Here is a 60948-nt window from a genome sequence, read left to right on the forward strand (position 1 = left end):
TGTCTGAGGGAACAAGTGAGGATTAAAATCAAACTTGTGACATCACCACAAAGGAAAACTGCAGACCATTATCTTTAATGAACGTAGACTCAAAAATCCTCAACAGGCTGGACAAGGTGGCTCACACGCCTGTAATCCCAGCAACTTCAGGGGCTGAGGTAGGAGGATTGGTTGAAGCCAGGAGTTTGAAACCAGCCTGAGCAACATAGCAAGACCCCCATCTGTTTAAAAAAAAAAAAGAAAAGAAAAGAAAAAAAAAATAAGCCAGGCGTAGTGGTGTACACATGTGGTCCCAGCTACTTGGGAGGTTGATTAAGGAGGATCACTTGAACCCAGGAGTTGAAAGCTGCATTGAGCTATAATCATGCCACTGTACTCCAGCCTGGGCGGTAAAGCAAGACCCTATCTCCAAAAAATAAAAACATACCACTGTAAGATTGTCTAATGATAAAACTCACTTTACAGGTAAAATCCTTTGCAGAAATGCAAAATATGATTAAATATGATTTAAAATATCATCAAACTGAAACCTCTTGGTCTAAATCATCACCAAAGCTCTGAGATGATCAGAGAAACTAATGCTATTTTAAAAATTAAGGCTTCTAAAGAACTTAATCTTCCTTGGCTTAAAGTATTTTACTCTTAGCCCCAAGAATGTTGTGATCCACACCTGAAAAGGACAGTGAACTCTCATCATATAAAATTCTAACTGAAAAACCTAAGACTTGGCTTGACCCCGGCTCCATGACAGATTATACATTGGTATATTCACATCTTGTTAGAAATCATCAGAAAACAAATGTTTATGTTATATATATCCAACAAATGCAAGCTATGTTTCTAAAAGGTCATCACCAGCTACACCTCTACTTAATGTATAGTTAAGAGACCAAAAGGTTAATTGTTAAGAGATATCAACAGAAGTCAGGCCTAAAACTACACTGAAAGGAATGATGCCTTCTCAGCCATACATACTGATCTAAAGCCACTAGATACACACCCTTGCTTAGGATCCTAACAACCTGGATGTGCAGACCCCCTAGAGATCCTGATGTTCATCTTGGGGTGGGGGGAAAGCTTCAAATAGTATCTCGGTAAGATATCATAGGTCAATCATGACATCAGGTGTAAATAATTTCCTCCAAAAGCCTTCAGTTCAAGATCCATAATTGAGGCTGGGCACAGTAGCTCATGCCTATAATCCCAGCACTTTGGGATGGGAGGTGGAGGTGGGAGGATTGTTTGAGGCCATGAGTTTCAGGTTCCAGTGAGCCATGGTCACACCACTGTACTCCAGGCTGGGCAACAGAGTGGGACCCTGTCTCTTAAAAAGAAGAAGAAAAAGGATCCGTAACTGAGACAAAAGCTTTCAATTTTATTATCAGTGTCGTCCTCCACTTCTGTGTCTTTTGTGTTAGTCTTTTTTGTTCTTTTCTCCACTGCTAATCTTTTCTTTCTCTTTTGAACGGTTAATTATCCAAGTTTCAAAACAAAAATCTTCATTGCCATATTTGATTGAGTCCAATATGTTGGCTGGGCATGGTGGCTCACACCTGTAATCCTAACACTCTGGGAAGCTGAGGTGAAAGGATCACTTGAGGTCAGGAGTTTGAGACCAGCCTGAGCAAGAGCAAGACCCCATCTCTACTAAAAAAAAAAAAAAAAATAGGAAAAAAAAAATAGAAAAAAATTAGCCAGGTGTGATGGCAGCCGACTGTAGTGCCAGCTACTCGGGAGGCTGAGGCAGGAGGATAGTTTGAGCCCAGGAGTTTGAGGTTGCTGTGAGCTAGGCTCATGCCGCAGCACTCACTCTAGCCTGGGCAACAGAGCGAGACTCTGTCTCAAAACAAATAAACAGGCCGGGCGCGGTGGCTCACGCCTGTAATCCTAGCACTCTGGGAGGCCAAGGCGGGAGGATCACTCAAGGTCAGGAGTTCGAGACCAGCCTGAGCAAGAGCGAGAACCCCGTCTCTACTAAAAATAGAAAGAAATTTTATGGACAACTAAAAATATATAGAGTGGCCTGCACTATATTCTAAAAAAAAAAATATATATATATATATATATATATATAAAATTGGCCGGGCATGGTGGCGCATGCGTGTAGTCCCAGCTACTCGGGAGGCTGAGGCAGGAGGATTGCTTGAGCCCGGGAGTTTGAGGTTGCTGTGTGCTAGGCTGATGCCACAGCACTCTAGCTCGGGCAACAGAGCAAGACTCTGTCTCAAAAAACAAAAAAAAGAAAGAGAGAGAATACAATCTGTCAGCAACAGGATGCTGGGGGAAAAAAAATAGTCCAATATGGGCACTTACCAGAAAGAGTCCAAGATACCTTTCATCAGTTTTGTACTTAAGAATTCCTACCCCAACTACAATTTCAGAAGTGTCAGTGTGCAATCTGTAATTTACCTCTAATGCAGTCCAAATAACAGGTTTGAAAATTTAAATATTTCAGCGCAAACTAAATTTCATAGCTAAAAATTAATTCTAAATAAAATTGATTTCAAATACTGGTCAGTCAAGACTAAATCTGTAATAAACATTTTATGATACTGGGATAAATACTTTGGGAAAGAAAACCAGATTATTGAATCAACTAAGAAGCTACTTGATTAAAGTTCACTAAGCTGATTGTTAAAGGCATTCTTCTAGATAGGCTTAGCCTGATTAAAAATTAAATAGAATACAGATTCTAAGTGTTTCTTATAGTATTTGACTGTCTTCTTACTTCCTGCCCAAACCCACCACCTAATATCCAGGTGCTTTGATGTTACCAGACAGCCTTATCCCACATCAAAAAGAGGCTGAAGCTCTTGAGAATAAACCCACTTCTTTATGAGCTTGTTTTGACCAAAAGATGAAGGCTGAGAAATTTTAATGAGGAGAAGGGTATAGACTGGTTTAATATGACATGCTGAAAAAGAATACTACCAGACAGCCTCTCATGTTTTCTGGAAAATCCATCAACCCTGGATGGCTTACTCAAGGAGAGCTAATGAGTTTACACACAAAAAAGTACGAACAAAATTCACTGTTCTGTGTTTTCCTCCTGTCTCCTTGCTCCTCTTTCTCTTACATAAATCCTGCTTTCGTCTTGGTTGAAACTCAGTCTAAAAATTAATCTCCCTAACAGTGGGGTGCAGTGGCTCACGCCTGTAATCCTAGCACTTTGGGAGGCTGAGGCTGGAGGATCACTTGAGCCCAAGAGTTCAAGATCAGCCTAAGTGACATAGACCTCATCTCCACAAAAAATTTACAAAGTTAGCCAGGCATAGTGGTGCATGCCTGTAGTCCCAGCTACTCGAGAGGCTGAGGCAGGAGGATTGATTGAGCCCAAGAATCTGAGGTTGCCACTGCACTCCACCCTGGGCAACAGAGGGAGACCTTGTCTCAAAAAAGAAAAGTCTCCCTTGTTATACAAGTAAAATAATGTCTGTAAATTATTCTTTGAGACTACAAAGCCACAAACTCTCAATGTCAAAAAGCTTTTGACATACGAAATTCTAATATTATTTTCTTAAAGGCTTTCCTCAGAACACTGATGGAACTAATTTTAGATTTTGGGGGTGGGGTGGGGGGCGTTAGGTAGGTATACAAGGTAAAATTTCACAGGTTAAAACAACTCTGTGCAGAGTTTGAAATAATTTGTCTCTGTCATTAGGTTTATATTTTGTTACATGAATACATATTAGAGATGGTTTCAGGCAACATTAAGTGGCCTAACGTGGTTTTGAGATAGCCAGTGATGTTTTTCTTTTTTGTGGAGGCATTTTGTTTTATTGAACAATTGTTTTTTTTTTAAATTCAGAATTTAGATTAATCAATTATCATAAGAAATTTTATCTATTTGGTGGGATAAACTGAGTAGTACGTGACTGATAAATAGGTCAGTCTAGACAGAGCAACTAGTATCAAAGAAAATAACTTGTTTATAGATACTTTGAAAAACCTTACAAGTTAGCTGTGGAGCAACATGGCAGTTGTTTCTACGTCTACAGTGGCCTGGTTAGCACCTCTACCTTAGTAGACCTGGCCCTGCCATTCTCTTCATAAGTGTCTTGATGGGTGTAGTGTGACAGACCTTGGTAAGTAGTCCAACAAATGCAAATGCTTAGTGCTCTTTGCCTTGGTTATGGTTATGGTTAACTGCTCTCCAGGTCGTTCTTGTAGAGTATAACTCAGAGGGTGGAGGAAAAGAGGAAGAAGCCTTATCGGTAAGGAGGAGCTGGTCTTTCATCTCCTCCCATGTCTCCTGGCAGGGCTCCCACCACAGAGGAGGACAAGAAGGCAGCTGAGAAGAAACGGGAAGACAAAGCCAAGAAGAAGCACGATAGGAAATCAAAGCGCCTGGATGAGGAGGAGGAGGACAATGAAGGCGGGGAGTGGGAGAGGGTCCGGGGTGGAGTGCCCCTTGTGAAGGTGAGGATTTTAGAGTTAAAATGAACTAGGGAACAGTTTGAGAGGACATGCAGGTGCCCTTCTGGTCAGGATGGGAAAAAACTTAAGGCAATAATGGGTTCCTTTTGGCATGCACGTGACAGGATGTATATTGTCCTAGGAGAAGCCAAAAATGTTCGCCAAGGGAACTGAGATTACCCATGCTGTTGTCATCAAGAAACTGAATGAGATCCTACAGGCCCGAGGCAAGAAGGGAACTGATCGGTAAGATTCACGGGCCTGGGTTGTAGGATTACAGAGTGGAAGCTCTTTTTCTCTGTGACACGAGGTGGAAGTTAGTGGGGAAATGGTTCTGTTTGGGGAGGATCTGTGTATGGCTGTAGTAGAGGAACAATATATTTGGGACATAACTGGTCCATTTTCTGCTCTTCACTCTTCTTGTGACCTAACCAGTCACTTAACCTTTTGGGACTATTTTCCCATCTGTAAAATGGGAATAATGCTCACCTTATTTAGTTACTAAGTGACTGATGAGGATGGTAGACGTGAAAGCATTTTATACTGTTCCAGGATTGTTAGCATTATTGTTGTTTCTGTTTGGAATTTATAAAGGAGAAGCAAGTACACAGGTGTTAAGGGTGGAGGAATAATGGGCTGCCCTGCTGTCTGAAGGGGGCATCCTGTGTGACAGGGTGAGACTTTTTGATCTGTCTCCAAAGCCTCACCCAGTTCTGTACCCCTCCAGTGCCGCCCAGATTGAGCTGCTACAACTACTGGTTCAGATCGCTTCTGAAAACAACCTGGGAGAGGGTGTCATTGTCAAGATCAAGTTCAATATCATTGCCTCTCTCTATGATTACAACCCCAACCTGGCAACATACATGAAGGTGAGGACAACGAAGAGAAGTATCTCAGGGCATAGCTGGTGGGTCAGGAGAAGGTACCTATTGTTTTAAAATTTGGGGGCTTTGGAAACAGCCTTGGTAGTTGAAGGCCCCTTGATCTGGTGAAGGGGCTCTTGAGAGGCATCCACTTATTCGACCCTCACACCTCTGACTCTGCAATCTAATCTCTTGGCAGCCAGAGATGTGGCAGAAGTGCCTGGACTGCATCAATGAGCTGATGGACATCCTGTTTGCAAACCCCAACATCTTTGTTGGAGAGAACATTCTGGAAGAAAGTGAGAACCTGCAAAATGTTGACCAGGTAAGGGGAGGAGGAATTGGTGGGATAACTGGAAACATATGCATATGCTTTGGGAAAGCTCACTGGAGACAGAAAGGTTGAGGTTTGGGACTGATGGAGATCAGTCCCAAAGTTTGATATCTGGGCTAATTTGTTTCTTCTTTGCCTTCATCTTCAGCCACTACGTGTCCGTGGCTGTATCCTAACTCTGGTGGAACGAATGGATGAAGAATTTACCAAAATCATGCAAAATACTGATCCTCACTCTCAAGGTGAGCCTGATCAAGTATGGGCTTTGGTGAGAGGACAAGTGTAGGGAATAACACTAACTTTTGGGTTTTATAAGGATTATACTAAGCCAGAGTGTTTGGAAAGCCAACCCTTCCTTACCCAGCATTCATTCTGAAGGGCTGTTCACATGCTGGGCCTTACTCCCATAGTTTCTCATTCAGTAGGTCTGGGTGAGGCCTGAGAATTTGCACTCCTAATGTGCTCCCAGGTGATGTTGCTGGTCTGGGGGCTATAACTTGAGAACCATTGGAGTAAGGCATTTATTCACTGGTCTTGTTTAGCTTTGCTCATTGGCATTGGGATGGGAACAACTCAGTAAAAATGTGTATGTGTCGACCAAGTCGAGGGCATTGTGATGAACAAGGCTCGGTGCTCATGCGCTTCCCTTTGATATTAGAGAAAGGCAGTTCAACAAATAATAATAGTAAAGTAATAAACAAGATAACTTTACATAATGTAAGGTGTGAGTGAATTAGAAGTTAAAATAGGGCCCCATGGTAGAAAGTGACAGGAGGAGTGGCTGCTTTAGATAACGGTTGAAGGAAGCATCTTTAGGCAGGAGCCACGTGAGATGAGATCTGATGAGGAGGGGTTAAATCAGGGGAAGAATTAGCAGAAAAGAGCTTCTGACAGAAGGAACAAAAAGTGAGCTTGGCATGTTCCAGGAATAAAAAGGCCAGTGTGGCTGGAGCACAGTAAGGCCAGGGGAGAATTGTGGGCCATAAGGCAAGGGCGGGACCTTGCAGGCCCTTTCCGGCAGAGGTGGGTAGTTGGGATTTTTTTCTAAGCTCTGGGATGAGAGGTGGTGGGTTCTGGGAGAGGATGATGTTTCCAGGGCACAGCGAGTAGACTTTTCTGATGGGTGCAGAAAACAAACAGGGGTAACTGGATTGACTGGGACAGAAGGTTGGAAAAGTCTGGGTGCCCAGCTGAGATGAGGGTGGGTGCTCCCCCTGCCAGAGTACGTGGAGCACCTGAAGGATGAGGCCCAGGTGTGTGCCATCATCGAGCGAGTGCAGCGCTACCTGGAGGAGAAGGGCACCACTGAGGAGATCTGCCGCGTCTACTTGCGGCGCATCCTCCACACCTACTACAAGTTTGACTACAAGGCGCATCAGCGGCAGCTCACTCCTCCAGAGGGCTCCTCAAAGGTGAGTGCGTGGCCCTCCTGTCAGAGGGGAGGGGGATGTGTTGACCTGTCCTGCATGTCTCTCAGGACTTGGTGGCACATCTATTCCCTAGGGACTTGCTGAGGTGGAGCAGGGAGGTAAACTGAGGGATTAGAGTGAGGCTGGGTAGAGTCTCATCTTTGGTTACTAAATAGCCTGAGCCATTTAAAGCCTTTGTCTTTGCCGGATCTTGTTCTCGAACAACCCCTCTGCCTCCCCAGTCTGAGCAAGACCAGGCAGAAAACGAGGGTGAGGACTCAGCTGTGCTGATGGAGAGACTGTGCAAATACATCTACGCCAAGGACCGCACAGACCGGATCCGCACGTGCGCCATCCTCTGCCACATCTACCACCACGCCCTGCACTCCCGCTGGTACCAGGCCCGTGACCTCATGCTCATGAGCCACCTGCAAGACAACATCCAGCATGCAGACCCTCCAGTGCAGGTAGGATAAGGAGGCCTTCTGGCCTTGGTGGTGATGGGGAGGCCAGACCCTGTCCTCTGAGGCAAAAGGGTTCAACCACAATAGCCACCTGTTTGGCTGGTGCAAATTTAAGTAGACAGTTGGTCTTTCCCAAATGCCCACGTTCTTTGATCTTCTTGCATGTTAACACGTATGTTGTCCCAACAGCATTAGATTCCTCTGGGATAGAGAAAGATTTGGGTTCAGCCAACATTTAATTCTATCCATTGTGTATCTGGTTCAGAACATTAGGACATCATCTTAATTAGAAAGACGAAAAGAACTCATTAAGAAGTTGTTAAACTAAGAAGAAAGACAGGGAGAAGCCCAAATGCAACATGATGTGGTGGAACATAACAGTGGAACGACTAATTTTGTGTGGTGATATTTGAGCTCCTTTTCATACAGAGGAAGCAGTAAGGTGGTGTCTAAAAGTGCAGATCCTGTAAATCTGTGTTCAAAATTCGGTGATGTTTACGTGTAGAACATTTGGACAACCTGTCTGGTAGTGGGGGTTTTTGTTTGTTTGTTTGATTGTTTGTTTGTTGAGACAGGGTCTTACTGTGTGGCCTGGGCTAGAATGCAGTGGTGTCATCATAGCTCACTGCAACCTCAAACTCCTGGGCTTGGGTGATTATCTTGCCTCAGCCTCCCAAATAGCTGGGACTACAGGTGCGCATCACCACACCTGGCTAATTTTTAACATTTTTTTGGATCTCACTGTGTTGCCCAGGCTGGTCTTGAACTCCTGGCCTCAAGCAATCCTCCCACCTCAGCTTCCTAAAGCACTGGGATTATGGGTGTGAGCCACTGCGCCCAACCTGTTCATCTTTTTACGGTTGAGTTGAAGGAGTTCTTTTTATATCCTAGACCAGTCCTTTGTCAGATACATGTTTGGCAAATATTTTCTTCCAAACTGTGGTTTGCCTATTCATTTTCTTAACCATACCTTTTGATGAAGTTAATTTATCAGTTTTTTCTTTTCCAGTTATTTTCTAGGTCCTATCTAAAGAACCCTTTGCCTACTTGAAATTCATGAAGTTTTTTTAATTTTAATTTTTGTAAGTTTTTATAGGTTTTAACTTTTATACTTAGATTTATGACTTGTCTTGATTTAATTTTTACATATGATATGAGATTTGGATCAGAGTTCTTTTTTTCCTCTACATGAATACCTAGTTGTTCTGGTAGCATTTGTAGGAAATACTTTCTTTCTCCCATTGTATTGCTTTGGTGCCTTTCTGGCAAACCACATGAAAAACCATATGCTTCTATAAGTGTGAGTGCATTTGGGGCTCTCCCTGCTCCATTCATGCGTCTCTTTGTCCTTATGCCATTCTCATACTGTCTTGATTGCTGTGCCTTTTACCCTAAGTCTTGAAGTCAGGTAGTATGAGTCCTCCAGCTTTATTCATTTTTGAGATTGCTCTTTTTTTTCCAAGTTGATTTTTATTTCTCCTTTAATTTTTCTTAGCAATATTTTCCAGTTTTCAGTATAGAAAATTATTCATGAATGTTTTATAATTTTTGATGCTATTGTAAATGTACTAGTTTTTAAATTTCATTTTCTAATTGTTGACTCCCAGTCTGCAAAAATACAGTTAATTTTTATATATTGGCTTTGTATCCTGCCATTTTGTAAATTCAGTTATTCTAGTTATTTTATAGATTCCTCAGGATCTTCTACTTAGATTATCATGTCATCTGCATTTTGAGACAGTTTTATTACTATTTTGATTTTTATTTCTTTTTTATTTCTCTTTCTTGCCATATTGCAATAATTCAAATCTCCCAAGATAGCTGAACAGAAGTAGTAAGAACATACGTCTTTCCTTGTTCACAGCCTGAGCAGGGAAGCAGTCTACATTTTACCATTAAGTATGATGAGATGTAGATTTTTTATAGATATCCTTTCTCAGATTGTGGAAGTTCTCTTCTCTGATCATAGTTGGCTGAGAATTTTTGTCATAAATCTTGAGTTTTGTCAGGTGTTTTTCTGCATCTATTGAAATGATACAGTTATTTCTCCTTCATTCTGTTCATGTAATGAATAACCATGATGTTATATTTTTATACTAACTTTTTATTCCTGAGATGTGTCCTACTTGGTCATGTATATCATCTTTTATATATTGTTGGATTCTATTTGCCAATTTTTTTTAAGGCTCTTTGCACTTGTGCTCATGACTGATGTTGATCTCTATATTTTTATTATTGTTGTTAATAAAGACTTAGTATTTCCCCTTCAAATACTTACCATCCTTCCTTCTTAATTAGCTGCAAATCCATCTTCCCGATTGCTTAGGCCAAAAACCTTGGCGTCATCCTTGATTTATTTATTTATTTATTTTTTTTTTTTGAGACAGAGTCATACTCTGTCGCCCAGGCTAGAGTGCCATGGCATTAGCCTACCTCAGAGCAACCTCAAACACCTGGGATCAAGCGATCCTTCTGCCTCAGCTTCCCAAGTAGCTGGGACTACAGGCATGTGCCACCACGCCCAGCTAATTTTTTTATATTTTTAGTAGAGACTATGTCTCAGTCTTGATCAGGCTGGTCTCAAACTCCTGAGCTCAAGCGATCATCCTGCCTCAGCCTCCCAGAGTGTTAGGACTACAGGCGTGAGCCACAGTGCCCGGCCATCCTTGATTCTTGTTTTTCACTCACGTACTGCATCTGATTCCTGGACCATTTCTGTTCAAAATTCTTACCTGACCACTTCTATCACTTCCACTTTTGCCCTCTGGTCTAAGCCACCATCGTCTTCTGATTTCCCTCTGCTTCTGCCTTTGTGTCCTTTCAGTCGTTTTGTGCTGTTCTTGATACAGCTGCCAGAGTAACCCTGTTAAATTAAGTCAGATTATATCACCTATTTGCTCAAAACTTCCCATGGTTTCCCATGTTGAAACCCATAACGTGGCTCACACTTGGCCATCCCTCAGCTTATATCTTTTACCAACCCTGGCCACATCACCATCCCTGTTCCTAAATATACCTGGCATATTTCTTCCACAGGACCTTTGTGCTGACTTTTCTTTTTTTTAGAATGTTCTTCTTCCCCCAGATACTTGCATGACTTGCTCTGTCTTCTTCTTTAGGTCTTTATTCAAACACTCCCTTCAAAATGAGGCCTTCCCTAGTTATATAAAATTGCTAGCCGCCACCACCACACATGCTTCCTTCCTGACTCCGTCCCCTGCTCTAATTTTCTTCTTAGTGTGAATCACCTTCTGTGTAGTGTGGATATTTTGTTCTCCGTAGCCCACCCCTGGAACAGAAGCTCCATGGAGGGCAGGGACTTGTCTGTCTTGTTCTCTGTCCCAGCCCATAGCCTAGTGCTCAGCATGTAGGAGGTGCTCAAAGTATGTTTGTTGAATAAATGACTTGGCTTGTGGCTGTCACGTCTGAGTGCGTTACTTTTTGCCCCCAGATCCTGTATAACCGCACCATGGTGCAGCTGGGCATCTGTGCCTTCCGCCAAGGCCTGACGAAGGATGCACACAACGCCCTGCTGGACATCCAGTCGAGTGGCCGGGCCAAGGAGCTTCTGGGCCAGGGCCTGCTGCTGCGCAGCCTGCAGGAGCGCAACCAGGAGCAGGAGAAGGTGGAGCGGCGCCGGCAGGTACCCTTCCACCTGCACATCAACCTGGAGCTGCTGGAGTGTGTCTATCTGGTGTCTGCCATGCTCCTGGAGATACCCTACATGGCCGCCCATGAGAGTGATGCCCGCCGACGCATGATCAGCAAGCAGTTCCATCACCAGCTGCGGGTGGGCGAGCGGCAGCCCTTGCTGGGTGAGTGTGGGGCTCCATAGTGCAGCAGACTTGCCTCGCTCCTTGATTGCGTTTAAGGATGAAGAGAAATCAAGGGGAATAGCTCTCTAGATGATTCCATTTGATTTAATGATAACTTCTCTGCCTGGAACTAAATATTTTATAAATAATAATTCATTTAATCTTCATTAGTAATTACTCTGTGGCATAGGTACTATTAATACCCTCTTTCCTGATGAAGAAACTGAGGCACTGAGAAGTTAAGTGTCTTGCCCAAGTGTAACACAGCTAATATGTGCCTCCAACCTTTCTTTCCTATTTCTCCCCTTTGCACACTTTATATTCCAGCCAAACCAACAATAATAGAGCCTTACCATTCACAAATCTAACACTGGCTCCTTTGATAACTTCTGAAAGACCTGATCATGCAGGGGTTATACGCTTGTGGTTTGCTGGGAAAGGAATTGGAATCATGCCCCTCCTGTGAGGTTGGTGCATGGGAGGACCTGATGAGTGAGCCAAGCTTACTGTCCACAGCCACGTCCCCTGACAGATTTGTCCTCCATTGGTCACGTATATCGTGGTGATACGGTCATGCTTAAGTGCAGGTGCCCGTTGAGCAAATTTTAGTGGTATTTTATTTTGTGGGGAAATGTACAAAATCTGAATTTCTGTATGTCTTAGAATTTCGGTGGCTCTGGCTCCCCTGGGCCTGCCTTCCCACAGAGCTAGCAGCTGTGGGGAAGGGCTCTCCAGTTCACCACAGTGCCTACCACTGCCCTCTGGCTCTTTCCACAGTGGGGCCAAAAGTCAGTTTCTGTTTCACCCCTGCACTTTTGTTTGGTTTGTAGAGAAGTATTCTTTGAACTTTGCTTCTTTCAAAGGCATTAAAGTGGAGGCTATTCCAAGAGGGTTGTGTACTTTTCCTTGCACTTTGCCGTGTTCATACATTTCTATTTGGGCCTGATGCGTGCACATTTGAGCTTTCTGTGCCTGTTCTAGGGTTGGCTGTGTTCATGCTTCTCTGCATGTGCCACCCGTTTCCATCCTTAGAGCTTTTGCACTTTGCCTGCCCTGAATTCCAGTTACTCTTGTTTGCCATGTCTTATCTTCCTGTCTTACCTCTCAGGACAGGATTTGGGGGCCTAAGTTCATAATCTGCACATAAAACCTGTGATTTTACAAAGGTGAATTAGACTGGGGCTTAATTCTTTAAGGAAAAGAAGTGAGCCACTTTGAAGAGTAACAGTGTAAGCAAGGTATGAGTATAACACAAATCATGAAGGTAATATAAGAATGAATAGAGTTTGGTAAATGTCATTCAAGTTGAGATGGTAGAGGGTTTTGGGGGGTCAAGGAGACTTATGAGAATCTATTGAAAGCTATGGACCCCTTTACTAGGAAGATGTACACGACAATTTGTCAACATTTTCAAGGGATTTACCAATCCCCTGAAGCACATCTATGGACTTATGTAGTCCAAAGCTAAGTAAATTTATTCAGCTGTTAAGTGACTTGTACAATCACGCAGCTGTTTAGTGGAGAGCTGGGAAAGTCTCTAGTCTGGCTGTTTGCTCTTCTGGCCCCTGGTTCTCTTTGAACAGTGCTGATGGGGGCAGGAGCCCTGGACCCAGATTTCCCTAGACCATGTCTCATTCCCGACCTTTCAGGTCCCCCTGAGTCAATGAGGGAACATGTGGTTGCCGCCTCCAAGGCCATGAAGATGGGTGACTGGAAGACCTGCCATAGTTTTATCATCAATGAGAAGATGAATGGAAAAGTATGGGACCTTTTCCCCGAGGCTGACAAAGTCCGTACCATGCTGGTTAGGTGAGCAGACAGAGGCCATGGTGGGTGGGGGAAGAGAAGACTGGTCGGCCTCCTTCCCTGAGGACCTTCCCCTCTTCTCCCGTGTGCCCACAGGAAGATCCAGGAAGAGTCACTGAGGACCTACCTCTTCACCTACAGCAGTGTCTATGACTCCATCAGGTAGCATGGGTCCTGGGACACAGAGGAGCCCCAGCTTTTTGGTCAAGGGTCCTAACTGCCCCTGTCTTCTTTCTCCCCAGCATGGAGACACTGTCTGACATGTTTGAGCTGGATCTGCCCACCGTGCACTCAATCATCAGCAAGATGATCATCAATGAGGAGTTGATGGTAAGGGCTAGAGTGGTAAATAGACGGGTGGGGTCATGGTGGGATTGGAGTGGAGGAGTGTGATCTGTGTCATGTCGCTTCCCCTGCCTTGGTCCCCTCAGGCCTCCCTGGACCAGCCAACGCAGACAGTGGTGATGCACCGTACCGAGCCCACTGCCCAGCAGAACCTGGCTCTACAGCTGGCCGAGAAGCTGGGCAGCCTGGTGGAGAATAACGAGCGGGTGTTTGACCACAAGCAGGGCACCTATGGTGGCTACTTCCGAGGTGAGTGGTTCCATCTCCTCACTCTCCCAGGATCCTGCCCCTCTTGCCGCCTTTCCCCTGCCACTCACTCCTCCCTTCCTTCCCTTTCTCCTACAGACCAGAAGGATGGCTACCGCAAAAATGAGGGCTACATGCGCCGCGGTGGCTACCGCCAGCAGCAGTCTCAGACAGCCTACTGAGCTCTCCTCTTCTCTCCCTATGGCCTAGACCATTCAGCCCTTACGTCCTAAACTACACCCCAGTCATTAAAGGTCTATTTAAAGTTGTTTTACTTCCTGATTGCATGGCACCACAAAGGTGTATTGGGCCCATTCATTTGCTGATTATGTTTCTGAGGTTCTACCACATGGCAGACACAAGAGTCGAGATGCAGAGATGAATTGTGCACATCTCTTAACATGTTTGACGTTTAACAGAAAATTGTGACAATGTGTGACATGTTATAATGGGTATGAAAAAAGGTGAATATACTGAACAGGTGATTGTGGGGTGTAATGTCAGGGAAGACATAATGGAGCAGTAGTGATGGATGGTTGGACCAGGCAGGGAAAAGGGAGTCTGAACCATTGTGAAGTGTGGTCCGTGGACCATTTGGGATCCTGTTACCTGCTTTCGACAAGACAGGTACCATAATGAAGAGGGAGTGCTGAGATTTTTATTTATTTATTTATTTAATTTTTATTTTTATTTTTTATTTTTATTTTTATTTTTTTTTGAGACAGAGTCTCACTCTGTTGCCCAGGCTAGAATGAGTGCCATGGCGTCAGCCTAGCTCACAGCAACCTCAAACTCCTGAGCTCAAGCGATCCTCCTGTCTCAGCCTCCCGAGTAGCTGGGACTACAGGCATGCACCACCATGCCCGGCTAATTTTTTCTATGTATATTTTTAGCTGTCCATATAATTTCTTTCTATTTTTAGTAGAGATGGGGTCTCGCTCTTGCTCAGGCTGGTCTCGAACTCCTGAGCTCAAACGATCCGCCCACCTCGGCCTCCCAGAGTGCTAGGATTACAGGCGTGAGCCACCGCGCCCGGCCTATTTATTTATTTTTTTAAGAGACAGTGTCTTGCTGTGTTGCCCAGGCTGGACTCCAGCTTCTGAGTTCAAGCAATCTTCCTGCCTCAGCCTCCCAAGTGCCTAGGACTACAGGCATGGCTACCACACCTGGCCTAGAATGAAACTTTTTTTTTAAAAAAGATGATTCTTTGCCACATTTGAGAAGCATTGATGTAGGCAGAGGAAAAAGAGCAAGTGGAAAGGATTGGAGAAGTAGAGTAGTGTGTTTAGTGTAAAGTATGTGTGTGAAGTGTGTCAGGAGACAGGCTGGAGGCTCAACTTGGGGCCATCTCATGAAGACTTTAAATGCTTTGGACTTACACAGGCAAAATAATATGAATGGGTCCAGTTGTAAGAAGGATAATGAAGCAGCATTATGGAGTTTGAAATTAGAGGCAGACGGCCAAACTCGAAAGGAAAAAGTATCAGAAGTTGGGGTAATTGGGATCAGAGGTGGGAAGAGGATTGAAGAGTTAGGTATGTAACCAGCTATGGGGCTTCTGTGACCAGTTGAATCTGGGAGTAGAAGGAGTCAAGAGTGACAGATTCTCCTGACTAGAGGATAAACTGATAACAGAACTGTTACTAAGAAATAGCTGGAATAGTCTTTGTGTTCAGGAATATAAGAATAGTACATATGCAGGGTAGACTAATAATGAGGTTGGAAATAAGAATTTGGGGCCTGCACTAATTAGACTACAGGCTAACCCGCTGTGACAAAGAGATCCCACAACAGCGATTCAAATAAAATAGTTTATTTCTTATGTGACGTTTCGGAGGTAGGTGAACGATCAAGGCGTGGGCTTAGACAACTGTTCCACAATATCATCTTGGGACCCAGGGTCGCACTGTCAAGTTGCTCTCCCGTCTCTGAGCTGGTTGTCCTCTTCTGTGTGGTCACAGCCAGCTCACCAGCCCCAACAGCCGTGTTCAAGCCCACAGGAAGGGGAAGAGGAAATAGAGGGCCTGGAAATTGCACAGATCCCAGTGGCCAGAACTTAGTCTCACATTCTTACCACTCTGCAGGGGACACTAAAATGTCTCTAGCTAAATAGTTAAGTGTTCATCTAGATGTGGGACATTTTATTAAAAGAAGGGAAAGGGCACAAGTATTAGTCTGTCACAGAAGGGAAAGAACAGAGATAAAGATTTTGAAGCGCATGACTTAAAAATGGTTGTCAAAGTATGGTAGTAACATCAGAGCCAGCATGTTTACTGCTTACATACGTGCTGGGTGCGATACATGCCTTGACACATTTAATCTTAGAATAATGCTATTATCATTCTCATTTGGTAGATGGGGAAACTGAGGCTCAAAGAGGTTAAGTGATTTACCTGAGATCCCATAACTAGGAAGTAAGGGAGCTAGATGCACACCAAGGCAGCCTATGACTCTGGCTCTTAACCATTGTGTGATACTTAGTGCTACTTAAATTTCTGGTGTGGGCAGCACAGAGGAGAAGACCAAAGACTGAGCTCCCAACATGTAAGTGGTTGGTAGAAGGGAAGCCAGAGGGCAGACTGGTCAGAGAGACAATAGAACTGGGAAGGGAAGGAGATGGAAAGGCTGAAGAGCTTATGCATTTCTGGGCTAGGCTGCCACGTACTACGTTTGGCCAGTCTAGCATTCTTTGGCAGGAGGTGGGGCCGCTGTGTTGCCCAATTCCAGGGAGTACCTTGAATCTGATGAACAATGTCATCAAAGCTTTTCTGTCCAGACTAGAGAGTAAATATTTTAAACTTTGTGTGTACATACGGACTGTCACTTTCTTTTTTTAATTCAAAAGAAATATTTTTAGGTAGGTTCTGTCTATGTTGCCCAGGCTGGTCTTGAACTCCTGGCCTCAAGTGATCCTCCCACCTCAGCCTCCTAAGTAACTGGGATTACAGGTTTGAGCCACAGCGCCTGGTTCTCTTTAACAACTCTTGAAGAGTGTAAAATCTATTCTTGGTTAACTGGTGGTACATAGACAATCCACAAACCAGAATTGGCCAGTGGACCATAATTTTCCAAACCCTGCCCTAGATAACAAAGTGATTGGTGTCCCCTGGAATTGTACAACATGGCAGCACTGACAGGCCTAGGACACATTGGACAAGATTTTGCATCAGCTTTTGCCTTCGGGGAGGAGGCAAAAGAGACAAACCTTCCTAATGCACACCCTTCAGTTTTTGCGAAAAGTTCACATACCCAAGTTTTCTCAAAAGAAACATCAAAACGTTTGCAAAAATAACTGAAATATTAATAATAGCTTTTGTAAACAAAATAACCTCAGATTCACAAATTATTTTCAAAAGAAACTTCAAAGTGTGAATTTGAGCACATCTTAGATGAAACATAACAGTGTTTGTAAAAACAAGCTCAGATGCACAAATTCTTAAAAAGTTGACTAACAGTGTTTTGAAAATAAGCTCTGAAAGCCACCCAATGTGAATTGAGCAATTCTGACCTAAACCCAATATTATTGCGTAAATAAGCTTAGATTCAAGAGTTCTCAAAATTAACTTCTCAAGGTGAGTTTGTACAAATCTAGCTGAAACGGCAGTCTTGTGAAAACAAGATCAGAATCAAGAATTCTCAAAACGAACTTCCCAGCATGAGTTTGAGAAAAACTAAATAGATGATTAAAAAAAACAATTTTTGTTAAAAGAACTCCAGTCTAGAAGATCATTTAAAAATTATGTTTAATCTGGATGAAATAAAAATGAAGCACCTTTTGTGAAAATAAAGCTCAGAGTCATAGATTTTTCAAAACTAACTTCCCACTATGAATTTGAGCAAACATAACTGAGACCCATTTTTTGTGAAAACAAGCTCAAATTCACAAATTGTCCTCAAATGTAACTACAGCATCAGTTTGAAAAAAGAAAATACACGGTTGATAAACACAGGAAAAGATGCTCAGCATCATTAGTCATAAGGGAAAGTCAAAACCACAATAAGGGCTGGGCGTGGTAGTGCACACCTATAATCCTAGCACCCTGGGAGGCTGAGGCAGGAGGATCGTTTGAGGCCAGGAGTTCAAGACCAGCCAGAGCAAGAGTGAGACCCTGTCTCTACAAAAATTAGAAAAATTAACCCAGCATGGTGGTGCATATACCTGTAGTCCCAGCTACTCAGGAGGCTGAGGCAGGAGGATTGCTTGAGCCCAGGAGTTGGAGATTGCAGTGAGCTATGATCACACCACTGCACTCTAGCCAAGGAAACAGAGTGAGACCTTGCCTCAAAAACAAACAAAACAAAAAACCCACCAAAATAAGATAGCACATCACAATCAGTATAATTCCTACAATTAACAAGATGGACAGTAACAATATTGTCCTTTTATTTACCCCTGTCATGAACCCAAGCATCCACCTGTATACCTAAATAGCCAAATTACAACCAGGTTGACTAGTTAACCCTAGTATTTATGGGCACAAACCTCAAAGGAGTGTTCAGCCTTACCCACCAATCTGCTGTTTCCTTAGTGAGTTCACTTTCCCACATTCTCAATTGGTTTTTATTGTGGTAAAAAATATATAACACAAATTTAACCATTTCTGAGGATAGAATTCAGTGGCATTAGGTACATTCACAATGTTACACAACCATCACCACTGTCTATTTCCAGAACTTTTTCATCACCCCAAACAGAAACTCTGCCCATGCTATGGTTTGCATGTGGTTTGTCCCTGTCAAAGTGCGTGTTGAAACCTGATCCCTACGCGGCAATGTTGGGAGCTGGGGCCTAGTGGAAGGTGTTTGAGTCTTGAGGGTGCATTCCCTCAGGAGAGTGAGTTCTCCTCGTGGGAATGGATTAGTTTCCAGGAGAGCTGGGTGTTTTTCTCTCTTGCTTCCTCTCTCGCCACGTGATCTCTTTACACACACCCACTCCCCTTCTGCCTTCTGAGCCTTCAGTTGAATTGAGCCTGAGGCTCTCACCAGAGGCAGCTGCCCAGTCTGAAATCTGCCAGCTGCTAGAATTGTAAGCAAATAAACTTTTCTTTATAAAGTACCTGCCTCAGGTATTCTGTTATAGCAACACTAAATGGACTCAGACAACCCATTAAACAATAACTCCCTATTCCTACCCCTCCAAGCCCGGTAACCTCTAATCTACTTTCTATCTGTATGAGTTTGCCATTCTAGATAACTCATAGAAGTGGAATCATACAATATTGTCCTTTTCTGTCTGCATTATTTCATTTAGCATAATGTTTTCAAGGTTTGCCTGTGTTGTAGAATGTATCAGATTTTTTTTTTTTTTTTTTTTTTGAGACAGAGTCTTGCTTTGTTGCCCGGGCTAGAGTGAGTGCCATGGCGTCAGCCTAGCTCACAGCAACCTCAAACTCCTAGGCTTAAGCGATCCTACCACCTCAGCCTCCCGAGTAGCTGGGACTACAGGCATGCGCCACCATACCCGGCTAATTTTTTGTATACATATGTTTTAGTTGGCCAGATAATTTCTTTCTATTTTTAGTAGAGACGAGGTCTCGCTCTTGCTCGGGCTGATCTCGAACTCCTGACCTTGAGCGATCCACCCGCCTCGGCCTCCCAGAGTGCTAGGATTACAGGCGTGAGCCACCGCACCCGGCCTGTATCAGATTTTAATTCTTTTTTCTGACTGTATAATATTCCATTGTGTGTGTGTTTTATATATGTGCATACATATATACACATATGCATACATATACGTATGATCCATTCTTAGATTAATTGACATTTGGGTTGTTTCTACCTTTTGGATGTTATAAATAATGCTGCTATGAACATTGGTATACAAGTATCTGTTTGATTCCCTGCTTTCAGTTCTTTGGGAACCCAAGAAATCATTGCCAAATCCAAAGCTGTGACTCTTTCCTTGTCTTGTTCCTGATCTTACAGGAAAAGTTTTTGATCTTTCATCATTGAATATGATGTTAACTCTAAGTTTTTCATGTATGGCCTTTATAATGTTGAGGAAGATCCCTTCTTGTCCTAGCTTATTGGATGTTTTTATCATGAGAGAGTGTTGAATTTTGTCAAATGCTTTTTCTGTATCAATTGGGATGATCGTGTATTTTTTCCTGTATTCTATTAATATGGTACATTACATTGATTGTTTTTCATATGTTGAACCATCCTTGAATTCCGGGCATAAGTCTAATGCTTTCAAAATGCTACTGGATTCAGTCTTTTAGTATATCGTTGAGAAAGATGGATTTTTTTGTTTGTTTGTTTGTTTGTTTTTTGAGACAGAGTCTCGCTCTGTTGCCTGGGCTAGAGTGACGTGCCATCAGCCTAGCTCACAGCAACCTCAAACTCCTGGACTCAAGCGATCCTCCTGCCTCAGCCTCCTGAGTAGCTGGGACTACAGGCATGCGCCACCATGCCCGGCTAATCTTTTCTATATATTCTTAGTTGGCGGGTTAATTTCTTTCTATTTTTAGTAGAGACAGGGTCTTGCTCTTGCTCAGGCTGGTCTCAAACTCCTGACCTTGAGCGATCCTCCCGCCTCAGCCTCCCAGAGTGCTAGGATTACAGGTGTGAGCCACCGCGCCTGGCCGAGAAAGATTGATGTTAAGTCTTCCTTAAATATTTAGTAGAACTCACAAGTGAAGTCATCTAATCCAGGTTTTTTTTTGTTGTTGTTGGTCCAGTTTTGATTATTGATTTAATCTCTTTATTATAGGTCTGTTTAGATTTTTATTTTTTGATGATTCAATCTTGCTTAGCTCCACTGCTGTCCTCAACCCTCCGCTGTCATTAAGTCCAGCCTCCACACCTATGGAGCTGCTGTCCCAGCCACATCCAAACCCAGAGTTGTTAAAACTCCTTCCATTCAGCCCACACTTGCTGAGCACTTACTGTATACCAGACACTTTTCCCAACCAGTGGTTCTCAAATTTTGGGGTATCAGGATACCTTTATACTTTTAAAAATTATTGAGGACCCCAATAAGCTTTAGATTATATGGGTTATAGCTATCAATATTCATCCTACTGGAAATTAAAGCTGAGAAATTATTTAAATGTTAATTTATTATCATTTCAAAAACACTGATAGCGAACTAACCACATATTAACATAAAGAACATGGTTTTTTTGTTTTTTGTTTTTTGAGACAGAGTCTCACTCTGGTGCCCGGGCTAGAGTGCTGTGGCATCAGCCGAGCTCACAGCAACCTCAAACTCCTGGGCTCAAGTGATCCTCCTGCCTCAGCCTCCCGAGTAGCTGGGACTACAGGCATGTGCCACCATGCCCACTAATTTTTTTCTATATATATTTTAGCTGTCCATATAATTTCTTTCTATTTTTAGTAGAGACAGGGTCTCGCTCTTGCTCAGGTTGGTCCCAAACTCCTGAGCTCAAACAATCCACCCACCTTGGCCTCCCAGAGTGCTAGGATTACAGGCATGAGCCACCATGCCCGGCCAAGAACATGGTTTTAAATGGGAAAAAAACTATATTTTTCTAAAACAAAAAACAATTTTACCAAGAAGAGTAGCTTGTTTTACATTTTTGCAAATCTCTTTAACATCTGGCCTCATAACAGAGAGATGGATTTTCACATCTGCTTCTGCCTTCAGTATGGCTTGATCTGTGGTCTTGGCTGAAGTACACAAAGAAAATACAGTCTTAAACAGATATGTAGCTGGCAAAAGAAGTGTATTTTTCAAGTAATTATGAACATACTTTGATTCTACAACAAAATTTGACAAAGAGTCGTTTTTTAAAGGTAAGTTAAAATGTGAAGCGTAAAATCGTATCAATGAATACATAATACTCTGTCACATTAAAATCCATTGGTCTGTCTTTACCACCAGTAAGTATTAGAAAGCCATCAGGCTCATGATAGTGGAGACAAGTTTGCTAAAATTTTAATTTTCACTTGAAAGATAGAATTTCATCCTTGGCAGCAAACACTGTCAGTTGTTTTTCTGGAGGTGACAGCTCAGTTCAGTTTCGGAACAATGCCAGCCAGATTCCCAAGTCTTAATTATTACCTGTACAAATGGTGTTCCCTGAAGCAACGTGGCTGGTTCATCTCCCGAGCGCCTGTCCCTGAGATAACCATCGCACCTCGCTCTCAGCCTTTCTTCTTCCCATTTGACACCCAGAATATTAAGAAAAAACATATTCAAGGGTTGAGATTTAATAAAATTGATCATTTCTACTACTTCAACAAGGAGATTTCTGAAGTGAAGCTGGCTTTTTTCTTTTGTTTACTGTGAGCGCATACTGGTATGGTTGTCGGTTGTGGATTTGTCCCCCCTCAGTTCTAAGTGCCCCTGCGGCGTCCCGTGCTACGAGACGTGGCACTGCTGCACAGCCTTTCTTCGCCAGCAGAGGGCGCCGGAGGGACGCTGCAGGAGGACGGGGCTGCTTGGTTCTCTTCCCCCCTGCAACAGGTCAAGGTCTTTTTTTTTTTCCCCCCCTCAGCTGATTCCTGCAGCTTGTGGCAGGCAGCACTGCACAGGACAACCAGTGGCATTCAGCTTCCTGCTTGCAACTCTCAGTCCCTAGTTCCCTACCTGACAGCCTTGGCACCCCAGCACCCCAATGAGAGGGGTTTCTGCTTGTGGTGCCCTGGCCACCAGCCTCGGCCTGCTGGTTGTGGTTTCCCACGAAAAACCCCAGCAAACCTCACCATGCGATGTGCTGCAGCCACAGATCCAGTGAGGTCTGAATCCCAGCCTGAAGGCTGGGGTACGGTGGCTCATGCCTGTAATCCCAGCACTCTGGGAGGCCAAGGCGGGAGGATCCCTGAGCTTAGGAGTTAGAGACCAGCCTGAGCAAGAGCAAGACCCTGTCTCTACTAAAAATAGAAAAATTAGCCAGGTGTCATGGTGAGCAGTTGTAGTCCCAGCTACTCGGGAGGATTGCTTGAGCCCAGGAGTTTGAGTTTGCAGTGAGCTATGATGATGCCATTGCACTCTAGCCAGGCAACAGAGCAAGACCCTGTCTCAAAAAAAAAAAAAGAAAGAAAGAAATGAGGTAGATCTCTGCATTTTTACTCCCCAAACCCAGGGCTTATATACTATAGGGAAAGGGTGTGTGTGTTCTATACCTACAATTGAAGGCAACCCTCCAGAACAGTCAAAAATGCTATGTGCATCATATCCTATAATTTGTGTGATAACATCAAGGTTGCTCTGATCTAAAGGCAGGAGGATTTATAGTGAGTACATGGTCTTACACTAAAGACAGTAAATAAAGTAGGAATCGGGAGACATTCACGGGCTAGGCTTAATCAGAAGTCAACAGGGCAGATTAGCATTCAAGATGAAGTTACTTTTATCCCCATGACCGTTATTATTGAAAACCTCTGTTGTTGCTCCATATTTGTGTAAGCCAGGTATGACCACAAAGGATGTCCCCACTGAGATGGGCTCCATGATTTCAGCGGGGATGATGGGAATCTGAAGTAGCAGAGCCCAAGTGACAGCACATTAGACAGCACCAAGGACAAGATAGGTGCATCAGCTGTCAAGGGCAGCAGGCACATAGCAGTAATCTGAATGCCTTGGCCCACAGGAACCTGTGGCAGTGGCTAACTGGTTACCATGTTCCCAAGAACAAATAGATGGGCAGCCTTCCAATGAATTGCTTGATCTATATAACACGGGGAAAAGTCTTGCTCTAGTGGCCAAAGACCTAACTTGAGTTGCCCCGGTGGAGAGGCATGGAATCTCTCCCAGATTTGAGACCTAAGTCAGCATAGATCCAGAGTGCCTTCACTGAAGGAAAGTTGGTTCTCCTTGAGAAAGGATCTAGGGCCCATTTACTATGCATTAGGGAGAAGAAAATATGCAGACCTTTTGAGGATTACTAGATACTGGCTCTGACTTGACACTAATTCCTGAGGCTCCAAAACGCCAGTGAGGCTCACTAATCACAATGGGGCTTAAGCTGCTCAAGTACTGGATGGAAGCTTAGTTCAAGCTCAACTCCCAGAGGGCTCAGTTCATCCATGGTCCCACCCTGTGGTTATTTCCAAATTCCTGCGAGTATCGTTGGAACAGACACCCATAGATACGGGCAGAATCCCCTCCTTGGCTCTCTGACCCATAGAATGAGAGAATTATGGTAGAAAGGGCTACATGAAAGCACGTGGAACTGCCACTTCCTATCAAGATAGTTAACCAGGCCAGATTCCTGTTAGGGAAATGGGCATGACGAACTTCCATTTTCCAATAACCACCTCCCTCCTAAACCAATTCTTCTTCCTGTAGACCAACCCCGTCCAAAAAGGTGTTTTGGGGGTTTGATTCTGAATGGTACCCAGGTAAAGCCACCAGAGGGCAGCCCAACCGCACAAATGGAGCAGTGTGCGGCCCTTCCACACCCCCGGCTAACCACACCTGGGGACGGCCAGTAGAAGCCACCTTGGCTCCTTCTCGGTCTTGTTTCTAGACTGACCTAGGTGCCATCTGGTATTGGGTGGACAAAAACGTTTTACTAAGCTCCTTCTAGTATTGAATTCCCCAGAACTGGGTAGTGATAAAGGCATGGGAACGCAAGGACTTAACTTCCTCCTCTCCAGCTAGGAAGGAGTCTGTCATAACCATAAAGGATTCTTTTTATTTTTCCGAGCAGGCTCTGCAACCAGCAAGATAAAGGATTGGTAAGAAATTTAAGGGACGGGAGGATAGTGCAAAGTCCTGGGAAGGAAGAGTTTGGGGCCATAAGTATCTCTTTTTTCCTATCATTGATTTTCGAAGTCTCTCCACCTCTCCTTCCTGTACCCATCCCTATGCCAGGCCTTGCTCAAGACTCCTCCTCTTCAAGGGATTGAGTATAGCGAAGCCATATGAAAGCACCCAAGAAGCAAGAAGTACGTTAGTCTACTTCCAGGAGGAACGGACCCCAAGCTTTAGTTTTGCCAGACAACAATGCATGCTTCCCTCACTTCTTTTCAGTTTATTTGCCTGGATCCATCTAAGTTACACTTAAGACTCCATACCAGCCGCCGTGGCTCACACCTGTAATCCTAGCACTCTGGGAAGCCGAGGCGGGAGGATCACTTGAGGTCAGGAGTTCGAGACCAGCCTGAGCAAGAACGAGACCCCCGTCTCTACTAAAAATAGAAAGAAATGATTTGGACAGCTAAAAATATTTATAGAAAAAAATTAGCCGGGCATGGTGGCGCATGCCTGTAGTCCCAGCTACTCAGGAGGCTGAGGCAGAAGGATTGCTTGAGCCCAGGAGTTTGAGGTTGCTGTGAGCTAGGCTGACGCCACAGCACTCTAGCCTGGGCAACAGAGTGAGGCTCTGTCTAAAAAAAAAAAAAAAAAGACTCCATAAAGCCATTGTTTTTTCCTGTGAAATGGTGTCAGCTCCTTCTTAATCCTCTCCCCTTTCCACCCAATCTCCTCTAGCCCTCTCCCTTTACTGTATGAAATCGGCTGTAGATGTAGCAGTTTCTGGAGGAAATAAAAATTTATGGTGATTCTTTCCAGTCACCAAAAAAAAAAAAAAAAAAAAAGATAGTTAACCAGAAGCAATATCACATCCCTGGGGGAATTGCAGAGACTAATGCTACCCTCAAAGACTTGAATGGGCAGGGGTTTGGCATGCGCAGAAATCAGATGGGTCTTGGAGAAAGACTGTGAGCTATTATAAACTTAATCAGAGGGTGGTTCCAATTGTAGCTCCTGTCTCAGATGTAGTATCCTTACTAGAACAAATCAACATGGCCCCTAGTCCTGTGGACTGGCTTACTGAAAACTCAAGTAAGGTATCACTTGAGGGAACCATGTCCAGAAATGATGGGGTTCTGTTTTACAGGATGCAGTACATACTTTAATAAGAAACTATTATGAGGTGCTATCTCCTCTATGGGCCAGAATATATGAGTCAGAATCAAGGAGTAGAATTGGATCTTGCTCTTCTCACTATTATACTTAATAAGCCACTTACAGATTTTTTTGTTTCCCATCTTAGCAACTTTGAGCTCTGCTGATTTGGAGGCCTCAGTCCTCAAAGGAGTAATTATTCCACCAGGGGACACAAAGATTCCACTGAATTGGAAAATGAGACAGCCACCTGGCCATTTGGGACTTTATGCCACTGCACTAACCACAGCAAAAGGGATTACTCTAATGGGCGGAGTCATTGGTCCTTACGACCAGCAGGAAACCAGGCTGCTGCTACACCGTAGGGCTGAGAATGGTGTGTCTTACCACTTCCACATGCAACAATAAAGGTTAATGGACAACTACACTAACTACAAGAAGTCAGGATGACTACGGCAGGCATAAGCTATGCGTCACTCTACCAGGTAAAACGTCCAACTGTCTGAGTCCAGGGAAATACTGCTTGGATACTTGGAGAAGGAACCACAGTTAAAAATTATGGGCTCATAATCAATTATGGAAATGAAGATTGTAGAAGCTTGTCATAGTTTCTTTTTGCTTAATATATTCATGTGTTTATTTATATATGCTAACTATTTTCTTTTTTTCTCTTATTTTTTATGCAGGTTGTTGGAGATTAACTTTACAATTTAGTGTTTAGGTAGCAGAATATTTAGAAAGACTGTGACTGAATTTGAGGCATAATTAAAATAACCAGCGATTGATACAATGACTGTTAAGACTGTGGGCCTCCTCATTTTAGGGAAAAGGTGAGAACTGCACTTGTATAAAGGATCGCTGTGTCCTAGAAGCTGGAAACATTGAGTTGTTTCATTGTGGGTGTTCTAATACGTGAAGAAGGGTATGTTTGGAAGCCAAAATGACAGACAATGCCAGTTACCCATTTCTTGTCTCTCAGCTCCAAATCCACCCTTCATTGCCCGTAATTAGTTAATATTGATGAGTGATTGAATGAATGAGAGAATTTCAACCTTGAATTTTGAAGGGACTATATTAGGTTACTGCTTGAAATAATAAGAATAAGAAATACTTCTGGAAAATAGGAGTTAGAAGAAAAGGACGTGGATACAAAATGAATCGAACTAAAAGAACTGGAAAGGTAGAAGGAGGAGAGAAGGGAGAGCTTGGCAGAGGATCAGAAAGGGGAACGAGAGAGGAGAGAGGAGAACAGAGGGCACCTGGGGAAGCAGATAAAAAGCAAACTCTAAGTCAGTGTGTGGCATCTCAGGCACCAAATCTAGGAGAGGCACTAGGGAAAGGAACATAGGTGTGAGAAGGAGGGTCGTGCTTATGGAGAAAAGTCTAGTTGATGTAGGTTTGGACCGGAGAAGATCCTGGATGTGGACCCACCCACTCAACATCAAGAAGAGGCTGGACTTGGGGGACTCAGAAGTTTGGGGGATGTTTTGGGGGGGTCATTTCTAAAGGATTTGAATGCTGAGGTATGGGAAGATCTTTCTCCTTGAGAGAGTTTCAAGGGAAAAGAGTCTGCTCCAGAGGTTTCAGGGAACTGACTCCCATTTCTTCCTTCCCCCATGGCCAGGGACCTGGCCGTGGTGGCAGCATTTCAGAATGACCATGAGCCAGAAGAGGATCATCCTGGCCATTTTGATGAGCACCACTGCCCTGGCTGTTGAAATTTTCTACATCTGGAAGAAGCAAGAGGTAACTGGGGTGGAGAAGGTGCAAAGAGGATGAGAAGCCCAGAGGGAGAAAAGAAAGGAAAGATGGGAGGATGGTGACATGGGACTGGGAGGGCAGAAGCCTTGCTGCCTTCCAGACCAATGGGGAAATCCCAGGATTTGGGACCTGGACGGGAGGAAATTAGGCAATTGTTTCTTTTTAAGGAGAAACGTCTCTACTCTAGCAGCTTTGTGTATTCCCAGTCCCCAAGATCTGAAGAGCAGTGATGGAGAGGATAGGGAAGAGGTGACACAGGAAACTGGGTTCCAGTCCCTTGAAGTAGGGTTGGAGCACAGTTATCACGTGGGCTGTAGCTCTCAGAGATAGAGGTCCTGGACACCCCTCTCCCCTGGGTTCCTGGAAGGTAGGACGAGATGAAAATAAGGTGTGCTAATGCTAAAATGCAAAGCCCAGGAAGATGCAAAGGGACTGGAGTCCGAACGCTAGCAGGAGAGGAGGTGATGTTTGCAGGATGGAGAAATCCCTGGAAAGAGATGGAGGGAGAGAGTTTGAATTTATGGAAGAAACTGAGATCAATCTTTGACGCTACGTTCAGGAGCAAGGTAGAGATAAACGTGAGAGACAGGTCAGGGATGTACAAAGTGAGATGTTTGATAAACAGGTGCCAGAGGAAGGTGATGTGACTTCTGAGAGCGCTAAAGGAGATAAGGAAACTCAGGGAAATGAGTGGAAAGGGTGAGTAGAGCATGTTTTAATGTGTCATCTCCTGCTCCCTCCCTCACTCTGCCCCTGAAGGATGCAACTATGGAGACCTGTGCCTGGAGCCCCCCTGGGAGGGAAATGAGACAGCAGAGGTTTCTTTTGCAAAGAGATGAGAAATGTGCTCAGAAAGGGAGCCCATTCACCAAACTGATTGCAAAGGCATAGCTGGGGTGCTCCCATCTCCTTGTGATGAAGGCTGAAGCAGCAGCTCATACCATGTTTGGATGGCAAAGATGCTTGTTGGCCGTGGGAAGGGCCACAGCATGAGCCGCATTGGAAAGACCCTGGTTGCGGTGTCACACTGTAATTAGTGAGGGAGAACAGCAGATCTCGGGGTTCATCCAGCCTGGCAGCTGCACACAGGTGGCTTGCAGACATGCATCATTTGGCACACGAAATGTTTCTTCCCCCCAGGCCCCCAAATTGGGGGATTTTAATTTTACAGTCCAGACTTGTCGTCTCTCAAATCCAGACTTCTGGCTTCACTGGGACACATCCCTTCCTGGCAGAAGTTGGCGGGAGCTGAGAAGCAGACACCCCTTTTAAACAGAGCACATACTCTCCAGTTTGCCACAGTGCCTGCTGGCTTCATCATTTTTGGTTACCTGTCCCACGCAGGCACTTGAGTTTGGGACCCCTCATCTAATCCAGCCTCTCCTTTTACAGATTGAGACTGGGGCCCCAGAGATCCAGTCATTTGCCTTAGTTGGTTAAGAGCTAGTAAGAGACAAAGGCTAGAATTTTTGTCCCCCGGGACATACCCTGTGTTTGCTGCTACCAGCTGCTGCCTCTCCTTGGAAAATGCTCAGGCCTTTGGGAAGGACGTTGTCCCTGTAGGTTATGTGACAGGGAGATGTCGTTGAGTTGGCTTTCACCATAATGAATGCCTCTATCTTGATGCTCAGACACTTTTTCCTACATGTCTTAGGTGAGGAATATGGCCTCCCTGTTTTGGATGAATGGAGTGGTGGTATCACTTGAATTTCACACTAGGATTACTGCTCAGACATACTTGAATGAAATGCAGAGGACCCCAGGGTGCTGCACAGGGCTACTCTTGAGAGCAAAAACTGCTCACCTAATTTACCAGCAAGTTTGGGGGCTATTAACATTTTGCCTCATATGCACTTTCTCTTTCTCTCTGTGTATATATTTTAAATATATGTAATTTTGGGGAAACATTTGAAAGCAGGTTGCATACATGACACTCCCTTGCCCCACAATACTTCAGTGTATATTTACGAAGAATGTACCCTTATGTATCTACAGTGGAGTTATCACGCATTCAGGAAATTTATTATGGATACTTTATTGTCTATATTTATTGTCTATATTCCAAATTCATCAATTTTCCCCATAATGTCTTTTATAGCAATTTTTTTCCTGGTACAGGATCAAGGTCAGGGTCAAGTATTTCATTTAGCTGTTAGTCACTTTAGCCACCTTTAATCTAGAACACTTCCTCAACCTTTCTTTCACATCATGGAAAATTTCAAGGAATACAGTCCAGTGACTTCTACTGTTTCTTCTTTTCATGTATTTATTTATTTATTTTTGAGACAGAGTCTCACTCTGTTGCCTGGGCTAGAGTGCCGTGGCGTCAGCCTAGCTCACAGCAACCTCAAACTCCTGGGCTCAAGCAATCCTTCTGCCTCAGCCTCCCGAGTAGCTGGGACTACAGGCATGCGCCACCAGGCCTGGCTAATTTTTTCTATATATATTTTTAGCTGTCCATATAATTTCTTTCTATTTTTAGTAGAGACGGGGTCTCGCTGTTGCTCAGGCTGGTCTCGAACTCCTGAGCTCAAACGATCCACCCGCCTCGGCCTCCCAGAGTGCTAGGATTACAGGCGTGAGCCACCGCACCCGGCCTCTTTTCATGTATTTATACATGTATGTTTATATTTATTAACAGCATGGATAGAGATTCTTCTTTTATTCAGTGGGTTATATTGTTGTCCTTACTTATCTTGACATTGAAATCGTCTCAGATTTGGCCAACGGGGGCCTCTTCAAGCTGGCTCCTGAGTTTCTTTCATGCCCTCATATTTTTTAAATATTTATTTTCTGGCACAACAAAATATTCCAAACTCATCTGTGCCTTCCTTCCTCCTGCCCTGGCTGGCATTGGTCATTTCTTCAAGGAGCCCTTGGTTCTTTTAACAGAGAATGGTATTTAGAAAGCAAGATATGGGTAGTAGGTGTGTGTATCCATCTGTCCAGCTATCTGTCTGTCTGTAGAAAGAGATGTATTTTTTCCATGAGTCTTATGCTGGCGCTTCCCATTCTGATCCAGTCTTACAAAGCTCCTGTTCCCTTTCCCCCATTCTATATTTGTATCTCCCTTCCTTCCCTGTGAGATCCCTGGCTCCTAGCAACATCCATATATTTACTCATGTGCTCAATCCTACAATACTATCTAAAATAGTATTGTAGTTGCAGAATTTCCATGCCCTGACCACTATAATAAACCTACTAAGAAGAGTGTGAGATTTATTGACAGTTATTTTTTCTTTAGACTGAGGCTACTTGAAAGTTACTTGAATTAGTTCTATTTTTTTCCCTGCAATGGGTTTATTAATCTAAAATAAGGTTCATTGTTTATATCTGTATTCAACTTTTAGGTACCCCCATCCTTGTTGATTTGTTTAAATATGTTGACCATTAACATGATTTGAAGTCAAAACTATAGCAAAAGGTATACTCAAAGTGTATCCCTGCCCCAATCAGAGCTCTATTGTTTCTCCAATAAGATTGTAAGCCAAAGAATCCTCATTTTGCCCCCACCCACAAGAGGTAACCAATTTGATTAGTTTCTGGTTTATCCTGTTTTTCTTTGCAAAAATTTATGGATACATTTATGTTTTTAGTCTTTTCAACTTTGCTTTTTTTAACTTAATATATCCTGGAAATCACTCCATATCAAATCGTGATATAATTTTTAAATTGCATACAGTAAGACAACATTCTATTCATTTACTAAATAATTTAATGAGTAGGTGCCAGCCACTGAGCTGGGCATGAGGGATAGAGAAATGCCCTTTATGACCTCAGACTCCAAAAGAGAGACATGGAAACAAAAATAACACAGTGCTCTGGGGACCCGGAGAAGTCATTAACAGAGGATGTTGGAAAGAACTGATACTTGATCTTGAAGAATGAGAAAATAGAGGATCGGAAGGGAATTCTGTGTGCAGAAACAGCGCTTGTATAGACAGAGTTGAACAAGGGCAATGCATGTTGTGCAAAAGAGAATTTCGTGGAGCTAAAACTTAGAATTTGAGTGCAGGAGCAGGATGGGGTGGGCGGAAGGAGTTAGAGTGCTCACCATGAGGCTGGAGAGGTGGCATGGCACCAGGTAGTACAGCTAATGCCAGGAAAAACCTGGACTGTTATGGCACCTGGGAGACATAAGGAGCCTTTAAAATACTGTCCAGATCCACTCACTTTACAAATATTTAATTGACTGCCTGCATTGTGCTAGGTACTACAGAGCAAGGGGTCCAGATCCCAACGCTTCGGGAGCTGACACTAGCAGGAAGACAGAGTTAAAGGAGCTGTTAGCATAAAGTGGGATAAATTGCTGGGCAAGCACGCAGGAGGGAAACCTACCACATTTACAAACAGGAGTGAGGCAGGGGCCAAGGAATACTTCCCAAAGAGCAATGCAGACTTTTTGCTAGGTATGCGCTTGCTTGCTTGGTGGGAAGCGGATAAGGAAGAGCTCCAGTGCCAATGCCTAGAGGAAGGAAGACTGAGGTGTTGAGCATTTCACTGGGATTAAGACCACGTGGATGTCACTGCCCCACTCTATTCTCCCTGTTGCAAAGAGTATGTAAACCTTTAAAAATGCAAATTGGGGCTGGTCCGATGGTAATGTGTTATCAGAACTTATTAATATTAGTGTCACTAAAGTTGGTATTCAACCCCCCACTGCTAAATTAGACTTGCTTTAAAAAAAAGTGGGTAAAAAAAATAATAAATAAAAATGCAAATTTGACCTCTTTTCATTTTTTAAAAAAGGCTCCCCCTGCTCTGCGTATAATGTTGAAGTCTCTTACAAGGCTTGGGAACCTTTAAAACCTGGTCCCAGGATAACTACCTCTCCAGTCTCATTTTTAAGCTCTCCCCCCTTTAAATGTATGCTCCAGCCAAGCTGGATTTTTCTTAGCTTGTCACACGTTCTTCTTCTGCCTAGAACCCCATCTCCCTTCCCTCTTCTCAATGTAGATGTCACCCAGTGGTGGATTAGGTGTCACTCCTGCCTACTTTTGTAGTGCCCCGTGCTTCACCGACTAGATCTCATCAAATCATCTAAATCCACCACTAGCTTGAACTCCTTGAGAACAGGAAGTGGTTTAATTACCCCAGTGTCCAAAGCACCTAACTTAATGCCCTAATGCCCAATCAATTTTGAATGAATGAAGACTATCTTCATTGCAAAAATGGGTGGAGGATTTTGAACCAGACCCTAGGAACTTTGGCCTTCAGACAGTCTTACTACAGTTTAGAGTTCATTCTCCGGCATGGAGAAACAATTTAGGTTTAAAATCACTGAAATCCAAAATAACTTAGGAGTAGGCATAGATTTATCTGCAAAGATCCACACGCTCAAACTGATCACTTCAATGCTCATCAGTCTTTTATTTAAAGCATATAAGGTGGTAAGCAGCTCCTTACAAAACCTACCACCTGCCAAAAACAGCAGTTCCGTCCCGGGAACTTTTTTGGCGCTTAAGACCCCGCCCACGAGCACCCAAGGTGGCGGAAGAACCTCACGCTACGCCGTGACATCTCACACTCTGCGGAGGCATCCCGACGTTACGCCGGCGGCGTAGGCGGAGCGGCCGGTCCTTCCTCTCAGCTGCTTCGGCTCCTCCCCCAGCGCTTCACACGCTCATTGTGAAGCTACAGCGGCCGCCAGACTCTAAGGCGGTTTGAGACCTTGAGACCCTAAATCCTTGGCGCACGTGAGCGCCCGCGCTGCTCCCTACCCACTCCAAGGGCTAGGGTGCGAGACTCACCTATTTTATTCTCTCTATTCTCCCGCCGGGAGCTAACCGCCTCGGTGCGCGCGGGCACCTCACGCCGCCGCTCCCTCCTCTGCCCCTCCCCCTCCGGGCGCTCCCGCCCGCGCGCTCTTCCCCTCCCCGTTCCCCGGCGACGCGCACGCGCGCCAGGCCGGCTCGCGCCCTCTCGCTTTCCTCAGGCCCGCGAGACCCCCTCCCCTTCCGCCTCGCGGCGCTTCCTCGCGCCGCGGTCTTCTCCAGCCACCCCCGGCACCGCGGGGCTGCCCCCGCCCGCCAACGGCGGGTCCCCAGCTTCCCAAGCCCCCTCGCTTCCCGCTCTCTCCGGCGGGGACCCAGCCCCGGCCCCCTCTCTCCCTCCCTTCCCTCTAATTCCCCTTCCGGACGCTGCCATCATGTTGAAGCCTCAGCCGCCACAACAGACCTCCCAGCCCCAGCAGCCGCCCCCCACGCAACAGGCCGTGGCCCGCCGGCCCCCCGGGGGCACCAGCCCACCTAACGGCGGCCTCCCGGGGCCGCTGGCCACCACCTCGGCTCCCCCAGGGCCGCCTCCGGCCGCTTCTCCCTGCCTGGGGCCTGCGGCCGCTGCCGGGAGTGGACTCCGCCGGGGAACCGAAGGCATCTTGGCGCCGCCGCCGCCGCCGCCGCAGCAGCAGCATCAGGAGAGGCCAGGGGCAGCCGCCATGGGCAGCGCCAGGTGAGAAGGGGTGGGCTTCCGGGCGAGGGACCCGCGGCTACCGGCAGGAGGCGGCGGCTCGGTTGCGCGGGGCGGACCCCCAGCCTAGCATCTTTGAGGAGAACCGGGGAGACGGGGAGCCCCCGTGATGCTGGGGTTGGGCCCCTTCCGGTCCCAACAGGTTGAAGGGAAAGGGGTCCCTGGGCGGCCACCAGAGCACTTGAGGGCCGTGGTCAGCGCCCAGGGCCTAGTCAGGGCTCGGGGCTCCGGCCTTAAGGGGAGGCGGGGCGCATCCCGCCAGTGCCGTCGGACTGGGGAGCTGGAGGGGGGGTGGAGAGGTGATCGGGGTCCCCGGCTCCATTACCACGAAGGGTCTCGCGGTCCCCCGCTTCAGCCAATGGGGAATCTGCTGCGGGAAGGGGTCCCCGGCTGTAGCCAATGGAGGGGGGCGCGCGGCCCACAGTTTGGCCAATGGGGAGGGAGGGACTTGGGAGCGGGTTGCTACCTCCCCCTTCCCGGTCTGGCCAGTAGGAGGGGAGCGAGGTGGGCGGGGGGACGGAAGGAGGGACAACTGGGAGGACTGCCGGCCGGGAACCTCCAGCGCGCGCGCGCCCTTCCTGTACGTGCGCGTGGATGCTGTCTTATGACCCGGGCGTTCGCGTGCCCCGGTAACACCTAGGGCAGGGGCTGGGAGTGCCCAGGGAGGGGTTCGTCTGCTGCTCGTGGATGAGTAGTGGACGCTCCGTTCTGTGTGTGTGTTAATGGAATTGAGTGTGGCTGGACACGCAGGCGCAGTGGGTTCTAGTCGCGGGAGGGGAGATTTTGAAGAGGCCCGTGGGTTTTAGTGCGCAGGCGCAGACCGGGCGAGGCCTCCCGGTGGATAGCTTTTGCGGCTGCGCTGTCCCCCAGCCCCGCCAACGGCCCCCTCTTCGCCTTCCTCAACCGCCGGTTACATCAGCCAGCGAGGAGTAGGGTTACCTGGCGATTGGTGACCTCCGCAGAGTGGGTAACAGGCTGGATGAGTAATGAGGTCGAGGGGATGGGGTGCGGAGAGAATGCCCCCTCCTCCCAGGGTTTGGGGTGTAAGGCTGCTGAAAGTGATTGTCTTTTCTGTTTGGGAGGTAATGTGCCTGAGCTAGATAGTTCCAATCTGCACTCCTTAGCTTTCGCCTTCACATGTGGGGCAGGTTGCTGGTTGATATTGTAGCATTGGTCTGTTGGAAGCATACATCCTTGGCCCCTTGGAGAGAGAGAAACGGTTGTGTTCCTGTTGGCTCTCTAGGGCAATTGACAACCATTATCGATGTCATTTTTACTGGCATTTGGAAGAAATGTGTTTACTGGCTTTTAATGCCTATTCCTTTCTTCCACTATAAGATGAGAATTTGAAAATCTTGTTGATTAATTGGTTTGTAGCCTAAATCAGCATCATCATGTGGTTTTTGGTTCTGGGATTTACCATTAATTTCATAATGATGTAAGAGAGATTGAACAGTTTTAAATAACTAGTGTCTTATTTTCTTCTTTTGTAGGGGACAGAGCACAGGAAAGGGACCCCCACAGTCACCCGTGAGTGCCTTTCCTCCCCTAAGATACATGGACCTAAAAGATGCATATGTGGGAGCATAAGGCAGATTAGGTACAGAGATAGTCAAATGGGCTCGGAACAGCTGTGGACCCAGTACATACAGGGTGGATATGAGTAGAGTGTAGGCATTTAGAAAGAAAAATGAGGTGTTGACTGGCTGTTCCTTTCTCGTTCTCTCCTGTGTTAACTGACAGGTGTTTGAAGGTGTCTACAATAATTCCAGAATGCTGCATTTCCTTACAGCTGTTGTGGTAAGTGGATACTTAACCACCAGATTGTTTGAGAAATGAAATGCTTCCGTTTTGTGGAGGCACTCTTCTTATTTTTCCCCCTCTCCCAGGGCTCCACTTGTGATGTAAAGGTGAAAAATGGCACCACCTATGAGGGTATCTTCAAGACTCTGAGCTCAAAGGTCAGTGCACTCAAATTCACTTATTCTGGGAGTTGCATGGAAGGAGGAAGAGGAGAATGAAATAGGCTCATTGAGGAGGGTGTGAGTTGGGTAGTGTTAGACTGCGGTGTTAATGATTTCTGCAGCCCTGTGCTGCATAGTACTGCAAGTGATAAAAGACAAATTTGAGAGCCGGGTACTTTAATGGTAAAATGCTTAAGTTTAAATTTTAAATTTTTAAATTTGAGACTTTGCTAAATCCTTTAGCTAGTGTTGAGCAGATATGCACTTGGTTCTTAGTGTGTTGAGAATATGGTGTTGGGAAAAGTTCAGAAAGGGTAATAGAAAAGTAGTCATATCTTTGCCTTCATGTTTCTCCATATTGACCTTCGGGTATTGGGGAATGGGGCTTTTGTAGTTTGAACTAGCAGTAGATGCTGTGCACCGGAAAGTATCTGAGCCAGCAGGTGGACCTCGGCGGGAAGACATTGTGGACACCATGGTGTTTAAGCCAAGTGATGTCATGCTTGTCCACTTTCGAAATGTTGACTTCAATTATGCTACTAAAGGTATTGTGAAAGACTGTTACGTCAGACCTACTATGTATGAGCAGATGGCAGTTCTTGTACAGGTGGAACATGTTGTCTTGATTCCTACCCGCTTACTGCCTTTTGTTTTTCTGAGGGAGATGGCTGGATTTTTCTTTTTGAAACTATGTCTTGACATCTCATACATAGTGGAATGAGTCCTGGTCTCTCTTGTGGTTCTTCATATTTTCTCTAGTTTTTAAATTTTTGTTCCTTTTGAATCTTAATAATCTTAACAGATCGGGCTTTTTATACTCTCCATGACCATCACCCCCAATTTTGATACACAAATATACATACTCTAAAATCTGAGTTTCTTAAACTTCTCTTTGCTCCTGAACTACTTGGTGGGTGGGCGAGGGATGTTGGAAAGAAAGCTATGAAATATCACCTGGCTCCTGATCTTCAACTCTGCTGCCCCCACAGACAAATTCACTGATTCTGCCATTGCCATGAACTCCAAGGTGAATGGGGAGCACAAAGAGAAGGTGCTTCAGCGCTGGGAAGGGGGTGACAGCAACAGTGATGACTACGACCTCGAGTCTGACATGGTATAGTCTCCTTCCCTAACAACTGGGCAGACAGAATGGCTTGTTGACAATGAGGTTCATTCTTGGAACCAAGAGTTGATTCTTGGGGAGGTGGGAGAAAATTATTTACTGTTGCCTATTGATGGCAATTAGATAGCAAATAGAAAGGTAAGAAAATAGCAAAATAAAAATGTCTGTTCTTCAACATCAGTAATTGACAACTATTAGCATTTGCTTCAAGTCATTTATTTTTTCAATATAACAAAAGGTATAGACAAGATTGACTCGTGTATGGGCCCATTTCCTTTCCCAAAAGCAACTACTCTGATGCATTTAAAATCTCATGAATAGAGCCAGGCTCGGTGGTACATGCCTGTAGTCCCAGCTACTCAGATGGCTGAGATGGGAGAATCACTTGAGTCCAGGAGTTCGAGGCTGCAAGTACATTGTGATCACACTTGTGAGTAGCCACTGCACTCCAGCTTGGGCAACATAGCAAGATCCTTGTCTTTTTAAAAAAACAACTCATCAATTAATGCATTATCATTTGGGTTTGTTTAATTTGCACAAGAATTTGTTTTTCTTGCCTCGTTTTGTTTATTTTGAACTTTTCGTGTTGATACATAGGTCTAGTTTGTTCCTTTTAACTGTTGTATACTGTCTTTAAAATTTATTTTGAGACAGGGTCTTGCCCTGTTGCTCAGGCTGGTCTGGAGCACTCCCAAAGTGCTAGGATTGCAGGCATGAGCCACTGCACCTGGCCTGTTTTATTTATATTTGTACATATGTATGTTACATGCCAAATTGTATTTGTCCCTTATTGATCTGTATTTTGTTACTATTATTTTGCTACTAAAAATGTCATCTCATACTGCTTTTAGAACATGTATCCCCTTGCACATGTGCTAGAATTTCTCTGGGATGTCCTGGAAACAGATTTATTAGGTCATAGGACTTTACAGTTTTATCAATTATTTGTAATTTGTGATGTAATTGTAAGTAACAGTTGATACTCTCCCCAGCCATGTTCCTATTCTCTTTATTCTTGGTTTGGTTACATTTTTAAGTTTTTAATCTGATAGAAGGGAAATGACATGTCTTTGTTGTTTTTCTTGCTGGGTTTTAAAGCATTATCCTTTCCCCCCTCTTTAGTCTAATGGATGGGACCCCAATGAAATGTTCAAGTTCAATGAGGAGAACTACGGGGTGAAGACGACCTATGATAGCAGTCTCTCTTCTTATACGTGAGTGTCTTGGTACTTCCCAAGGTGGTATATTTTGCAGTGTGGGGTCACTAACAGAAGACACCATCTCTAGGTGGAACATAGTTTTTGCTCATTCTTTTCTCAGTATCCAGGTTGCCCACTCCCTACTGCTAGACTTTCTTGTGGAACTGCTCCCTCAAAGGTTTTCTCCTACTTTTTCCTGATTCCAGGCCACCCCGTGGATAGAATTAACTGCTTGCTTGCTTCTCCACCCATGCTTTTCCTGTAGAACTTAAAAGATAAGCACCTAAGTGGTTCTTCAGATTCAGAGATGTGCCTTGATACTCTTCTGGGACCCAGTATATGCCCGTTTAATCTACGTTGAATTGTTGAAAGAATTGAATACCTGTATGCCTGAACTGATGATTAAACTGATGTTTTCCTTTTTTTCCTCTTTTGTCCCATCACTGGGATGGTGGTTTGTGGGCTTCTCTCAGGGTGCCCTTAGAAAAGGACAACTCAGAAGAATTTCGTCAGCGGGAGCTGCGTGCAGCGCAGTTGGCCCGAGAGATTGAATCGAGCCCCCAGTACCGCCTACGGATCGCCATGGAGAACGATGATGGGCGCACCGAAGAGGAGAAGCACAGTGCAGTCCAGCGGCAGGGCTCAGGGAGGGAGAGCCCCAGCTTGGCATCCAGGTAATTGCTGGGAGCAGCCAGCACTGTTTGGGGTTCACTGTAGAATATAGGGCCTGGGCCAAGAGTTTTATACACTGTTGATTAAGCATCACGACCATGTGAAATGTGGGTTAATACATAGTTATTCCCAATTTTTAGGAGACTGAAGCCCAGAGAGGTTAAGTAATTTGCCCAGAGGAACAAAGCTGAAGCTTGTGGATTTAGAAGAAAAAATTCTTTTTCAGGATTTCAGTATACTTTCTCTTTTTCTCTATGTATTCGTTTATATGTATGTGCTGGTTCTTTTGCATTTTTTCTTTCTTTTTTTTTTTTTTTTTTTTTTTTGGAGACAGAGACTCGCTCTGTTGCCCGGCTAGAGTGCCGTGGTGTTAGCCTAGCTCACAGCAACCTCAAACTCCTGGGTTCAAGCAATCCTTCTGCCTCAGCCTCCTGAGTAGCTGGGACTACAGGCATGTGCCGCCATGCCCAGCTAATTTTTTTCTATATATATTTTTAGCTGTCTAGATTATTTCTTTCTATTTTTAGTAGAGATGGGGTCTTGCTCTTGCTCAGGCTGATCTCGAACTCCTGACCTCGAGCGATCCTCCCACCTTGGCCTCCCAGAGTGCTAGGATTACAGGCGTGAGCCACTGCGCCCGGCCCATTTTTTCAATAGCTAGGAGTCTTCACATATATTTTTTTCCTTTTACAAACATGAAATCTAACGGTACGTGATTTGTTTTGTAAAAGCTGCATTTTGATCTATGATGTAATCCTACCTTTCTCATAGGTCAGGATTGATAGAATTGTGGAGCACTGGCCAGGTTGGTTGGGTCGGGCTAGCTGTAACATGAGGTTAAGCCTATAACAACAGAACATTTAACTGGGACGGATCTTCCAGTGAGATAGTGAAAGAAGCTGGAGCCAGGCAGAGAGAGAGAGAGAAAGAGTGTGAGTGTGTATGTATGTGTTGAAGTAGAGGACTTCAGAAGGAAAGCCTCCATCTTTCCAACATGTGTGGGGTTTGTGGCTACCTTACTTGAACTTGAATTCTTTCTGCAGGGAGGGGAAGTATATCCCTCTGCCTCAGCGAGTTCGGGAAGGTCCCCGGGGAGGTGTTCGATGCAGCAGCTCTCGGGGCGGCCGGCCTGGCCTTAGTTCTTTGCCACCTCGTGGCCCTCACCATCTTGACAATAGCAGCCCTGGCCCAGGTTCTGAGGCACGTGGTATCAATGGAGGTGAGTTGGGAAGCAGACTTTGGGGGGCAGGGAAGGGAAGGAGATGGTAAGAAGGTGGGAAGGGTAATCCAAAGGGTTTAGATGGGGTTGGAAGGATGATGCATGGGTGGTGATGTAATAACGGGTATTCTGTCTCTTCTGATTTTTCTTCATCTTTAAAAAAAAAAAAAAAATAGGCCCTTCCCGCATGTCTCCTAAGGCACAGCGGCCTCTGAGAGGTGCCAAGACTCTGTCTTCACCCAACAATAGGTCTTCTGGAGAAACTTCTGTTCCACCTCCTCCTGCAGGTAAAACTTCGTAGTGTTAGATGAAGAAATTGATAGAAATTTGTAGAGGAATATAGATATGTCAGTTGTTGGAATGCTGGGATGGAAGACAGTTTCAAGGTAGATGTTTTGGGGAGTTTGGATTTATCCTTTTTGAGAAAACATTTTTCATGTTCCCTAGTGCAGAAATCCCAGTTTAGCAATCCATGAGTTGTGTCTGGCTGGCAGATGTCTTTTGTTTAGATTTGACTTAGTTGCCAACATTTTAAAACAAGAGAGGTCATAGAAAATTTTGTATTTCTTTTGAATTACAGAAAGTTATGCTAACACTGAGCCTGACTTGCTGCATAGCTCTAGTTGGCTGGAACAGAATCACAACTGCCCCTTTAAGCATTCCAGTCGCTTATGGTGCCCATGAGGCCATTTACCTGCATATGTTACCTGCCTCGGGCTTCTAGACATTTGAGTCTGTGACCCTGCGTGTGATAAAGTGTGCAAACTTTCTTGGTATTTGGAGTGAGGCCTGTGTACCACTGCCTGTTGAACAGCAGTAACCATTGTACAGCTCCCCCTTTTCTTCCAGTGGGCCGGATGTACCCCCCGCGCTCTCCCAAGTCTGCCCCTGCCCCAATGTCACCTTCCTGTCCTGAGCCTCCCATTGGCTCGGCAGTGCCAACCTCTTCAGCCTCCATCCCTGCGACATCATCAGCAGATCCTGGAGTGGGCTCCATTTCCCCAGCTTCTCCAAAGATCTCCTTGGCCCCCACAGATGGTAAGAGCCAGAGGGGTGAGGGCTGTGGACAATATGAAGTGTGATTCTTGACAGAAGGACCTTCAGGTATCTCTCTTTCCTTGCTTAGTAAAAGAACTCTCTGCCAAGGAACCTGGGAGAACTCTAGAGCCTCAGGAACTGGCCCGGATAGCTGGGAAAGGTGAGGGTTGTTTTTTGTTGAGGACGAATGCCCCTTTGTTTGGGAGAGCATTTCAGGTAGGAAACACTGGAATTCAGAAGCAGATGCTGTCTGTTAGCTCTTTGATCCTAATGTAATTACTCTGAGGATTCTCAAGAGTTTCTCTTTTTTCCTTGCTTTCTTGTTCTCTGGGCTACTGGCAGTGTATAGCCACCTTTGAGAAAGAATGTATTATATTTTCTCCCTTTTTACTGTTTTCTCATAGTCCCTGGCCTTCAGAATGAACAGAAACGATTTCAACTGGAAGAACTGAGAAAGTTTGGGGCCCAGTTTAAGGTGAGAGAAGTGTGAAACAGCTCGGGTGTTAGCAGGGTGAAGGCGGGTGTGGGTGGCTTACAGAAGAGGCAGAGCACTGGGTAGGGTAGAAGAGATGAGATCAAGTGAGGATGAAAGAAAGAATCGAGGCCTGAGGTTCGGAGCAGACAGTACTGTGTGTATGTTTTTCTCCTTCCAGCTTCAGCCCAGTAGCTCACCTGAGACCAGCCTGGATCCTTTTCCTCCCCGGATCTTAAAGGAAGAGGCTAAAGGGAAGGAGAAGGAGGTTGATGGTCTGTTGACTTCAGAGCCCATGGGGTCCCCTGTCTCCTCCAAGACGGAGTCAATATCGGATAAGGAGGACAAACTGCCCCTGGCACCAGCAGGAGGCACTGAGGGGCCAGAGCAGCCCCCACCACCTTGCCCAAGCCAAACCGGCAGCCCGCCAGTGGGTCTCATCAAGGGAGATGACAAGGATGAGGGCCCTGTTGCTGAGTAAGTGGGGTAAGGAGCTGGGGTGGGTGTCAGGGGATGAGGCGCAAGCCATGAGGATTGATTTTGCTTTCTCTCACAGACAAGTGAAGAAATCAACGTTGAACCCCAATGCCAAGGAGTTCAATCCCACAAAGCCTCTGCTCTCTGTGGTGAGATGGGATGGGAGAATGGGGGCTCTGATTTCTGTGAGGGAGACTTGGGAAGGGCTGATAGACAATGGAGGGGAGCACTTCACCACCAGGACCGTGGGCTGCCTGGCATTGAGGGGACAGCAAACGCTCAGGGAGAGCAGCTTTTAGGCTGGTTTGAGGAACGTGGACTCAAGCCTTGGGTGACGGGATCCTGATAAGTCTGACATGTTTGTGGGTTTTGTAGTATTTGGCTTATGGAGTACTTGAGTTGGGGTAGTTAAGAACATAGGCCTCATTCGGGCCAACTAACTTGGCCTGAACCCCTGTACTTAAAAACCACTTCTCTGTCTCAGTTTTCTTACCTCTGGTTTGAGAATGCACATCTCATAGGATTTGATGTGTGGCTTAGCCAAAATAAAGTATAGAATGTGTTTGGCACACAGCATTCCATGAATGCTACCTGTTACAAGCATGGCCAGGAATCAGAGGGGAGGATACAGAAATAAACCGTTGTCCTCCCTTGTCTCTTACAGAACAAGTCCACCAGTACCCCAACTTCTCCAGGGCCCCGGACTCATTCAACTCCCTCCATCCCGGTGCTGACAGCAGGCCAGAGTGGGCTGTATAGCCCCCAGTACATCTCCTACATACCTCAGATCCACATGGGACCAGCTGTGCAGGTAAGAGAAGAGTCTGAGTGGGTCCAGGATTTGGTTGGACTGGCTGAGGGACCGGGGTCATTCAGCCTCATCTGTCCTCGTCCCCAGGCACCTCAGATGTATCCGTATCCTGTATCCAATTCAGTGCCTGGGCAGCAGGGCAAGTACCGAGGAGCAAAAGGTGAGCAGGGTCGGGAGGGGCAGTCAATGGGGCTGCCCAGTGCCTCCTGGCGGGTGGAGCTTGAGCTCTACACTATGTTCCCCCTGCCCCCAGGCTCCCTGCCCCCCCAGCGCTCGGACCAACACCAGCCAGCCTCAGCCCCTCCGATGATGCAGGCTGCCGCCGCTGCTGGCCCACCTCTGGTGGCTGCCACACCTTACTCTTCCTACATCCCCTACAACCCACAGCAGTTCCCGGGCCAGCCGGCCATGATGCAGCCCATGGCCCACTACCCCTCACAGGTGACTGTGGCCCAGGAGTGAAGTGGGGGATCCAAAGCCCCTGCTAGGGATCCCCCCTTCTCCACCTCTAAGACTCAGGAGCTGGGTGAGGGCAACAGGTGGTGTTCTGGGTGGTGTTGGCCAGCTGTAGGATTGGAGGTGTCAGACTTAGATTTGAATCGTAGCCCTGGTCGACCTGTAACAAGGCATTGAACATCTATCTCTGCCTTCGTTTTTTTCCCCTGAAGTGTAGGTGAGCTAGTATCTGCCTATCAGGATTGTTGTGAAGGTAAAATAAGGTAATTGTGGCCAGGCCCAACCAGTGCTGTGCAGAGAGATTGGGCAGGAGGGCGCCTCCCCAGTCTGCTGCGCTGACCACTTCTCTGTCCCACCAGCCGGTGTTTGCCCCCATGCTTCAAAGCAACCCACGCATGCTGACGTCGGGTAGCCATCCCCAGGCCATTGTGTCATCCTCAACCCCTCAGTACCCTTCTGCAGAGCAGCCCACCCCCCAAGCCCTTTATGGTGAGTTCTGCTGTGTTCTCCCTCTCTGCTCCAAGCTGTGCTCCTTCGCCCCCTCTGGTGTGCTCAGCGCTGGTTCTCTCCCTCTTTCCTGCTGTAGCCACTGTTCACCAGTCCTACCCACACCATGCCACGCAGCTCCACGCCCACCAGCCGCAGCCGGCTACCACGCCTACTGGGAGCCAGCCGCAGTCCCAGCATGCGGCCCCCAGTCCTGTCCAGGTGCCTGCCGTGGGGGTCTGAGTGGTGGGGCAGAATGGGTGGCTGGAAGAGAGGGATAGAGCTGGGGTCATTCCACAGTGGAGAGGATCATTGGGGGTCAGCAAGCGGTTGGCCTGGGTGCCAGAGGAGTGGGTGGCACTCACCCTCACCCTCCCCTGGCAGCATCAGGCAGGGCAGGCCCCACACCTGGGCAGTGGACAGCCACAGCAGAATCTGTACCACCCAGGGGCCCTGACAGGCACGCCGCCCTCTCTGCCACCGGGACCTTCTGCCCAGTCCCCTCAGAGCAGCTTCCCCCAACCAGCCGCTGTGTATGCCATCCATGCCCACCAGCAGCTGCCCCACGGCTTCACCAACATGGCCCATGTTACCCAGGTAAGAGCCCACAAGACCCGCTTTCTCTGGGTCTGGGTCTTTCTGCCAGAGGACGTGAGCCTTGGGGCTGTCCCATTCCCAAGTCCCTGGTTCCTTTGCAGTAGTGCTCCTGACCCTGGGGCTCTCAGAGCTGTTTGCAGACTTCCTGGTACTCTCAGTTACTTTTTGTTCTTTACAGGCCCATGTCCAAACTGGAATCACAGCAGCCCCGCCCCCTCACCCTGGGGCTCCCCACCCGCCCCAGGTGATGCTGCTGCACCCACCCCAGAGCCATGGGGGCCCCCCCCAAGGCGCAGTGCCCCAGAGTGGGGTGCCTGCACTCTCAGCTTCCACACCCTCACCCTACCCCTACATCGGACACCCCCAAGGTGAGCAGCCTGGCCAGGCGCCTGGATTTCCAGGAGGAGCCGATGACAGGATTCGTGAGTTCTCGTTAGCTGGGGGAATTTGGCATGGAAGAGCTGAGGGGCTGCAGGTGGGGCAGGATGCACGGGTTCTGGGTGGGGAGTGAGGGGTCTTGGAGGCAGGGCTGTCCCACAGGGCGCCCGCCGACGTGCACCTGTCTGTGAAGTATGTAGGGTGGGCAGAAGCCACAGTCGCCGCCGCCAGGGGCTTGCTCCTGGCTCTGTCCTTTGCTTCCCTCCGTCCTCGCTCAGTTGTGATCCAGCAGCCCCCCTCCCCACTGCCTCCCCAGCTCTCAGTGACCCCGACTGTCTCCTGACTTAGCCGAGGTAAGGTCAGCGCAGCAGACAGGGCCAGACTCGGGTGTGGGGGGCTGAGCTGGGCACACAAGTAAGGGCTCTGGCTTACTGGGAAACAGCGTTTGACCTGTGCTTCTGACAGCCCCATGAGACACCTTGAGGAGGCCGCTCCTACCCAAACACCCCCACGCCCCCACTGGACGGCATTGGATGAAGGGACAGCTGCTTGGGTTCTAATGCTCCTGCTCTCTTCTCTTTCCCCTCCAACCAGTTCAATCTCATCCCTCCCAGCAGCTCCCCTTCCACCCCCCGGGGAACTGAAGATTGTCCTGGCCGCGACCTGAGACCTCCATGAGTGGAGGGAAGAGTGATCTATGTCTCTTCCCCCAGCAGCTCGGACCAGTCCCAGCCCCCCAATCCCCCCTTTCCCCAGGGGAGCTGGGGAATTCCTGCCAAGCACCTTGAATGGGAGGGGCCTCAAAGTGGGCAGGGCCAGGGTCCAGCAGGGGTTGGGGGGTTCCTGCTCTGCCCTGCCCGTTCCCACCCAGTCTTGCCCTCCCATCCTTTCATCTGTTCCCCCACTGGAGACGGAAGATCTTTTATTTTCTATTATTTATAACTTCAGACTTGGGCCCCCCTGTTCTTTCTTTCCCATTAACTTGAGTGATCTGTGTGAGAGACAGACAGATGCCCCACAAGGATGGTTGGACAAGGACTTTTACTTTTTATTACATAAAAATATTAAAAAATAAATAAAAAAATAAAAATTTAAACTAACTTAACCTGCCTGTAGTTTCCTCTTTGGAGACTAGAGTACGGTTATAGTTACCAGTCTTACTAATACTAGTATTATAGTTATCTTGTCGTCTGTTCCCTGTTTCCCTTCATGTGAAAATTGTAGCCAGTTTCTCTAAACCCTAGGATAAGGGGAAGCAAATCAGAATCTTACACTATTCCTTTGAAGGTGGGTTCCAAACGACGTCTGAAGTCGTGTAGTTGGTGACTGAGGTTCTGGATAACTGGATGACTAAACACGCGTGAGATAGTCCCCTTCCCAAAATGGAGCAGTGTGGCAGTGTGATGCTGTCCCTGGCTGGCTCTGGAGCTGCTGTCCAGGGCACCCAACCTCCCAGTGACTGTATTCTCATCTGGAAATCGGCCTCATCTCAAGGTGCTATTGAAAGTTTTCATTTCTAATACAAGTGTTTCACGAATTAGTCCACCTCTTTATGTTGAAAGCTGCTTTAGTGTTTCTGGCCATTGGAAATAAAGGCCTGACTGATGCACAACTGAGAGGTCTTGGGTGTAAGTAAGAGCTATTAAAGGTGGAGCTGCTAGTGGGAGAAGGGGGGAAGGGACTGGTTGGGGAACCAGGTTTAGAGGAGCAGGAGCTAAATTTGGGGTTATGGATGGGACAAGAAGATCGAAGCATGGCATGTGGAAATGACAACAGGCTTCAGAGGAGGTGGTTTTTCAAGGAGGCAGTTTGGATTTCTCTTAACTGTGAGACCTGACCTTGGTTTCCTTATCTTTAAAATGGAGATAATTTCACCTTTACAGGCTTCTGAGGATAAGGCTGGTGCTCAGTGGTAGGCAAGGGTGTTCCAGCTTGGACCATAGCCCGAAAAAATTTGCTGAAACAAGGGCAGGAAGAATGAAGGCTAGATATTGGGGGAGATTCCCCAGGGTATGAGGATCTGAAACTTGGTAATGGGTGGGCATGGTGGGGAGGGGAGAGGGCATATTAAGAAGGGAATTTTATTTGGCAGCCACTTGATTGCTAAAAACAGGCAGGGTTGGGGTCCCAAGTGGAAGAGCTCTCCAAAGATGGGGATAGGATGGGGGACAACTGGGGTGAGGGGTGGAAGACAAGGACAGAAGCAGCAGGAGCAGGAAAGCCTTCAGATGAGCTCAGGATGCCTGAAGTCCAGCTGGAGATCCGTGTTGGTGAGCGGTCCTTTTGATGCTTTATGGGAGGATTGCAGGTAGGTCATCCAAGCCCCCAGTGGGTGCCTGAAACTGCAGATGGTGTCGGGCCCTGTACATGCTCCGTTTTTTCGTATATATACATAGCTGTGATAAAGTTTGATGCGTTAGGCACAGTACTCATGCACTTCAGGGCCATTCTGAAGTCAAATAAGGATTCCTTGAACACAAGCACTACAATACCATGACAGTTGATCTGATTAACCTTGATGACTGCCAACAGGCAAAGGGATGATTCACATCCAGAGTAGGACAGAGCAGAACGGTGTACAGTTTAAAACTTAAGAATTATTTCTGGGTTTTTAACATTTAGTATCTTCAGACCACAGTTGACTGCAGGTAGCTGAAACTGAAAGCCATACTGCAAATGCGGGGGACTACTGTATATTAATTTATCATCTTTGAGCAGAAGTCTTTTCAAAGTTGAAAGGGAACTTAGTTTTTATCCAGGGAAGAATTCCCTTGTGAAACCTTTCAGCTGTGCCTGGAACAGAGGAGGAGAAAACAAGCTGCTCCATCATTGGACAGTACCTCATGACCTTACATCCTCCCTCCCTCTCACCTAGTTTGCTTAGTTTGCTTCTGCTCTGGAGTTCCGGATCAGGTTGAGTTTCTCAAAACACCTCTCAGACTGGGCTCAAGCCCCCTCTCTCTTCTGAGGGCTTGTCCGTTTATCCCCACTCCCCACTGAATGCTACTTTTTTGTTTAGGGTCAGCATCCTTGCCAATCATCATTCTGTGTTTTAAGAAAATCTCAGCATTTTATTCCCTGCATATTAATAAACGCCTTTTTCTTAACTTTTAAATCTTGGTAAATGTTGAAAATCAAATTTATTCTTCAGCCTCTCGTGGTTGGAACCAGTGACACAGCAGTGATGACCCATCAGATACACTTCAGGAGTGATCATTTGCTGAGATTTTACTCGTAACGAGTGCCTCGTATAGTGGGTTTGGAGATGAGCAAGAGACAGGCGTACCTCATTTTACTGCACTTTGCTCTATTGCACTCCTCAGGCGTCTTTTACAATTTGAAGGTTTGTGGAAACCCTGCACTGAGCAAGTCTACCAGTGCCATTTTCCCAGCAGCATGTGTTCATGTCATTTTTTCTTTTAGCAGTAAAGTATTTTTTAATTAAGGTATGTACAGGTACGTACATAGTTTTTTTTACTCATAATGCTATTGTACACTTAATACAGTCGGCCCTTGAACAAAATGGGCTTGAACTGTGTGGGTCCAATTCTATGCAGATATTTTTCAATAAAAGTTGCACTGTGTGCCTGCCTCCCCTTCTACCCCCTCAACCCCTGAAACAGCAAGACCAACCCCTCGTCTTCCTCCTCAGCCCATTCAACATGAAGATGACAAGGATGAAAACCTTTAGATGATCCATTTAATAGTAAATACTTTTGTGATTTTCTTAATGTCTTCTTTTGTCTAGCTTACTTTAAGAATACAGTATGTAATACAGATAATGTACAAAATATGTGTTAATTCGCTGTTAGTAAGGTTTCCAATCAACAGCTTTTTTGGAAGTCAAGTTGGAAGTCAAGAGTTACACATGGGTTTTTGACTGCACAGGGGGTCAGTGCCCCTAACCCCTTTATTGTTCAAGAGTCAACTTGAACCCTTGAACAATGTAATGTAACTTTTATATGTACTGGAAAACAAAAAAAATATTTGTGACTTACTTGCTTTACTGCAGTAGTCTAGAACCAAACATGCCTGTAGAGTCCTTATTATAAAGTCAGTCTAAACAGGTACGCTGGGCGTGGTGGCTCACACCTATAATTCCAGCACTCTGGGAGGCTGAGGCAGGATGACGACGTGAGGCCAGGAGTTTGAAACCAGCCTGGGCAACACAGCAAGATGTCTCTACAAAATTTTTTTTTTTTAAAAAACCAGTCAGGCATGGCATGGTGGTATGTGCCCATAGTCCCAGCTACTCCAGAGGCTGAGGCAGGAGGATTGCTTGAGCCCGGGAGCTTGAGGTTACAGTGAGCTATGATCACACCACTGCACTCCAGCCTGGTGGACAGGAAGACTATGTCTCTTAAAAAAATAAAAATAAGAAGTTTAAACAGGTAACTAGACACTGACCTAGTAACTACTCAAAGAGGACGTAAGGTGCCTTTGGCACCTGAGCTCAGGCCATGCTGGCTCCAGGTGGTAACCAAATTCATTCCCACTATCTCCCAGGAGACTGTTCAACAGTACCCTGCTGTAGCATTCTACTAGGCAATCGCACAGGCTCACTGGACTAGATTTCTCCTCTCAAGTTGTTGCAGCAGTAACGATGGCTTTAAAGACAGCTTTCCAGCCTGTACCACAGAGATGGACTCTTGCTGCTAGAGAGGGACTCATTAAAATGGCTCTGAGCTCTCACAAGCTCCTCATCTGTCTGGTCTTCAATGTCCTTTTTGTACTCCTTCATCCTCTCCACCTTACACAAAGGACAGACACACAGGCTGGCTCACTATTCACAGAACAGTTTATTGGCCCACCCCACCTGGCAGACCGCCCCTACTGACCAAGGGGAAGTGTCCATCTAGCTGCACTCTGCCGGGTTGCAGCTTGTGCCCTCAGGGCACAAGAAGCGGGAGGGAACACTGGCCAAGGCAGCCCTAAATGCCAGAGAAGGTGAGCAGAGGTCCATAGACTCAACCCCACTTGATGTTCTTATCCTCCTCAGTCATGGCTGACGTGTCAGTAACCAGGCCGGTGCCAATGGTCCGGTTGCCATCTCGCAGGGTGAAACGCTGGCCTTTCTCTAAGATCATCGGCTGCCGCAAGATTAGGCTGAGCTTCAGGTCCTCCCCAGGCATGGCAAGCTCCTGGAGGGGACAGAGAGGATCATGCATGGCCTTCAGGATGTCTTCACTCTTACTATTTGCTGTCTTGGAGCTTAAGAGTCATGGGAAAATGCAGCAGGGTGATGATTCTGCCTGGGGACAGCTCTGTCCATCCCAGCTGTCAGGCAGATGCAAACAGTACATTCAAAACAGGAGAACCTAAAAGGGACCAGTGATGAGTACTCCTATGGTACGTTCACGAGAAAAAAACTGCTTAGGAAATTCTGGCTTACGCAAATTTCCCTTTTCTAGGAAATCTTTCTGTGGGCAAGTGCTGGTGTAGCTAAGATGCTAACCTACTTCAGCCTAGCGCAGACTGGATGAGGACTCGTTCCCCCTAAGTCCACTGGTCAAGACTCCTCCACCTACTAGCTTCACTGACAGCTGCAGCCAGCCTCTCTTCACCCAAGGAAATAGTCACCCAGATTGTCACATGACATCTTTGGAACCATGAGTGAGGCAAAGCTGATACGAAGAGCGCCACCTCCACTCCTTCACATTCCCTACACCGGCCATACCTTCCCTGGTGGCAGGATGATACGACAGGCCATGTCCCAAGTCAGGGAGAACATGACGGGCATGAAGTGGGATACAAAGGGCTTGTGGCGACCACCCTCCTCCTTGGTGAGGATGTAAACCTGGAGGAGATAAAGCAATGACAGTGGAGCTGGGCTTGGCTGGAAGCATTTCCCCTGTGCAGGGGGCAGCTTGGCTCGCCCTGCCCACCATCACCTGGTGCTCTCACCTGCGCCTCCACCTTCTGGTGGGGCTGGATGGAACCTGGCTTGACCATGACCAGGCCACGCCTCAGGTCTTCCCGCTTCAATCCTCGGACCAGGGCCCCGAGGTTGTCCCCTGCCTCTGCCCTCTCCAGGCTCTTGTGGAACATCTCAATGCCTGAGGGGGAAGAGAGAAAGGAGGGGGAAGGGACGAGGGAGGAGAGTCTGAGGCACAGGGAAGCAACAAGGGGAAAGATCATCCTGGAGCCAGCCCCTGAGTCCCAAGGCTTCCTTCCTGTACCTGTCACCACAGTGCGAATATTCTTGCTATGTCCTAGGAACTCACAGTCGTCTCCCTTCTTTAAAATGCCACGCTCTAGCGTACCTGTCACCACGGTGCCCCGGCCTGGAAGGGAACAGGACAGGACATCAGGGACGCTGAGCTAGGCTATTACTAAGAGTGAGTGTGAACAAGCACGGTCCTCACCAGGGATAGAGTAAACTGTCTCTATAGGCAGCAGGAAAGGCTTCTCCAGGTCCCGGGTGGGCACTGGGATGTAACTGTCCACAGCATCCAGCAGCTTCTGCACTGACTTCAGGCCTAGCTCAGGGTCACGTTGCTGTTGGAAGAAGGTGACACGACTCTGAAATCTCCTTTCTACTCCTCTTACTTACCCAGAGCCACTCCCCAGACACAGCAGAGCTCTGGACACCCATCCAGCCCCATCCTCTGCAGCAGCAGCCTCGGCCAACACTGGCCTGACTCTGCCTTCACCTCAAGGGCACAGAGAGCAGATCCTACGATGACTGGGGTCTCGTCCCCTTTGTAGCCAAACTCATTGAGCAGTTCGCGGATCTCCAGCTCAACAAGCTCCACCATCTCCGAGTCCTGGACAGCGTCGGCCTTGTTCACATACACCACAATGTGCTCTACCCCAATCTGTAGACGGGAAAGAGACAGGCATAGTGTCCAGAGTGGCCCAACTCCCCCTTTCTCTTTCCACCCCTACCCAGGCTGCAAGTACCTGTTTGGCCAGTAGTAAGTGCTCTCGGGTCTGGGGCATGGGGCCATCATTGGCTGCCACCACCAGGATGCAGCCGTCCAAGGGGGCAGTGCCTGTGATCATATTCTGGGAAGGAGGTGGAGAGGAAACACTCAGCCTAGATCAACGACCTCCTCAGCTCCCCATCCATCTAGCCAAGTGCAGCAGATAGAAACAGGTCCCCCCTTTTTCCGCCATCTTCTCACCATACCTACTTTGGCCATGGCCACAAATCTATCATCTCATACCTAGACATCTTGAATACCTTAACCTCCTCCCTCTAAACCTAGCATCCTGACAGGAAGCAGCTCATGACCCTGTCCCCAGTGTCCCGGACAAAAACCCTCACCTTAACATAATCTGCGTGACCCGGGCAGTCTGTGTGAGCATAGTGGCGGTTGGCGGTGCTATATTCCACGTGTGCTGCATTGATGGTAATACCCCGAGCCCGCTCCTCCGGGGCATTGTCTATCTCCTCATACTTCTTGAATTTGGCCCCTCCTCCCTCTGCTAGAACTAAGGGAGGAAGAGAACACACCTCTCAGCTAAAGTTTCAGAGCTAGAGGCAGGGCTCAGGCCACACCCCCAGGTCCCTCCCACTTAAATAAACTATCTCCCTCAAATCTCTATTCCTGCAGAGAACTGCGGGTCAGAAAGAAATGTTAAAGGGCCTCGAGGGGCTGCCCTCTGACTTCTCCAGGGTAAAGCCTCTGTTTACAGAGCATTCCCCACGGATAGACGGAGGCCACTCAGGGTCCCCCAATTTACACATCAGAGTTCTTCACGTTCAGGGGAAATCTGTCTTCTGCATCTTCCAATCAACCCCACCGTCCGAGTTCAGGTGCCTGGGGCCACAGTAAACTCCTCCAGCAGACACTCGGCTGGCCCCACCTCCCCAGCTCCAGATCTCGCCGGACGCCCCCACCCAAAGCCCGCTCACTCTTCGTGATGGCCGCAGTCAGTGTGGTCTTGCCATGGTCCACATGGCCGATGGTGCCCACATTCACATGGGGCTTGTCGCGCACGTAAGTCTTCTTGGCCTCGACCGCTAGGCCGCGGCACAAGAGAGGCAATGCTGGGGCCTTCAGCGGCCGCAACAGACCCTGCAGCAGTGGGATCGGGCCGGCGCTGAGACCTGCTGGGACAGAGGATTGGAGTCAAGGGGTGAGTCCGATCCCGGATACCCGCGATGCCCCCCGCAACGTGTCCCTGGGCCGCTATCGCCCTCCCTGGCCCCTCACCGCTGAGGCGGGGAGTCGCGCGCAACAAGGTGGCGGCCGCCATTGTGCTCGTACTCGCGCCCCGGGTACGGGGTACAGGATACCGGGAGCCTGCGCGTGCAACGGAGGAAGGGCACTTGCGGCTGGAGGCAACTTCCGGCGGAAGTAGGCGCCTGGAGGGCACGTCTAGGCACCTCTAGCCCCAGTTTCTATGGCCTTCTCCGCCGACTTCCGGGTGGGGGCGCTGGCGTCTCCGGGCGGGGCCGGATCGAGAAGGTTTCCACCGCCCACTCCAACCTCACGGCTGCGGGGCGAGAGAGTTCTTTCAGGCGGCGCCGGGGCGGGGGGAGGCGGAGCGTCCCATAATGCACCAGCGCCCCGAGGGCTCGCGGGCGTCGTAGTTCCAGGGGCGGCGGGCGCTCGGGAAGGGAGGGAGGCGGGGCTAGGCGGGATCCAGAGGGAGGGTCCCGGCCTCCAGCCGGCAGAGGCGGCCCCAGCGCGGACCGCTAAGGAGTGTCCTGGGTACGGCAGAGAGCGGCCCCAAACACCCTGGAGTCCGACTCACTTCGCGGTCCTTTGTGCCGCTGCGGGAGGTAGGACCAGGTCCTGGACACCTTTCGGGGGTGGGGTCGAAGTGCAACTTAAATCTGTCCCCAGAGCCTTTGTTTTCCTCTTTGTAAAATGGGAATAGTAGTATCCATCTCGCAGGGAGACCCCGACGTCTGGCCCTGAGACAAAATGAACTGGGCAGGAGCCTGGGATGGGATCCTGGGGCCTCCAGGACCCACAGCCCTTGACCCTCAAGTACCCGCCCATCTGGCCCACAGCTTGCAGGGACCCTGTTCCGCCTGACCTCACAGAGCCAGAGACCCCAAGAGAGAGCTTTGCTGCGCACTCCTGTAGCCCCTCACCAGCCTATGGTCAAGCAATTCCCCACTCACCCAATTTTACAGATACACTGAGGGTGAGGGGCCAGCTTGGGGAGCCTTTAAGGGCAGCCTGAGTCTGTCCTGTTCCTGCTGTGGCCCCAGCACCTAACACAGGATGGAGCATGCAGTGAGTGCTCAATAAATGTCCATCAACTGAATAAGTGCGAGGCTAGTAAATGACGCTTAACTTTCACATCCATCATCTCATCACAGCTTCCTGACGTCACCCTGAGGTGATGATAGCAGCTGCTTAACCCTGATTTATGTTTCCGAAACTAATCAGATCCTAAGAGTCAATTGACAGTGTTCGTTTCAAATAGATTCCCTAATACCCCCTCTGGAGAGTATGAATCAGTGGGATCTAGGCACAGACTAGGAAACTATATGGCACATACACACACGCTCTTTTAAGGCTCAGAGGGGTTTGGGAAACTCTCAACTTTCATTTATCAGGCATTCATATTGGTTCACGGTCGATGTTTTCAGTGATACTCTGTGTGGTAGGATCTGTTATTGCCCACATTTTACAGGTAAGAAAACTGACAGGGTGATTAAGGAACCCAACACAACTAAACCCCAAAAAGTGTGGACACTACACTGCACCATAATTTAACTGTCATTTTACTGCTCAGATAAAGTAAGGAACTTGCCAGGATTTCTGTCCTCCTGGCCCCCAACTCATCAGCTCTGCTTAGGAAGGGCTGGTACAGTTGAAAGGGTTTTCTTTCTTTTTACCTTGTTCCTTAGTCACTTCACTTCTGGGAATTTATCCTAAGACACTATTCGCCACTAGCAAGATGTGAGTTTTTGGAGGTAGTATTTGAACTAATAGTTTCTATTTTAGTGATGCTGTATTTATTTTAATGTGTCTTAGTTTGCAAAATACTGGCATAAATGGCCAAGTATCATTTGATCCCAGGAGTTTGAGAGGCTACAGTGAACTGTGATTGTGCCACTGCATTCCAGCCTGGGTGACAAAGCAAGCCCCTGTTTCAAAAAGAAACAGGAAAAATTTCTTACTGGCTTAAGTAAATATCAAGTTTAAAAACATCAATTTAAAGAATGCTATTTGGGCCAGGCGAGGTGGCTCACGCCTGTATTCCTAGCACTTTGGGAGGCCGAGGCAGGAGGATTGCTCAAGGTCAGGAGTTTGAGGCCAGCCTGAACAAGAGCAAGACCCAGTCTCTACTAAAAAAAAAATAGAAAGAAATGATCTGGCCAGCTAAAAATGTATATAGAAAAAAAATTAGCTGGACATGGTAGCACATGCCTGTGGTCCCAGCTACTCAGGAGGCTGAGGCAGTAGGATTGCTTGAGCCCAGGAGTTTGAGGTTGCTGTGAGCTAGGCTGATGCCACGGCACTCTAGCCCGGGCAACAGAGCGAGACTCTGTCTCAAAAATAAATTAATTCATTAAATTAAATAAAAATAAAGAATGCTATTTGGTAGATAATATTCTGGGTGGTATGAATATATGGCAAATTTGGGGGAAGATGGGGAATGAATGAAGTTTGAGAAACACTGTGTTCAAAAAAGAGTTCAAAGGGAGAAAATTTTCTAGAGCTGTTCACTGTAGCATCCTCCAGAATAATGAATGGCTTAATCAGGAGACTTGATTAAGTCTTGTTAAGGGTGTTAGGCAGCTCACAGAACTGTGGGGCAAGCTGGAGAAATAATGCCAAGCCACAGAACTGATCTGACCTGATAACAAAACTGCTGCTACTGCCACTGCCACCAAACACTCAATGCCAGGATTTAGACTCGTCCGTAACAGCTATTTCTGGTGGCAATGAAACCACTTCTGCATCAAGAAAGTCACTTTACATCCCTCCAACCTCAAAGCCAGGCAGATTCAAAGCCTCACATGGATGTGTCTTATTGGAGAACCCTAGATCATATGTCAATGATCAGAGGGGCTGAGAGATGTGTTCTAACTTTGATGTTGGAAGCAGGACTGATAGCAAGGCATTTCCCCAGGTGTAGAAAGTCTCTTCAGAAGATGTCCAGTTGTACCTATGCCCAGTATTACACTGGAAGAGTGGAATGAGCACCAGCATCCAGTATGTGGATATGGTGGCATGAATTCTGACTTAGCCACTATGTGATATATTAATTGGGTAGGTTCAGAGTTACAGAGACCAGGGGAGCCAGCCACCCATGAAAACGCTTGTGAGCAATGTTAAATGAAGAAAGGAAGCTGGCTACTGTAGAAAAATAGCAAATGGACAAGGTCAAGGGGTGAAGGAGGAGAGACAAAGAAAGTCAAAAACAATGTGGAGGCCAGGTGAGGCTCACGCCTGTAATCCCAGCACTTTGGGAGGCCGAGGCAAGAGGGTCACTTGAGACCAGGAGTTCAAGATCAGCCTGGGCAACAAAGCAAGACCCTGTCTCTACAAAAAAAAAAAAAAACCTTAAAAAATTAGCCAGGCATGGTGGCCCACACGTGTAGTCCTAGCAACTCAGGAGGCTGAAGCTGGAGGATTGCTTGAACCCAGGAGTCAAGGCTACAGTGAGCTGTGGTTGCACCACCGCACTCCAGCCTGGGTAACACAGTGAGACCCTTTCTTAAAAAGAAAAATTGTTACTTTAGGAGGCTATGAATTTGCTCGGAGAAGGAGAGAGAGTTTCTCTCTGTTAAACTTTATCATACATGATTTCAGTTCTTTGTGCAGAATCATTAACTCTTTAAAAAAAAGACACTCTAGGACAGGCGTGGTGGCTCACGCCTGTAATCCTAGCACTCTGAGAGCCCGAGGCAGGAGGATCGTTTGAGCTCAGGAGTTCGAGACCAGCCTGACCAAGAGCGAGACCCCGTCTCTACTAAAAACAGAAAAAATTAGCTGGACAACTAAAAATATATATAAAAAATTAGCTGGGCATGGTGGCGCATGCCTGTGGTCCCAGCTACATGGGAGGCTGAGGCAGAAGGATTGCTTGAGCCCAGGAGTTTGAGGTTGCTGTGAGCTAGGCTGACACCACGGCACTCTAGCCCAGGCCACAGAGCGAGACTCTGTCTCAAAAAATAATAATAATAAAATAAAATAAAAAGACACTCTTGAAATCCACTGGCCTTCTGCCTCCCCACAACAGCTGATTCTGCTATGTGGCAGGCACTTGGAGCTCCTCCCTAACAAAGCCATTTTTCCATCTTTCTGCAGGCAGGGTCCTGATTTTTTTTTTCAGGGTGGCCCTTTCCCCAGCTCCAGGAAGAGATCCTGAGGTCTAGTCCAGTTCTGGTGGTCCAGTTCTCCTTGGCAGGCGGGTGTGTTTAGGGGTTGGGTTGTGACTCCTTTGGGACCAGTTATCAGTAAGAGGCAATCTGCTTGGGGACCAGTGGCAGGGAGTGGTTCCAGGAAAGGACTCTCCCTCTTAAGAAGGAGACATGGAAGAGATGGGTCTCCTTCTGACTCAGGATATTGCTGGGTCTGGATGGGAAACCTGGAACTACTGTGCCCATCTTGCTCCCAGTGGATGCGGAAGCCAAAACCCAGAGGAGGGCAAAGCGAAGAGCATCTTAGAAGACTGGACGACTTGTATGCGACATATTTAAACCAGACTGTCAGGGTTGCCTGTAATTTGCAATCAAACACATCCATACTCTCCTTATACATCTCAATATGTGGCACCACCATTCCCCCGGCCCTCCCCCCACACCTAACCCATTGCCCAGCCCTCCTGGTTCTCTCTCCAAACTGTTATCCCGGACTCGACTACTCTCAACACTGTGGTTGTGTCCGGGATCATCTGTGATCTAGGTGACCCCAGGAGCTCTTCACTGGGTCTCTGGGTTCTGTTCTTGTTCCCAGTACCTGTCAAATCCATTCTCCACACAGCAGCCAGATAAGTCTGTTTTGTTTTGTTTTGTTTTGTTTTTTTGAGACAGAGTCTCACTCTATTGCCTGGGCTAGAGTGTCATGGCATCAGCCTAGCTCACAGCAACCTCAAACTCCTGGGCTTAAGCAATCCTCCTGCCTCAGCCTCCCGAGTAGCTGGGACTACAGGCATGCACTACCATGCCCAGCTAATTTTTTCTATATATATATATTTTTAGTTGTCCAGCTAATTTCTTTCTGTTTTTTTAGTAGAGATGGGTCTCACTCTTGCTCAGGCTGCTCTAGACCTCCTGACCTTGAGCGATCCTCCTGCCTCAGCCTCCCAGAGTGCTAGGATTACAGGCGTGAGCCACCGCGCCCGGCCCAGATCAGTCTTTAAAATGTGGATCAGAATGAATTCCTCCCTCACTGGCTCCTTAGCACACATAGAATAAAATCCAAACTCCTAGTTCAAATGGGTGAATTGTATCTCCGGGGGGGGGGGGGGGGGGGGATAGGTGGCAGGTAAACTACATCTCAATAAAGCAGTTATTAAAAAAAAAATAATTCACACTACTCCCCAAGGCCCACAGGCCTGAGCGATCTGGCCTCTGCCCACCTCTTTGACCCCTTTTAGTGCAACTTACATTTCACTCTCTGCCCCCAGCCACACTGGCCATCCTTCGGTTTTGCAAACGTCCCACAATTGTTTCTACCGCAGGAGCTTTGCAGGTGTTCGTCCTTCTCCCCGGAATGCTCTTCCCTGTGGCTTTCCCCGTGGCATGCTCCTTCTTGACATTCAGATCCCACCTCAGATGTCACCTCTTCTATCTAAAGTAGTCCCTAAGTCGCTCTCTTATGTCTTCTTTGGTTTGCTTCATAGCATCTAAATATCCAAAATTATCTTATTAGTTTGCTGGTTTTTTTTTTTTCCTGTCTCACCAGCTCATGACAGTAAGAACTTAACTTTTCACTCTAAGAACAATGCCTCACTCTTACGTGCATGAGTATTTGTTGAAGGCATTGTTTGTTTTGAGTCATTTCAGTTGAGCGGTTGTCTTGGGCTTAAGTTTCCTGATGTTTTCAATGGAAAGCATATTTTGTATTCATGTTCATTTTATAAATAAAGATGAGTCACTGTAACTTCTCGGGCCTCAGTTTTTATTTATAAATTGGGGGTGGACGTGAACTATACGATCTCTATTTCTCGTAGCTCTAAAACTTCTAAAAGAAGGCTGGGGTCTAGTGTAACTGAAATGAGTACTGGGCTGGCCGAGAACTTAGTGGCAAATTGGTCCCAGAGCTTTGCCCTCAGTTCCACTCAACAAACCCTTATAGGAGGCTCAAGGACATCCTTCACTCTTCTTGCCACCAGCCAAACTGGCAGTGCCTCGTCAGAAATCTCTCTGGATGGTTCCCCTGCCGTCAGCCCATTGCACTGCCCTCTGCTGGACCACTGCACCCGCATCCTCTCTGCCTCCGGGCATCCTCGCTCCCCAACGCTCCTGCCGGCCCCAGGTGCCTTCCAAACACACCCTGTCACACCTTTGTCACTCTGATGTGACTGGAGACATCCCAACTGCAAATGCTTTGTGAATGTCACACAAAAGCTACTAAGTAAAAGGCACTAGGGAAGTAGCCATGTGTGGCTTCCTCCCGAAGCCAGACCTCACCCCCTCAGGTTCAGTAATGCACAAGCATGACTCACAGAATGAAGGGAAACTCTGTACTTGGGATTAAATTTTTATTATAAAGGATACAAATCGGGATCAGCCAAATGAAGAGACACACAAGGGTGAGTTCTGGGAGGGTCCGAGCACACAGCTCTCATGCCCCCTCCCCGTGGAATCAGAACATGTCACCCTCCCAGCACATCAGTGCATCTGCTGACCAGGACAGCATTGAGCTTCAGTGTCCAAAGTTCTTATTGGGGTCTCATTACTCAGGCATGATTCGTTAAGTCACTGGCCATGTGATTGATCTCAATTTCCAGGCTCCCTCCCCTCCGTGGAGATCAAGCTGGCTCAAAATCTCAACCCTCACATCACAAGGTTTCTGAAGCTAACTAGAGGCCTGCCATCAGTCACCTCAGCAGCAAAAACTCAGGTCTTATCTAAGGGACTCATGAATAACAGACATTTCTATTACTCGGGAAATTCCAAGTGTTTTAGAAGTTCTGTGCCAGGAACCCAGGACAGAGACCAGACAAATTATTTATTTAATTAAGTTATGGCCACCGAGGTGGCTCACATCTGTAATCCGAGCACTCTGGGAGGCCGAGGCGGGAGCATTGCTCGAGGTCAGGAGTTCAGGACCAGCCTGAGCAACAGTGAGACCCCGTCTTTACTAAAAACAGAAAAAATTAGCCTGGCATGGTGGCATTGTCTGTAGTCCCAGCCACTTGGGAGACTGGGGCAGGAGGATCACCTGAGCCCAGGAGTTTGAGGTTGCAGTGAGCTATGATGACACCACTACACTCTAGCCGGGACAACAGAGCAAGACTCTGTCTCAAAAAAATGTCTTTAATTAATTTTCTTATTTTAGTGATACAGACTTGCTATATCACCCAGGCTGGTCTTGAACTCCTGGCCTCAAGCAAGCTTCCCACCTCAGCCTCCCAAGTAGCTAGGACTACAGACACAAACCGCCGCACCTGGCTCCAAATCCTTTATTATACAACAGATGATCACTGGGTGACCTAAGCTGAGCTGATGAGATTCAACCCTACTTCATTTGCTGGAGTTATTGGGAACGCTATGTTCTTTTTCTGCCAGCGTTGTTCAGCTGGTAGAATGAAGCTTGGTCCTGCTGGTGGCCATCTTGCTACCTATGAAGGGACAACCTGCCTGAGAATGAAAAGTCCAGTCCAGGAAAAAGAGCTAAAAGAGGTGGAGACCAAGTTCAAATTGACCTTGTTTGAGACTCTGGCACCGACCATGCATGAAGTCATTCTACCTCTGATTTTTTAATTCTTTGAATGCATAAACTCTCTTTTCAAGTTTAAGTTGGCTTAAATTCAGGTTTCTGTTACTTATAGCTGAAAGCATCCTGAGTATTACATCCCCTGTTCTTGAGGAAGAAGTGTTTCCACCCTTCATATTAATACCTTGGCTTAACCTGGACCCTTAGTCATCCCTACCCACCTTCCCCAGAACCTTGTTCCTTCAGTGACCGTCCTCTCTCTTTTCCCCTCAGGCTTCCAGCATAATCAGTATCCCTCAGGATATAAACAAACAAGCAACTCAGTGCAGTACCTGTAGTCCCAGCTCCTTGGGAGGCTGAGGCAGGAGGATCGCTTAAGCCCGGGAGTTCTGGGCTGTAGCACACTATGCCTATGGGGCACTAGGTTCAGCATCAATATAATGACTGGCAGTGGAAGACCACCAGGTTGCATAAGAAGGGATAAACCAGCCTAGGTGGGAAACAGTGT

The 60948-nt window shown here is 46.9% G+C and overlaps 3 protein-coding genes across 47 annotated transcripts in view; 2 read left to right on the forward strand and 1 right to left on the reverse strand.

Annotated features, from left to right (window-relative positions):
* Positions 1-14091, forward strand: part of EIF3C (eukaryotic translation initiation factor 3 subunit C) — a 19325-nt gene extending 5234 nt beyond the window's left edge. The window contains exons 9-21 of the mRNA XM_069486686.1: positions 4260-4419; positions 4559-4662; positions 5144-5285; positions 5479-5604; positions 5762-5855; positions 6835-7025; positions 7265-7489; positions 10938-11301; positions 12951-13110; positions 13204-13269; positions 13350-13437; positions 13539-13701; positions 13798-14091. Coding sequence (XP_069342787.1) covers positions 4260-4419; positions 4559-4662; positions 5144-5285; positions 5479-5604; positions 5762-5855; positions 6835-7025; positions 7265-7489; positions 10938-11301; positions 12951-13110; positions 13204-13269; positions 13350-13437; positions 13539-13701; positions 13798-13880 — 1966 coding nt within the window. The 3' untranslated portion in view covers positions 13881-14091. The remainder of the gene's footprint in view (positions 1-4259; positions 4420-4558; positions 4663-5143; positions 5286-5478; positions 5605-5761; positions 5856-6834; positions 7026-7264; positions 7490-10937; positions 11302-12950; positions 13111-13203; positions 13270-13349; positions 13438-13538; positions 13702-13797) is intronic.
* Positions 14092-33162: 19071 nt separating this feature from the next.
* ATXN2L (ataxin 2 like) lies at positions 33163-45737 on the forward strand. Of its 44 annotated transcripts, none has more exons than XM_069486691.1 (24): positions 33163-33727; positions 35239-35275; positions 35489-35545; positions 35635-35706; positions 36104-36254; positions 36699-36823; positions 37955-38046; positions 38505-38705; positions 39747-39922; positions 40099-40209; positions 40754-40960; positions 41049-41120; positions 41365-41435; positions 41614-41909; positions 41989-42058; positions 42574-42720; positions 42808-42880; positions 42974-43161; positions 43536-43665; positions 43763-43884; positions 44047-44259; positions 44438-44681; positions 44831-44990; positions 45232-45737. In XM_069486691.1, exons 1-23 carry the CDS (start codon positions 33426-33428, stop codon positions 44983-44985), a joined length of 3312 nt encoding a protein of 1103 aa, XP_069342792.1. In that variant the 5' UTR covers positions 33163-33425; the 3' UTR covers positions 44986-44990; positions 45232-45737. The 44 variants fall into 44 exon arrangements, with proteins under 44 accessions (XP_069342792.1, XP_069342799.1, XP_069342798.1 ...); XM_069486698.1 differs by having other exon boundaries at positions 44438-44627; positions 44831-44995; positions 45255-45737; XM_069486697.1 differs by having other exon boundaries at positions 44438-44627.
* Positions 45738-49417: 3680 nt separating this feature from the next.
* Positions 49418-52926, reverse strand: TUFM (Tu translation elongation factor, mitochondrial). Of its 2 annotated transcripts, none has more exons than XM_069485881.1 (10): positions 52800-52926; positions 52499-52693; positions 51908-52074; positions 51541-51645; positions 51291-51455; positions 51003-51135; positions 50901-50921; positions 50542-50693; positions 50315-50434; positions 49418-49778 (listed from the first exon to the last, which is right to left on the reverse strand). In XM_069485881.1, the coding sequence occupies exons 1-10, from the start codon at positions 52840-52842 to the stop codon at positions 49605-49607; spliced, it is 1275 nt and encodes a 424-aa protein (XP_069341982.1). In that variant the 5' UTR covers positions 52843-52926; the 3' UTR covers positions 49418-49604. The 2 variants fall into 2 exon arrangements, with proteins under 2 accessions (XP_069341982.1, XP_069341981.1); XM_069485880.1 differs by having other exon boundaries at positions 50817-50921.
* Positions 52927-60948: the final 8022 nt, after the last annotated feature.

Source organism: Eulemur rufifrons, chromosome 14 (genome assembly GCF_041146395.1).
Source record: "Eulemur rufifrons isolate Redbay chromosome 14, OSU_ERuf_1, whole genome shotgun sequence".
Lineage (NCBI taxonomy): Eukaryota > Metazoa > Chordata > Mammalia > Primates > Lemuridae > Eulemur > Eulemur rufifrons.

Coding starts and splice junctions, on each gene's coding strand:
- ATXN2L (XM_069486691.1), top strand. CDS start 33,426: ATGTTGAAGCCTCAGCCGCCACAACAGACCTCCCAGCCCCAGCAGCCG. Junction 40,961..41,048: donor CTCCTTGGCCCCCACAGATG/GTAAGAGCCAGA, acceptor TTCCTTGCTTAG/TAAAAGAACTCTCTGCCAAG. Junction 44,682..44,830: donor AGGAGCCGATGACAGGATTC/GTGAGTTCTCGT, acceptor CTGTCTGTGAAG/TATGTAGGGTGGGCAGAAGC.
- TUFM (XM_069485880.1), bottom strand. CDS start 52,842: ATGGCGGCCGCCACCTTGTTGCGCGCGACTCCCCGCCTCAGCG. Junction 51,646..51,907: donor GTCACGCAGATTATGTTAAG/GTGAGGGTTTTT, acceptor CCTCCTTCCCAG/AATATGATCACAGGCACTGC. Junction 50,435..50,541: donor ACCAGAAGGTGGAGGCGCAG/GTGAGAGCACCA, acceptor TATCTCCTCCAG/GTTTACATCCTCACCAAGGA.